The sequence below is a fragment of the Caloenas nicobarica genome, chromosome Z (assembly GCF_036013445.1).
Source record: "Caloenas nicobarica isolate bCalNic1 chromosome Z, bCalNic1.hap1, whole genome shotgun sequence".
In the NCBI taxonomy this organism is placed as follows: Eukaryota; Metazoa; Chordata; class Aves; order Columbiformes; family Columbidae; genus Caloenas; species Caloenas nicobarica.
The window spans coordinates 33,188,920-33,261,008 of record NC_088284.1 but is presented as its reverse complement, the minus strand read 5'-3'; the positions used below and the strand labels follow the sequence as shown (position 1 = coordinate 33,261,008).

At 38.5% G+C, this 72,089-nt stretch overlaps 1 protein-coding gene across 6 annotated transcripts; it reads left to right on the top strand.

Moving 5' to 3' along the window:
* The first annotated feature begins 35,248 nt into the window (after positions 1-35,248).
* On the top strand, positions 35,249-67,412 carry SNX2 (sorting nexin 2). 6 transcript variants are annotated; one of them, XM_065655509.1, is made up of 15 exons: positions 35,249-35,390; positions 44,149-44,266; positions 50,901-51,064; positions 52,379-52,445; positions 52,657-52,700; positions 52,789-52,930; positions 55,295-55,373; positions 58,283-58,358; positions 59,642-59,755; positions 59,983-60,076; positions 61,885-62,090; positions 63,051-63,194; positions 65,909-65,989; positions 66,097-66,168; positions 66,963-67,412. In XM_065655509.1, exons 1-15 carry the CDS (start codon positions 35,283-35,285, stop codon positions 67,011-67,013), a joined length of 1,560 nt encoding a protein of 519 aa, XP_065511581.1. In that variant the 5' UTR covers positions 35,249-35,282; the 3' UTR covers positions 67,014-67,412. The 6 variants fall into 6 exon arrangements, with proteins under 6 accessions (XP_065511581.1, XP_065511582.1, XP_065511583.1 ...); XM_065655511.1 differs by lacking the exon at positions 35,249-35,390 and adding an exon at positions 46,862-46,910 and having other exon boundaries at positions 44,186-44,266; XM_065655512.1 differs by lacking the exon at positions 35,249-35,390 and adding an exon at positions 46,747-46,793 and having other exon boundaries at positions 44,192-44,266.
* The last annotated feature ends 4,677 nt before the right edge of the window (positions 67,413-72,089 follow it).

Sequence of the window (72,089 nt, the reverse complement as noted above, 5' to 3'; positions counted from 1 at the left end):
GCATAACAAACTACTAATGGCAAATATTAAGCTACTGAGATCCTCTGGGAAAATCTCGTTGCTGTGATTTAATTCTCTGGGTATGTCCAAGCTGGTAGCATTTCTTGACCTTAAAAATGTTTTCTTCAGAAGCTGTGCTCTGGGAAGCTCTGGCTCAAATGGTTTCAGTTTGCCTTACTGACTATATCAGGAATCCCATCAGGGAGTCTAAGAAATTATCAGAAGAATGAGCTTTTGCACTGAAAATGAAAGTCAAATATAATTTAGCCATCATGAATAATGGTGTACTCTCTTAAGTACCTAATCCCTCATTGCTCTGTATGTATTTCACCCATCTTTGAACAGAACTCAGGAAGTGTAAAGTGCTACCTGACTTGTTTGCACTCCACTTGGGTAAATGCTAACATATTGGAAACCAAGTGATTCATATTCTGTGTACACATATTTGAGATCTGACACTCAGCTTCTTCCCTTATGGTCATACCTGGCAGCTAAAATGTCTTGCTCCCAGCCATGGGGAGTGAAAGCACCCTTTTCGACTGTTCACTGCACTGTGATTAACCCTGTCTGTTGCTTTCCCTGTCCTTCCCTCTCCTTTTTCCCCTCCTGGGAATCAAACTGGCTATTTAGTCACCAAATCTTCTTCCTGGATTCATGTAATCTAAGAGCTGCCCTTCTAAGGATTTAAACCACGCTATTGACTTGGGCAGAGGGTTGCGGATTTGAGTCTGAAATATGACAGATGCATCTTCTTCCCAGGTTTTTCTCCATGTTTTTGCAATATCAAGAATTTTTCACTCTGTGTCTCTGATGAGTGGTATGATCTGAATGTCTGAAGAGCAAACCACTCCAACCCCAGTGCAGCAACAAAGCTCTTATGAAGAGATACTCTAATATCAGCCTGTGAAGACACTGAGAAGGCTGGCACACTTAATGCTTTTAACATCCCTGCTCTGACACACGATCCTGTGCTAGTCTGCAAGCATCTGGCTGCTCGGGGAAAATGTGCAGACATCCTAAGAGATTAGATATGCCCATCTGAGCTTCAAAGAAATGGAAACTAAATGTGATTGAAACATGTCAAAGTCTTCAGCGTCTGTCCCTTCACAGGGGGCTTGTCCCATACCTGGGCACTGGCATTTCAGCCAGTTCAAGCCATGAGGAGAGTGCCAGGAGGAGCAGCCCCCAATCTGCCTTCCCCCACAGCCCCGCCGGTGCTGCCAACCCGGAGCCCTGGCTTCCCCGCACGGCAGCACCGTCTGGGGCGTGAGGCGGTGCTGGGCCCATGGGGAGATAAGGGCTGATGGATGGCGTGGATGGCCTGGGGGACGAGATAATAGCTTGGGACCTACCCAGCAAGTATGCAGTGGGAGGAGATGCTCCCTGCTACCGCCAAGACCCTACCTTCCACCACTGTTTGAGAAGGAGGTGAGGACCTGACCCTGTGTTTATTATTACAAGAGTGTTTCCACCTTCTTGAATGGAAAATCTTACCTGAGAAAAAGGTAACAAAGTGAGGTCATAACTTCAAAAGCCTTTACCCGGCTTCCTGTCTGACAGATGTACTCCTCCATCGCACTCCTCTGGTTCCTTGTCTTCTTGCTTGCTTGAGCACAGGGTTCCTGATGACCAAAAATATGTTTGATAGGTTATTTCCCTGTCTTGCTGCCACATCACACACATCTAATTTCATTTATTCTTGGTATTGTGATGCAAGAAATTCTTCCATCCCTTGTCTGATGTTTTAACATCTTCAAGAGAAGCCATTGGCTCTTGGGGTTTTACAAGTCATTCTTGCAGCTGGCAAAATTCAGGAAAGGCTAGCAGAATAAAAGATGTTTTGTAATTCTTTTGGGGAAAAAAATAAAAGTGCAAAAGGAGATTTCCACGGTTGTGCTTTCACCTTTTCTAATTGCACAATTCTATCTGCTACATTAAAAACAAAACAAAACAAAAACCTTCCCAAAACTGGGAGTAATACTTTCGGTCTTAGTAACAGGTTGTTAATATTGCTGTTGTCACAAAGGTATCTGCAAAGATGAAGGCATTGGGTTTTTTTAAAAGTTGAAAAAACAGGTGGTTTTGAAAATGTGAGGGTGTGGAACATGAGAAATAAGAGCAGACCAAATTTATTGTTCTTTGGAGAGACTTTTAACATTACCAACTAAAGCTGGTTGATGGTCTCTTTTCAGGAGTGAATTCTCTTCCTCAAATGAGTGTTGAATAATCCTCATGTTCTCATCTTTGTAATAATTTCAGCCTGATATTAAATATTAGTTGTTCAGATGTCTCTCTGATACAAGATATGTGTGTCAGTGTTTGGACAGAGAATAATTGAATTCATATCTGTGTTATGCTTTCAAATTGCTAGGTCAGATTTGGGTCTCCAGCTGTAAATTCTTCAATTCTATTCTAAGGCAAAGGAATGTGACAGACTTAATACCTAGAATAAGTTATTAACTGCAATGATGCATAAACCAGTGACGCTTTCAGAAATAGTCTATATTGCTCCTGTTTTCTAAAGAAAAAATTAAAATATAATTTTATTTATTTGTTTCTTGCAGTTCTTGTTAACATTTCTCTTGGTTAATCCATGAAGAAACTATTATGCACATGAACACAACTTTCCACTAATTTTTATTGCAGTAATAAATTCTGTTGGGATTAATTTTCCTTTAAAAATTATAAAAGTGAGAGGAATTTATACACACACACAGCATTAAAGCATCACTAGCTATAAACAGAAAGTGCCTGTTCCTACCACAAATTTTTTACAATTGACTAATATAGAATTACGGGCTGTGTGGAAAGAAATCAAGAAAGATTGCGCGAACAGGGGACTTTGCCAGCCTGTGCATGTGCTTAGCTGAAAAATAGATAGAGTGACCTGTTGACCTTGTAAGACTGAAAATACTTGGGTTTGCTTCTCCTACAGGCTGGTTAATTATGGCGTGCTCCACACTTTCTACGTCAGACTCGTTTACCCTTGCTGTTGCAGGAACCCTGGTTTGGACCATTGAGGTGGAAGCTGTGGCTCCTACACACAATTTTGCCACAAGTTCCTTGGGCTTGTGGCTTGAGGCATATCTTTTTCTAACTGCCATTGTTTATGAGAAGAGTTTATTACACTTCCCTCTTTCAGTAATGGATGATAATTGCTGGTCATTACTGATGGCTTAAGAGAAGGCAACCTACTGTGCCCGAGAATAAATGTTTTGGTTTTAAGATATTGACTCAGGGAATTTGTCCCTTGCATAGCAGTCTAGAGGAAGGTCTGTGAGAAAATGCAGTATTTTTTTACTATGTAAGATAATATAACCAGGAAAAAAGAATAGAGTAAAACTTCAGCACACAAACCTGATCTGGGAATTTTGATACAGGAAATGTAGCCATATCTCTCCACTGTTCTTATTTGCTTAATATAAGCTAAAAAACCCCACCATAAATAGCATTTCACATCCTGATATCCTCAGAAATTGGCTAGAGCACTGTGTGTATCATTTGTCAGATATTTGTGTTCTCTTTGCAGTTATTGCATTAATACCTTCAGAAACAAGCCAGTTTTTAATTTTTTTGAACACTGTATTTTTTCAATGAGGATGATATTATCTTCCTTTGTTGTCAAAGTGGTGGAGCTGGTCTCCTAAGTTGCTGCAAGAGAAATGATGTAGAGTGTAGACTTGGACTTAGGGCTCTTATGTCCCAGAAGAACAGCATAATTTCAGAGTTATGTCTCTCATTTTGACTGTAAAATTTTCCTAGGTCTGAAAAAATGACATCTTTCTAAAAAGTTCACATCTCAGTATCTGCTTTCAGAAAAAGCTTTTACTGAAATGTTGCTAATTAGCCCTAAATAAAATACAGATTATAGTGTATAGCATAGAGCAACTCTAGAAGAAATCAACTTTAATGAGTGTTATAGGCTTTCTACTATGACTGTGGTGTTCTGGGAAAACTGTTGACTAGCCTAAAGCAAAGAAAATTTATGATGTTGTCATGAAAGCCTACGAGAATCAGTCCGATTTACTTGAAAAGGACACTTTTTCTTAGTAAGTAGTACATTAATCACAAGACATGATGACAATGTATTGTCCTTTTAGGAGTGCTCTCATGACAGGCTTCCATGCTTCCCATTCTGAAACCATGTTTAGGAAGTATTAAATATTTTTCCTGAGTTAGTCAGTACCAGAAGGTCTAACAGCTCCTAGCTACTACTCAGCTAAGCACTAGTGATGAGGGCAAATGAGATACTATTTTATTTTTTTATGATTGTGGTAATATCGTCATAATATTTTAATCTTGCTTTTCAGTTTTTTGCAATATTATGCAAATTATATATATATATATATGACATCATCATGGCTAAGTGCTTGGGTTAAAGTGATAAATTATAGGAAATCTTGAAATTGAGACCGCTGTGCTATCTTTAATTCACCATGTTGTATCTAGTTACAGCTGGGATCCCGAAGCAGTGGGGAACATTCTGTACCTATAAATCACAACCAGTCATGTGCAGACTTATGTCCTCACTCTTATTTTGTTATGAGAATCACTTTCTGCTGTTTTAGGTACCCTTGGCATTTCTGATGGTTTATGAATAGTTACTTTCATACTAAGTGATATATTCTGCTGTGACAGTGCAATCATAGACACTTCTGATGGTTTATGAATAGTTACTTTCATACGAAGTGATATATTCCGCTGTGACAGTGCAATCATAGACATTTTGTCTTTTACACATGACGCCAGGTCATTGCACAGGGCACCATTTATTAGTCATGTCAATAGTGTCCTATCACCAGCAGCTGGAATGAAAGCAGGAAGTACACAGGGTGGTGGGAACAACTGCAAAGGAGTTTATTAAAACTGCTCTAATAGTTTGCACAACCAAAAACTGTAGCTCCTATAAGCAAGCTATGGGTGGATCAGAGTCCATAAGGAATGATAGAAATCTGTCAGTGAGTTGATTTATATGTAAAGGTCCACAAAAAGTAGGAATGAGAATCATCATCATGAGAGAAAAGGGAGCACACGGTTCAGAAAATTGCTACTAGGATCCTTCAATTGCTATGTGTTACTACATACAAAGCTACTGTGGTGAACTTGATGATTTGAAAGTTGAGGTGGGTTTTCTTTTTTAAAGAGTGAGAAAAATTCCAGTAATTTGGGAGGTATAGGTAACTGAATTCAAATTAATTCAGTAAGTATTCAGGTTCCAAATTCTGTTTTTTAGGGGAAAAAAAAGCAGCAAAAATGAAGTCATATCTTGGGAAAAACGTTGAAACAGGCTTTCATTTCATACTTTTTTGATATATTGAAGGTAGTTTTCATGATGTCATCCAGATAGTTTAAATAAACTGTTTGCATATGAGGTTAACAAGCTGCAGTGGTAGCAGGGTCTGTGTGGGATTATATTAGAATTAATTTGATCAATTACTTATAGTTCCAGAGGTCTCCAGATGAGACAGAAGCCAGCATATGCAGTTTGGCAGATGAAGAATTGGTGCAGTCAACACATGCCGTGAAGGTAATGAACATTCTTTCGAACTTCATGTTTCATCCTGAGCAGAGAAGACAACTAAGCCGAGACACTGCTGCTCAGAGCAGCCAAAATGATAACCATAAATAATCATAATAGAAAGCCCGTTGCTTAAATGCAATTGAGAAGGATAAAATAAGTATTTTGCCATTAAAATAATGTTGTTAAACCTGGAATTTTCATTATGATTTGCCCTGGAGCACAGAGAGGTTCCTCTACCTTGAGAGTCAGCTTCTGAATTAAAAGATTGCTGAGCATTTTCTTTTGATAAACTGCTTGCAAGAAGAACCTGGGATAAACAACATTTAGTCAATTCAGGGGAAATCTCTGTGACAATGTATTTCATTCCCACAGCTGAACTGAAAATCAGGAGGACCGATTCTGCTGGCCAGCTGTCATGGAAGACAGCAGGAGGCACACCTGTGAAAGGATGCCATAGACTCAGTGTTGCCCACTGCTTATTGTCGCATATACACAAAACTCCTGATGATTCATTAGGATTTTTTAAAATTTAGGACTATAAAATAGGACTTGCAACATTCAACAGCAGCAAGCTTCCTGCAGTCCATACCCTGAACTTGTTTCATGCTAATGAGTGAAATTTGTTATTGAGTCGAAGTTTGTTAGAATCCGAGCATAACTAAAATGATGCCTTAGTGGAAACCGAAAATTGTGACAATAAATCCAAAAATGTAATTGGTCATGCATTACATTATACGTATACACTCTATTTTCTATCAACTGTATTTTCTTTCTTTTTCTGGGTCTCACTAATAATTTCTCTGTATGAACAAGCCTGATGTACTTACAAGTCATCCATAGGCCCATGAATACCAGTTTGATTTTTTTTAAACAAATATAATAATATTGCTCTTCTGAAAGGAGGATGTTACATATTTAAACGTCTAAGTGTAGATATGGAATGTTATCCTTTATTTATATGTGAACCTGCTACAAATCTTCATTTAACTCCAGGTGTACAGTTTCATGTTAAGTTGAAATTATCAGGTGGCTTATATGTGTTAAAAATGTGAAAGTTCAGGATTTGTCTTTCATTTTACGTAAGATTAAGACAGAAATTAATACAGCTTAAAAAAATTGTTTTCATTATAAATCTGATGTATCTGTTGGAAAAGACAAATAGTTTATTTCAATACTTTTTAAAATGACCACATTTAAAAATAAGATGATGCAGAAAAGAAGCACATTATCTCTGCTCAAAATATTAGTTTAGATAACTTTAACTTTTATTGAAATACCACAGATCCTTAAACTCACTGCAAGCCATCCTGTGCTGATTTTTAAATTCTGAGATTTACGGTCTTGCAGTATTTTCACTTCACCTGCACAAAAGCAAGTTTCAATCAAACAAGTTATGAATGCCAGACGTCCTCTTTTTCTCACTTCTCAGTGCAGTCCACTCATCCATACACAGCTGTTACCAAGTGATTCGCCTCACGTTCACAGCTTGGCATTTCTCAGTCACGCAGCCTTTGCACTTTGTTACCTTTGAACAGAGATTGTGGGCAGTAATCCCGCAGTTTACCTGGCACATTGATTATTGTAATGTAAGTTTTAATTTGCACTGTAAGAGTAAAGATGACCTTATTAGAGGTTGTATTATCCCTGTCTTCTTCCTTCACATCCCCCACTGTTTTTTCAATAGCTCAAATAAATGCTCTTTCAGTCTCTTCCATTTGCAGCTCCTCGAAGAAGTGGCAAGCTGTACATAGTCCAAGCACACCCAGCAGGGGGTGGGCATCAGGTATGCAGAAAACAGGTCATTAAGACTTGCAGTTTGCAGGGAGAGCAGGGAACTTGGCGTGTGTAATCAACACCCACAGTTCATTAAATGCATCTCTGTTGTCATAGGTGATGTTGCTTGCCAAGTGGTAGCAACCCACTGCAGTCAATTTTGATAACATTATTTCCCTATCAAAAATTTGGCTATCACAGATATAATGAAATGTTGACAGAAGGTGGTTTTAAATGTTTTCGGTGTTCAGGTACTAGATGATACCACTCACCAGAGACAGTTGCTTTCACCATACCTTTTACTAGATAGGAAACTCTACCTTCACCCTGCATCTGCAGCATTATTGGCTGTCAGGACATGCTCCTTTAGGCTGCCTTGCTTGCTCTGTTTTATCTGGATACATAATAATGCACATCTAAAGAAATGTTAATTGACTTCAGTGAGTTTACATGTGTGGGAGAACTCGAGAAAACTAATTCAAATTAACTAAAGGTGTGAATTTAAAGTTGTAATTACTTCAACTGCATCATGTGCACATTCTCATTCAAAATTAAAGTGGGCCTAATTCGATTTAACTACATTTACTTACAAAGTAAATTAATACATTCTAAATGAGAGTCGGCTACACAGAAATTTAATGTGGTTTATCCAATCCATTTTAAAAGTTACTTCAGATTGATTTTTCTGCATATTCTAGACAAAACCATCAGCTCTTAAATCAGCTCTGAAATAGAATGTGAAATCCTGTTTTGTCTAGGTGTATAGTCTAAAATGTTACTCATTAGTTCCTCTATGGATTATTCTGCATGTCCACAGCCTATGCGTTATACTTAGATAAATTTTTTAAGAATCAAAATACTACTTTTGTCATTTGAAGAGTTTCTACATTACAGTTCCTTTGCAATAGAGGATACCTACAGAAACGCTACTCAGCGTGTCTGGACCTTAAATCAGCAATTACTGAGTGGTTTTTAAATATATGTTCTCATGTCAGGATTTGAGAGCTGCTGTAAGTCTTCAGAAGGAAGGGAAATTAACAAATTATTATTATAGCATGAACCAGTGCAGAACAGAACTCAGGGCCATAAAGAGTATGTATGTAAAAGAAGATATACCAGGCTAACTTAGAGAAGTTATTACAGCATATGTACATACAAATCCAAACTCTCCATAAATTAAAAAATAATGGCTATGGACTATAATGTGTAAGACCAAATATCCAGACTAACTGCTGAGCCACTACCAGAATGTCACACACTTGCTGGCTCCCCTAACAGCAGAATGAAATGTAGCAAGAAAGATGATTGCAGATAATTCTTGAAAACAACCATCCATAATAATAAGCAGATAGTTAATGGTCTTTTCTTAGAGCATGGTATCATGTAATACATTTTATCTAGTTATCAAATTCAGAGCAGGAGAAAAACTATTATTTTTTACAAAGCTGAAGCGTGCTTTATTCTTCCGGAGAGAACTGTTAGTATATCATTAGCTCAAACAACCCCATTTGTTGATTGACTGATAGATGGACAGAACAATATTTGTTGTATGTATAACCTGTGCAGATAAGTTAGAAGAAGACTTATGAAGTGCCTCAATGAGTTAGTATAGCAAATTTTACTGGCAGTCAATGAAGATTTGTCCTCCTAACCTTCTTGGTGATTTTGATGAGAAAGTAAAGATAAGTCTGTCTAGGAAAGTGCAGTTGTACCACATCCTAGTATACCACTTCTAATTTAATTAAGGGTCTCTGGAGAGTTTCTTTTCTGATAGCACACACTAAGACTGTGCTGCTGCAATGACCGTTATTGTTATTAGTGCTCGCTCTATGAAGTTGGTGTGGATATGCTATGACGTGTTACAGTCATACCTTCACATCGTTGTGTAGATAAACCTGAAGAGGATAAAGTCATGTTGAAAAAAGAGATTACGATCTAAATCAGGTAAAAAAAAATGGAGGCTATGAAAGTTAGGGGTAGGAAGAACTTCAGAATTTTTGAAGTTATGAAATATGGGATAGACAGTTCTTCTGGTGTTTAGCTTACATGAATACTTGATTTATTTTGCAACTAGAACAATTTAAATACCTAGATTCATTTTACAGGTATGAATTTATGCATGCTTAATACTTTCAAAATTTTAACATCTGGTCTTAAAAATCTTCTCTTTTTCTTTCAGATCAGTTGCTATTTCAAAGATCTTCTGAAGGTACTAAATCATCCAAAATCAAATATAAAATGCCCAGTAAAATGCTACATGTTTAGATCTAAAGCAATCTAAACCTTGTCTTTCAGCATAGGCTTGTCTAGGAGCCATACAAAAATTTAAGCTCTCAGAGTGTGCACGAGCTGCACTCAGAAACCAAAGCCAGCTCCTGTGGTTTCAGCACTGCTTTTTCATACTTTTTTATGGCTATTTATGGAAAGGATGATCAAGATTTAAGGAACATTCTACCATCCCTTCCAAAATCTCCTGGGAATAGGAAAAATTAAATCATCTATGAAAACAAATGAACAGATGATAAACCTGTTATTCACATTCGTGTCATATTTTGTGTCCTGTCCCAAAGTACTTCATGGTATATATGCCTTCTCCAGAACTCATTCTTACATTGATAAGAACAGGATAATTTGATACCAAATAGAACACACTGAACAAACGAAAAAGCTTTAATTAACTATGGAGTAAAATGATTCAATTTTGTATTTGCTAAAGGCTATTTAATATTCCTCCCTGAATGTAAAAAGGTTTCTCTAGGACTGCTGAAGCAAAATAGGAATAAGTAGGGCACATTCACTGAAATGTCTAAACAGTACTACCAACTCCATGGCATAAGAGGGTTTATTTAAAGACTGGTGGTTACCTTATCTGCTAAGGATATGGCCCTATGAGCAGTCAGCAGGATCTGGTACAAATATACTTGCAGGCCTTATTTCTGACATATACTGTATGTGTGTAAGCTGTAGTTAAGCTGCAATAACAGTGTGCAAGAAGAGGTTAAAATCAGAGCTCTGTTTGTGAAACCAACCCTGCTGTTCTGACTGAGAGTGGGAAGAGGTTGGGGCTGGCAGACCCCTCACACAGGTAGCTGACAGCTCAGCAGTGGTAAAAAGGGCTCCCTGAGCTCTCCTTGAACGATATCTTGCTGTCTTAGAGTTTAGACCCTGCTCCAGTCCAAGGATGCCAGTCTAAACCACTGTCAAATATAGTGCTTTATCAGATTAGCATATATCATGGTACTGAGCTCAAGCTTATGCTGCAGCTGCACAGCTAGTGCTGTCCCTGAGGGACACAAATGAATGGTACCTCTACTGTGGTGATGGCATGGAGTAAAATTATCTTATGTGACATGTGAAGTCTAACTACAGAGCAAGTCATTAGCAATGACAAAATTAAGAATGAGGAACCCATTCCCATTAGGATCAGTGGAAAAAATTTATAGATAGTGAACTTTGAACAACTCTAGATTTTGCTACTTGACTTTATAAAGGAAATTGAGATATATGAATTCCTCTTATCTCTAACATCTATTAATAATGTTTAGGCCTAATTACCGTTCTTCTTCAAAAAGAATTAATCAGTGGGATAAAGCTTGTTTACATCCAGTAATATTCCAAGAAATCATTTGCTCCATTTGTGGCATCTTAAATGCTGAACTCAACAATTTCCTACTTGAGTGAGTTTCATAGTTTTTGAATCATAAATGGATTTTGGGGGAACTCCACAAAACAGCTGATTCTCTTAGGGTCACTGTTCCTGTAGTCATCTTGGAGGCATGCATATACAGTGCATCACCAAGCAGCGCTCCTTAATAACAGCTGTAGGTTCTCTGTCTTGCAGCTCTCTGGCTCTTGGCCCCGTGTAGATTCTGGCCCTTCCTGGCAGGATCTCACCACGTTTCTCTGCTGCTGCTACAGCTGCTCTCAGATCCCAGCTCACTGACAGAAGAGGACTGGGGAACTCCCCCTCTAGACTTCAAAAGCACATTTTATTTTTTAGCTCCCAGGGGACACAGCAAGCAACTTTGGATGTGTCACTTGCTCCTCAGCATGCTCTTTCCTGCTGACTGTCCTGTCTCTATGCCATCTTTGTACATCCCACATTCTTCTCCCGTATAGCCAAAATTTTCAAAGAGTTTCAAGAGGGTATTTCAAGATTGCTCTACAATATCCAGCCTCCCTAAGAGCCTATTAGTAAGGGGTCTCTCTGCAGGCAGATACCTTACCCTTTGTCAGAGGGTTTCATCACTGTACTAAACAACAGAAGTGCAAGCACAGCATGGTAAATTCTTCTCCTCCAGCAGAAATCACAGCATATATAAAGGTTTTCTTGCTGGGTTCTAAGATAATTTTTTCAAATCCTAAAGTTCGCAGCAGATCAGTTTTTATTATCCTTTTACTATTATTCAGGATGGAATTACCATCACATAGCACAGCGGTCCCTCTGATAGCAGATTCTATAACAACCAGGTATCTTCTATCTGAGGAAAAGAAAATCTTCCAAAAAGGTATTTTACAGTACTTCAGGTGCCCACTCGTAGATAACAAGTCACAGCTCTTTTGGCACTGAGTGTACATACAGTACAGAAAGACATCCACTTCCCTTAGACATTTATAGTTTAACACAAGAAACAATAGGTAGTTCAAACAAATGGAAAAGGCTAATGAAATGGAACAGTAAGCCTGGTAGACAGAAACATTGTAACAGAAACAGAAACATTTAAAAAGTATTTTTCTGAAGGTCTTTGTGACATCAGAAAACCTCTGAATGGTGGAAAGGGTCTAGTGTTGCAGTATACATAATTCCTGGCTAAAGAAATGTTAAAGGGTCAGCTGTGATGAGGAGCAGACTTTATTAAACCTGAAGCTTTGTTTAAGGTACTGTAGCTGCACTCTCCAGCACTCTTCTGTTAGGAAGCCTGGTTGGTTCTCTACATCCCTTTAGTCATTCACAGAAAGTCACAAATTCTTACACACTGAGAACCAAAACTTACTTGTATTGATTTTTAGTATTATTCAAAACTCATTCAATGTATCTATACAAACAGGCACCATTAGGAAATCAGAATTTAATAAGAGTCCCTAAACCAGAACTATTTAAATATGATAGCTATACTGATCAAAATAGAATTTTATCTGAGCATTGAAAGAGACTACTGGAATTTTAAAGATATTCCTGTGCCAGATGTACATTTTCTGACTTCTTAGGCTTCAGTGTTAGAGCTGATAAGAAAGAACACTCACTTGTTTTCTCAACAGCAGCAGCAGAGACACAATTTTATTTTATTCTTCTTAAAAGTGCATACACTGATTTTGTTCAAATTACCAAGAAAAACTGATTGTTCATAAGAGAAGAGCATATTTCAGCCTAACAGGTAAGAATTTGTTATTGTTACAGGGGAAAATAATACCCTTTCAATTAAGGTTGCTAAGGACTTTATTTGCCTGAGACGAATTCCTGCTCCAAGATGTTTGCAGACAAAGGAATACATATTTGCATCTGTTATATACAGCACAGGCTTGGAAGGTAAGCTATGTTATTACAAGGTCTAGACAGCCGGTCAAAATCCTTTACTATGGCTGAAGAACACACCCTCTGGTTCAAAAGAGCTGGTGATCTCATCAAGGTGGCCTCTACACTTTCACATTTTGTACCACGTACCTAACAGTACTCTCCCCCTGTGCGTTTTTTAAGTTGAATTAGCTCTTAGTAGGCCATAGGGACGAAGAAAGTAGCCAAAGGTTGTGGGTACAAAGAGTGGCCATCGTGTGCCACAAGCCAGCCAAGGAGTGACACCACACTTTCTCCACTAGCTCTGTACTGCCAGGTGGTGTTTATGCTGGGGCACTCCACTAGTGACAAACAAATCTGTCTTTACAAAGCCATCTGCATTGGGACTGGAGCAATAAAGATACCTACTGTAAAGGAGGAATTAGACTTTTTGTCTGAAATGCTGCTTATGTTCTGAGTCAGAGTTACACAGCAAGTCTCTGAAGGTGTAGAGGTATGTGGGAAGCTGACAGCCTCAAAAAAGCCCACTCTGGCTCAGTCTTGCTCACTTAGATTGTAATACCTTTTGGATGGAGTCAAAACACACAGTGTTTGTACAGAATCTAGCCCAGTGGGCTCCCAGTTGAAGATGTGGGCTCATCTATGCTATTGCATTACAAAATACTAAGAAGCTATTTGATTATATTATTCTTGTTATTATTATCATTCCGTGGATGCCAGAAAGTGTAAAAGGTGCTTTTGAAAAGCCTCAAAAAAGTCAGTCTAGATCTGTAGAGGTGCAGTGTAATGAATAGTCACTTCCCAGCTAGCCGGAAGTCTAATTACAGCTCACTGCAAATAGACAAATGAAGTTATCTGTGCTCTCCGTTTGAAATGCAGGCACACACATGCACATCAACATGCATGATGAATTATGATGAATTCATGATCCCCTTCTATATTCCTTTCTCAAAGCATGGGATTTGATATCTGTTCAAAGCACAAAAGAGAGAATAAACAAGCATCAGTCATTTTTAACAAGAGAACTTCAGTAAAGGGAAGCAAACAAAATCTGTCTTTGGTTTATGCTACCTATAAAAGCAACAAATTCAAGTGTTGAGCTTTTGAGGGGAAACAGTGAGACCAAAAAAGAAAAAAAAAAAAAAAAGAGAGAGAGAAAAACCTCAATATCAAAACAAAACAATAAAAAAATCTACTACATCTTGACAGTATCATTTTAGGAAGGGACAAATAGATGGAGACAATCACTTTCCTGCATTCTCCACAAACAGACAAAATAGCCTGTTAAGCTCCTAAAACCACCTCTCTCTGGTCTGGAGAAGAAAGTCTCCTTGATATCAGAATGACCCTTGAGGGTGTGCAGGGAGCAACCCCTCTGCCCAGTGACTTCGCCCCAGTGAGACGCACTCCAGTCTCACCCCTCACTCAGTAGCAGCCAGTGCATCCAGACTGAAGTATTTTGACAGGTAGGAGGATACCATGGCATGAAGCCATCGTACCAGTGCTGAAGAGAGAGGGGAGAGGCCTTGCCAAAATATACTCCCTCAAAGCTAGCTGCTTACTGTAATCACACATCATTTATTGAATATGAAAGACAGTCTGATACAGGCAGGGTGAAATGACCTTGCAATTTATTTCACTTTTCTTTTTCACAGACAAGACACAGCTGGGTCAAACTGAGGTTCTTACCCACTCTCTGACCAATATATATATTTTTTTCCTCACCTAACACTGATTTTCTTTATACAGACCAATTAGGAGAAATTCCTCTTCAGAAGTTAGCAGCTCAGATATAGTGCAGGTGTTTACACTGACCTGGCTCAACTGCTCACTGCCAAATATGTCCAGAGCACTATCCAGTATCTCAATGGTCTCCAGATACCATAGGGGCCCTGCCTTGCTCACCTTGCCCATGCTTGCCCAGAGTGAGAGTGGAGACCACCAGGGCTCCTCCCACTGCCATTGCAAAGAGTGCTTGTCCTTGCATGGTGCATCCTAGCACTTAACCAGCTTGGTCTGCCAGAAAAAGTGTTGAGTCTTTTTCAGATATAATTTTGGGAACATCTTAAGGTATCACTCTGTGTTTCTCACTACTGGAATGTACAGCCCTTATTAAATATGTCTGTGCAATTCCAGGCATTGGATGGTGTTCTTGAGTTTTAACAGGTTCATTTCTTTTGTGGTAAACATTACCACATACAAGATACATATACAGAGTGAGATGGAAGATCTATAAAAGTAGTAACCTTGTTTTGCAGCTCCATGTCTAAGATGTTGCCCAGTGCCTGAGCTTTCCTGTTATCTGCAGGTCCTTTTGTTTAAATAATTAGTGTGTTTTGTTGACGTTATTAGACATGAAGGCTTTCAGTCTTTTCATAGCATACAGACAGTGCTATACTCCCTGGAAACTTGACTGACTTCATTTAATATTAGACAACCAGGATAAGTATAGTATTGACACAGAAGCAGATAACGGGATGTTAGCAGCTTTTGGCAGGTGACCATCTACTGACATGAAAAATGTTCTGCTTTCATGCCAGGTGCCATAAACAACCATGTATGTGCTGTCTTTTTATAATCCACAGGGCAGGTTGCATAGATAGAACAGTTCAGCAATCTATTCTTATGAAATATACATGCTGTAGGTAGTAAACATAGATATATTTACTTAATGAGGTTACTTGCAGGAAGTCACTAACTCTTAATGCACGTAGCAGCTTAGGAGCAGAAAGCACAGTACATGTATCCATCCGGCAGGCCTTGCAGTACTCCTGCAGCAAATATCCCTTTGTTCCAGTTATACTGCAATTGTTTTGCTTTAGTTCTGCTAATTAATATTCAGAGAGTGCCTACTATTATTCTCCCAGAAAAGCACTGCATTATTTGATTTTGCCTGAACATATTGTCCCCATTTGTTAATGTACTCTTTTATATTTGTGTTTTACAGGGCATTAATATGGTTTGCATGTGCATGACCTATCTCTTGATCTGAGGTCACAAAATTTCGCAGTGCAAAATGCAGTCCAAATCTTTTTTTCTCATAAATGAAATAAAAATATTCAGCTCTGTATTGCTTTCACAAATCGAAGAGTAAGTGAAGGATTCTCTCTGATAAAAAAAGCTTACCGAGAGTACTGAGAGTCAGGGGTAAAGTCACATAAAGCAAAGGCAAATAAATAAGAAAAAAGTTGTGTATTCCCCTGGTCTTCACAGTCTTTACTCCCATGCACCTTGAATGCTGTTAAACAATAACAAGAAGTGGCAGACTATTTTACCTTATGATGGTCTTACAAGAATGAAAGAAGACTAGCTTCAGTACTAGTCAAGGCATCCAAGCACTTCTGAAATCCCTAGTGAGTTGGGATCCAACCAGTTTAAGAAAGGACTCTCCCAGATATCACAAGGTAGATGTGGCAGAACACAGCCTGTGAGTCCCTCCTGAGTCTCTTCTGTGTTTTGTAACACTTGAAGACACACAAAGAGATGTCATGCTCAAAGAGCTGGAAAAATAAACCCAAACTGATGTGAGAATGTGGCTGGGGAAAACCAACTCATGAAAGCAAAATCTGATGTTAGTTTTGGACTTCACTGAATTTATTTTTTCCACAATCATAACCTAAGCTGTTACTTTGGGAATTATAATGTAATGTTTTTCTTCATAGTCTTTAGGCCATCAATTAATGAATTCTTGGAGATTGTTACTATTTATATAACATAAAATACATCAAGTTTATCTGCTTTCCCATGGTGTCTAATGAAAGGATAATGGAGCCATTCTCCCAACTGAACTTTAATTCTAACATCAATGAATAAAATCCTGATTCATAGGCACTGCTGATACAAATGACCTGAGTGCACTCCATGTCAAATGACAGTGCTTCTTAGAGAAAAGCTCACTAAAAATTACATTTCTAGCTCCTTTCTGATGAACTAGCTTATTACTTTCATCAGTTGAGCCTCAGACTCCTCTGCTAGTCTTCCTCTCTATTTTAGCACATACTTGAAGAGACATTTTGGGATGGACGTTGTGGAGACAGTGTACAACTGGTAAGAATCCTTTCCTAGAGTCAAAGCCGGCTAACAGCTCTGAAATAGATTGTAGCGGTGTAACCACAGCTGGCAATTAAGCTCCACACAGCTACTCATTCACTATTGCCACAGCGGGATAGGAAAAAGACTTGGAAAAGTAAAAGCGAGAAAACTTGTGCGTTGAGATAAAGGCAGTTTAATAGGTAAAGCAAAAGACATGTGTAAGCAGAACAAAACAAGGGATTCATTCACTACTTCCCACGGGCAGGCAGGTGTTCAGCCATCTCCAGGAAAGCCGAGCTCCACCATGTGTAACCCTTACTTGGGAAGAGAAATGCCATCACCTCAAATGTCAACCCCTTCCTCCAAAATATATACTGAGCATGATGCCATATGGTATGGAATATCCCTTTGGTCAGTTGGGGGTCAGCTGTCCCAGCTGTGTCTCCTCCCAGCTTCTTGTGCACCACCAGCCTACTTGCTGGTGGGATGGTGTGAGAAGCAGAAAAGTCCTTGGCTCTGTGCAAGCACTGCTCGGCAATAACTAAAACATCCCTGTGTTGTCAACACTGTTTCCAGCACAAATCCAAAACTGAGCCTCAGGCTAGCTTCTATGAAGGAAATTAACTCTATCCCAGCCAAAACCAGCACACAGATCTGCCTCTTGGGAATAATGGGACCCCCTGCACATAAAGAGAATTCCTGTGATTTTTTTAAATCAGGGAAATACAGATCATTTTAATTCTTTCCAGTTTGTTTTCTTCTAGACCTATATGCTTTCTTCCTGGTAACTATTGGAGTTCCCTGTTACTGCACTTCACTTTTCCTGCCTGCTAGAAAAGAAAGGTACCTTGCATAAGTCCCAATACTTTTGGGGGATTTCCCAGGGTCATCACTAAAATGGATGGGTGCCACTCAGACATCTGTTCAGAGATCAGCACTATCTTCTACTTACACGAGCAAATGTCACATAGCAAGTTACTGTATGTGCACTAGGTTTTCTTTTGTTTCCTATTTTCAGGGCAAATGAATATTTGCTACCACGCATTCAGAAATAAAACATGATTCTCAACCATTTTAATTATTTTTCTTGCAAATAGGGTATAAATCAAGCATAAAGATCTAAGCCTAATGAGTTATGTTATCAATCACACAGATAATCATAGAATCATAGAATCATTTTGGTTAGAAAAGACCTGTAAGATCATCAAGTCCAACCATTAACCTAACACAGTCAAGTCCGTCTCTAAACCATATCCCTAAGAACCTCATCTACATGTCTTTTAAACACCTCCAGGGATGGTACCTGGATGCAACACAGAGTAATTATTGTGTCTTTATGTAGCATGTCCAGACCACAACACAAATGCAATCAGAGTAAGGAAAACAGACTGGGAAAGTCTCGAGATTATTGTTAACAATTACCAGCATCATTTCTGTGCTTATAGTATTTCCATCTTCTTTGGTGAAAAGACACTGTGCTGCTGATGGCTCTTCTATAGCAAAACATGTCATTCAGTTTGCACCATCTTTGCACCATCATCTGTGCATATAACAGAGGAAACAAGGGCAAAGGAAAGACAGAAGATAGAAAGCAATAATTCTAGAAAAAATAAGCTGCAAAGTAGCATAGGAAGGAAAAGGAAAACAAAACAGATAGTTAACAGAGCACCGTATTGGAAGACAGGCAGGGAGGATCTCCATATTGTCCCAGATTCTGTTTAGGCATGCAGTACTTTTCCCTCTACCTCGAAATTTCCATTTCAGTTTGTTCCAAAAATTATAATGCAAAGCAAAAGAGTGTATGTTCTAAAAATGGATCTGTGTGTTTTGTCAGATAGGAGACAGATGGGATGTGGCAGTGGGATGAACCAGAAATTTCTTGAGGTCCATTCCAACTCCATCTCCTATGATCCCATGATAAGGCAGAACTTTAGCACAGACAGATACGAAACCGACAAAAATAACTGATCGGGTTGAACAAATGTGAAAGACAAGGTCGTTTTTTTAAAGAATTCTTAAGAAAACACGGTATGCAGGATTTATATTGTGACAGAATGATCTAAGTGATTTTGGTTTATGTTTCAGGATTACTATCTTACTTCACGTGAATTGGAACACATGTTTGTGTTGGATACTTCTCTTCTAAAAAATCCTATGTGGCTTCTTTTCCAGATATAAATAAAGTAGAAAAAAATATGTGAAGTGTGGACGAAGAAGGAAAAACAACAGATCCAGACTCCCTGGTACCATTCAGTGGCAGCAGATGCCAAACATAACAAGTTGTACAACAAGCTTTACGTACTAGTCACCTTTTTCAAGAAAACTAAGGCAAGAAGAAATGAAAGTTTAATTCTATGCCTTTTGATAAGCACTTTTCAACAATCCATAAAATGTTGGTATCTCCCATGCAATGAGAGAATCCAGTGCTTTTTCTTGCATCTATGGCTACAGTCTAAAGCTGAGCAAGTGAATCAGTCTGCAGAAGCTGTGTATGTCCAGAGGCAACAGGTGCCACCCTGCAACCTAAAGGAAGTGACTTAATCTGCTCCCTATTCTGACTGTGATCACATATACATAGGCCACTCTTAAAAGACATTTTTCAGACAACTGTGTAGCGTCTCATGAAAGAGCTGACCCACACATGATCAACTCCACACATACTAGAAAGTTTTATTATCTGCCTAAAACTTTGCCACATGCAAGTAAGTTTTTGCTTGTTGCCACATTATGAGGGAAATGCACAGTTGTCCACCATCACTTTTCTTCGCACCATTCTTTACAACTTCTCTTAGATTAGATTAGTATCACTTCCCTTGTTGTTTGCTCTGCTTTTCCACACAAGTCATGTTATTTAACTTCTCACCCTTCTTGTTGGTATCCCTTGTAGTCCTTTCTGTTTGTCTACATCTTTCTTACTGTGCTCTGCAGACACAATGTTCTTGACCTAGAGCTTCAGCATTGAGTTGAGTAAAAAAAAAAAAAAAAAATCTCTCTCTCATGCCTTAGAGAAAATGCTCTTGTTACTATTCCCAGAATTAAAATTGCCTGTTTTGCAGGGGATGCTCTCAGGACCAACTTGTGGTCTGCTCTACACCCTCAATTTCCTGATGTGGTTTTGTTTCCTCACCAGTTAATCCTTGTCTTGCATTTGTGTACTTCATATTTGCTTCCTGACTGTGATATTTATCTTAGTAAATTCTAACAGATAATTCTCAAGTTCTTTAATTTCAGAATTTAATCTTCTTTCAGCTCCTCTCACTTATCTATAAAGCATCTACAAAATTATTTAGTCTGAACCTGTTTCATCAACTAAATCACAATTGAAAGACTGACCCAGAATAGATACCTGTGGTATCAGCTTAAAACGTCTTTGCATTTTGGCTGTGAAGCATTGATATGGCTTGTTGACTCTCTATTGTGGTAGATAGATGAGACAACAACTTGCTGCCAGTTTCCATCAGTTTCAGATAGCTTCTCTGGGAAGCAGATGTGTCTTTGAAAATGCACATTACAGTAATTATTCAAAGCTCTCAAGTAAAACGCTTTTTCTAAAGACAACAAACTACTTAAGGCTGCCAGTCAGTGACATGTAATGGCTTTGATTCAGTAGATTAACATTTTCAATACTGCAAGACGTTCCATCCTCCTTTGTTTGTCTGCATATTCCTCATCTTCTTGGATGGACAACGTGTGAAGCATTTTTTACCTGGCTAGCTGATACACAGGTTTTATGATGCTTTTCTGGTGTGACTTTTGTGACTGAATTTGGTATCCACTTCGCAAAGAAGCATGAAGACAGGCTCCAGTCACATTACTTTCACAGTAAGTTTTGATGCACATAGTTCTCTACCAACGTAGCTACTATATTTAATCAACCTGGAGCAATGGTAGTCCCTGGACAGCCGAGGTCTGAAGTCAACCACCAGAGGGAGTCTATCTAGCTCCAAATGTAACACAAAATAGTCTGTGATCTCACAAGAAAAGTACTATTTCACATAATAAGTTTCAAAAGAATGTCTGAGAATAGGGATTACGAAGATATGAATGGCAACTTTTAAGTATGTTCTGGGTATAAACTGTGTTTCCAAGCGTAGTTTAAACACCTGTGTTAGAAAAAGAAATCTCTTCATTTACTGAATTCATAAAGTAATATGCTGCTTCTGCCAGCTTTGACACAAATGTCTGGGAACAACGAAATCCAATGCATTGTTTTTCTCTGAGGAAGAAAAAATACAAAATCCTTTGACTGAGACCAATGAATTTTTCCAGAAATGACATGCTCATTTAAACTAATAGGTTCCATGTCAACACAATGACTTAGCAAAGAAAAATACATTCTTGGCAATAGCTTAGAACAGTTACAAGAGAACAAAAAGCTCACTGGTCCAAAATAGCATTTTCTTCTTTTTTTTTTTTTTTATATTTCTGGTTAAGTAACTGTGTGGGAATTTCCTAAGGCTGATGATTTATGTTTGTGACTTTTTGAGAGAAGTAGCTTCTCAATAACACTTGCCTTCTAAACCAGAAGACATTCCCATCGTACTGAAGTCATAATTACAAATCCACTATTGTTTTCTATTTGATTTAATTTGGATATTCTAATGCTTGGATCTAATCAGCAGTACAGTGACAGCATTTAAGTTTTCTATTCATCAGAACCTCAGAGAAGACTTTAATTTCCTCTGTGTTTTAAAAGGCTTAAGTAAAAATGTATAAGCCCCTTAAAAAAGTTTAAAGGGATTTATCCCATGTAATATTCAAATGTGTTACGCTAATGATCTTTACTCAGAATGCATAAATTGCTTAGATCATATTGAAAGATGAAGATACATTAAATACTTTGAATGCTACCTTGAATCTCACATTGTCTCGAGGCATATGGAAAAGCTAAGCAAATAGCCACATCTTTATATACCTCCCTATGTTCTCATTGCCAGCTTTCAAGGTACCTGCTGAATGCTCCAGCTGTATTCTCAGTACACCACTAACACAGGGAAGAGCATACATGGTGCCTGAAGATACGCCACCATGCCCCAGTCCCCATCCACTCCTCTGTACCCAGTGAAGGGGTGTAAGGACCAGTGCTAGACCATTTCCTGGAGTCTGAAGTGGGAGAGCATTGAGTAGGGGTCAGAACCAGTTCTTCGAGAGATGCTCAGCCTTCCTCATCTGTTCTCCATGACCAGTCAGTGCCTGGACCTGGCAACCTGTATCAGACAGCACAGCAAACATCTGTCTTCACAGGTTCCTGCTGTCTAAACATCTGCAGAAAAGCACTGGTGCTAGCGCTGCACTTGCATTTCTCCCGGTTCTCCTGGTCCTCCCAGTCTTCACCAGTTCTTCAGATAATGTTGTTCCTGACACAAGCCTGCTACAGAAGCAGCCTGGTCCACAAAAAGGATGTACCAGCACAATTTTTTCAGCCCTTCCTTGATGAATAGGTACACAGAAGTCAGCCTGGCACACAGACTGACTTGATGATGGTAAATTCTGTGGCACACACCAAGGTCACGAAATGAATAAACAGTATCTGACAGATGTATACTGCTGTTAATGTGTTGTCAGGGACAGCAGTGATCATGAGGACCACGCAGGCTGCCCTGAAGTCTGTTTCTAGACCTGCAGGAACTAGCACACTCTCCTGCGGGCGCAGATCATGTCCTTCTGCTGTGTGGGCTGTGCTACATCTTTTCCCACTCCATGTTACCAGCCCTGTCATCTGGGGAGGGGATGGGACATCTCTGCTCTGGACAGAGTAGCTGAGGTAGATGCCTACTCTGGTTGTGGCTCCTACTGCACTGACAGCCCCAAGTCAATTTTCTCCTTATTGGAAGCAGGCACCTTCCCAGCAGATGCCAGTTGCTAGCATGGCAGTGTGCACTTCTAGGAAGTCTCTGAAGCGTGAAAGCCAAAGAATAACTAAAGATCAATCCACACAGGTGTGGATTGATGTCATTAGGAAACAGGTACCTGAATCATCTTGGCAATATGAGGTAAATTTTTAGATGACTAAAAGCATGCAGACAGTTGCTGGTCTCACTGCACGCCTCTGCCAATCAGAGTTGTACACACTACCTTTCTATCTGTGCTGCTGACAAAATTTAGGCAAATGTTGGAACAGGCAAATCACCACAACAAAGCAGAACTATTGTCCTATCCTAACCACTAAAAAAATTATTCTCCCACCTAATAAAATTAATATAGAGTAAATCTTCCAAATGTCAAGAAGCAGATCATTTATATTTTAAAACATGAAGACTGATTAAGCTTATAAATATTTAACTTAGTTTCACTATGGATGACACTATACCATATGAATATCTATGCCTTTCTCAAGGTTTCGACTACCTTATCTACACTCAGATTTTTGTACTGAACCAGATTTATTTTATTTTTCTAGACCAAAAAGTACTGCAACTGAGTATTATTTCAATCATTGAATATGACAAAATAAATATTCTCTAAACATGAAGCTTAGTTCTTAACTATTGTTCCAAAACCATCATATTTTCTTCACCACTTTTCACATGTGCTATTCATTACTTATTTGCCACGCAAGACCTATTTAATATTTTTAGTCCTGTGTTTTTGTTACCAAATACATGGGAGTTCTTTCCAGGACACCTGGGACAAAATCAGCCACATTCCTTCAGACTGCAAACCTAGCTGGATCCTGTCTGGGCTGGCAAAATCACTTCTGACTGCTCATCTCAGCTGGTCAGTTGGAGGATCAATGCAGCAACAACCTCCAGTAGGACAGGGCAACAAAAACCAGAGCGCAATTGCACCCTCTGCTAACACAGGGGGAACTGGACTGGACTTTTGGGCAGAGCCAAGTGACCCACCTGCACAGAGTGGGTACTGCTCCCAACACGCACCTTGAACTGCCCATTGACACCAAGCAGCTCCCAGAATGTTGATCTTACTGGTTTGGCTGTTCATCTGATGGCTTACAACAGTGATTGCTCCCACTGGCACCGCAGGCAGGTCTGCTGCAGCAAGTGGTCAGCGGCAGCAAGTGGTCAGCGGCTGTGGGCAGACAGGCGAGCAGCTGGGAAAACGAAGCTGTGAAAACAAAGCTGTGAAACACCACAAATCTGAGCATCTTTTGAAAATGAACGCTTCAAAATAGTACATATTTTGTAGAAACTGGATTGGTCCATGAAGATGAAGTGGATATGTTTGTTGGAGAAAATCATTCAAAATAATTTAGAGACTTCGATTATCTTGAAAGAAGTAATTCCATGGACGGGTTGTGTTTCTTGTTCTGAATAAATCAGCTTGTCAGCTGTTTATGATCTATATTGCTAGCATCAGGCAGAAAGTGGGAGACTGCTCTTCCTTCTTCTATTTTTATCTGTAGAACTGCAAACAAGAATCTGCCAGTATACTAGCAGCCACAGGAAGAAAACTTAATGATCACCAGGACAAACAAGCTTTTTTGTTATACACTAAAAAATTTGCTTCTCAAACTTTTGACTGATGTACATATATGCTGATATATTGGTATATAGTCTATATATAGCAGATAGATACAGTGTATATATACAAGAAGAGTATATAAAGAGCATGGAGTATACACTATAGATATTCACATGTAAATATATACATATGTATTCATATGCAAATATATACATACGTAAATATAGACACTTATATATTAAATCTCCCCACCCTTCCATTCTCTATGTGTTGCTTTTTAGTGTCTTTTTCCATGTAGGTCTACATATTTTGTATCTAAAAGATCAAAGCTAAAAAAGCTAAAAGAGGACATCCACCTGAGTTGTCCAAGGTAAGGACCAAAGGTAAGGTAAGGCTTGCTATAAGTTTCCTGTACAATCAACAGAAAGAGATAAGGGAGATAAGTGGGTGTCATCTAGAGTAAATTGGAATTTTTCTCTGAAAGTGCCAGCTAAATAGGGAACATAGAAATGAGGATGCTTACATTACAGGCATGCTTACATATCACGCTTAAAATTAGGTAAGACAAAGCTCTTTGCAATCTGTCTTTATCTGAAATGGAAAACATGCCTAGGATAGAAAGCCCCTCCATATGATAGTGCTAGAATTTTTAAGAAGGACTAGTTAGGTGAAGTTAAGACAATCCCATCATGTGCCACTCTGGAATGCTCACACAGAATTTCATTAGTATCACTTTAACGTCATATTAAATTAATCCTGGACAGGTTCAGTGATTTCAATAATTAATTTACTGGCAGAATCATACTTGTAACCTATAGTATTGAAATGAGATGATTGATGCCCTGTTTTTTGGCATACACAAAATTATGTTAATGAAAGCAAAGAAAATGTATTGTAGGATACAACATAAACTAGATAAATAGAAGATTAGAAAACCACATGCACTTTTCTGTAGCTAAATTTCTAGTTTATGCACGTCAAGCACTTAAAAAATCCCTTTGAAGACATCAAGTGAATCTCAATGGTTTGTTTCCGACAGTCCCATCTCTTCATTAATGGATTCCTCACTATCTTAGGGCTGCATGCTCCTCTAAGGACTTCCCTGAGCTCTTGAAGTTGTTTTCTTGTGAATAAATTTGAAAATGTGATTATTAACTTATTTAGACAGTATGTTGATTGCTTTCTCTATGCTCTTGAGAGACTGATCTTCTTTTTTTCTCATGCTGTGTTTAGCATCTGTTATCCCTTGAAGCACAAACTTGAAGGAAATGGATTTTCCAAGCTCCAAGTTGCACCACCACAGGATAAATTTAGCTGGAGCATAGTGAAATAAATTTTGTTAAAGAAGTACAATGTGGTAAAGCCAGATTTTGGCTTAGCATGTCTGAAAATAGTTTAAGGAAAAGAAAATATATGTATATATAGAAAAGATATATTATACAAATATATGTATTAGATACTGTATTAGCACTAGTGGCAATAATGCCAGACTATTCGTCGGCACTGCTGTTCAGTGGATGTTTGCAAGCTTTCCTGTTACTTATTGGGAAATCCATAATCAACATTAAATTGATAAACTAATTGTTATAACAGCCAGAGACAGTGGTATTTGGTGGAAATCAATTGTGTTAGAAGTTTTTCATTTTTCCTACTTATGTTTTGCATGGTCTGGCTATAATGTAGATAGATGTCTCAAGTCAGTTTACAGCAAAATTGTAAATGATGCAAATTACAGCTGCATTTGGGCTGTGGAACTTTGAAATAAAGCAAATACTGGTTCCTGTATACTCACTGTGCAATTTTCAATGAAAAATTGCTTTTGCATGCCCATATCTTATTTGTTCACAACGTGGGGAAAAAACACAGTGGATTGTAGATTATGCTCTGAAAAAAATGACTGGAGACATTTGAACAACTTTTTCTGGCACCTAGCTCTCTTTATCCATGCAAATGCAAACATTTTGAGAGATATTTTTAAGTCTGAGTGTGGTTTTTGTTTTCTTTAATTTTAGGGCTCTGTTTTTGTTTTAGTTGTTTTTTGTTTTTTGTTTTTAAGTAGCAGCAGTATATGAGCCAGTGTGTCTGGAGGGGAGGGAAAATTTTTTGTCAGACCAATTTTGGATTAAGTATTATTAATAATAGTATTTTGAGTCAGGTTAATTCTACAGCCACTTTATAAATTTTATGATGATAAATACCATAATCAATCAAGAAACCACATTTAGGTTTAAGGCTCAATAACTTAGAGAGTTTATAATTTAGGATATATGCATATGCTTTGCTGAATGAGATTTTCTCAGCTAACTGCAGTTGTCCTAAAGTCAAGCACCTACATATGTATTTGTATAAGCATCCTCTGTAGGCAATGGAAATAGGCATTCACCAGGTAATCCATCCTAGTGTAATAGTTACGCAGGTAGGATTCTAGAGAAATCACCTTTCCTTTGGACAGTCTCCTTCTGTAGCCTATAAATTGAGCTGAATAGTTTAGACCAAACTCCTGCCTTTTAGTGAGCTGAGGTTACAAGTGGTAAACTGTACCCAAAACGCACATGAAAATGCTAAGGGAGAACTGAAGTGCGGGGTTTGGGGGCTATGTGTTGGATATGTGTGTTCTTAAAATTCCAGCAGTGATCTCAGAGAGCAGACTTTCATTCTCTTACTTTCTGCTTTAAAATCAAAGTGAATTACCTCAAATCAACAGCATACAGCAAGCTGAGAGAGGCAAACTATTTTAAAGTACTAAGCACCTGTACAAGAGCAGATGCAACACCTCCCTCCTTTTGCACATGAGTAATTGCAGCAGAGGAATGGCTAGAACCTGAAACCCTGACCCTCCACAAGCTCTTGGCAACTCCTCAGCAATGGCTTCAAAGTCAGGAGAATATATAAAATGCATTGTCTCTAGTCTCTGGAATATATATAACAAACATTGTTGCTTGTCTGTCTCAAACAACTAGTTGCAATGTCACCCTTGCCTTTTACATACGTTTTATAAATGGGTGAATCAGCCAGCACTATAGTTTAGTGTTTTAAGAATGCAGGCCTTCTTTCAGAAAAATCCTGTGATCAGTAAAACCTGGGTTTTGTTCCCATGGTAACAACTGAAAACTCTCAGCCACCTCAGGGTAGAGCAAGGCCCCCATCACTGGGATCCCATGGCACAGGAGGAGGCCACTGTATGTGGATGTCACAGCCTGTGTTTGGGCCAAGTGAGCAGGAAAATAAGCTTCCTTCACACAGGCTCAAGACTTGGCAGAACAACACAGTGCTCCTGAGGTTCATGTTTATGGTGGTGAACTGGATAGGCAAGTATACCGATTTTTGCTGCATATCACTCATTTCCTTCCATGCTGACATCTTCTTTACCTTCAGGCTTTTGCCATGGATCTCTGCAAGGTTCTCACACAAGGAAAAACCTTCCTGTTCATTCACTTTCTCCCCTACTCCCTTCCCAAATCTTCTAAACTTAGATTAGCTTGAGAATTGTAACTCTTTGAAAGACAATATAAACTTTCTTCACCTACCAAGTGATAACATAAAAATATTGTGAGCTCTCATCTTACTAAGTCCTACACTAGATGGAGATAGTACTGCTGGCTGAAGGATGCAGCTGAGATGCAGCCCTGGTTACAGGATTTTTTAACAAAGTGTGTGCTTTCAGCAGGTGATTTTTTTATCTAAAACCAGACACTTGGAAATGGATTTTTTGTTTGTTTGTGCATTTGTATTTCATCTGAAACTGTTTTCATTATGGTACTGACCCCAATGTTCTCACTAGATTAAATTTTCCCTGGAGAAATTAGGTAAAAATAAATAGTAATGTTAAATTCTCCTCTGGTGAAGTAGTGATGGTAAGAGTTAGAAGGCATTTCTGAGCAGTTCCTAATGCAGTACCAGAAATTATCTGCAGAAAAAGAGGATCACCTCTGACACTGTTTCCCAGGTGAGAAAAAGAAAACTGTCCACATCTGAAGAAATTTGGAATCTATTAAAGAAAAGTTGCGTAATAGTTACATGAAATCTTTTCTCTGCATGGAGAGATTTTCAAATGGTAACTCTTGATGTACCACGCAGGGATGGCACCAACAGAGACTGTGCACTTATTCGTCTCAGACATTGTGATAAAGGTCCCGCTTCCCTCCTGACACCACTCTGATTTCCTAGGTAGCCTTGTATTGTCCAGTTTTGGATGAAAGAATGAAGACAACTCCAAACATCAGTATAAGCAGATAGCTCTAAAAAAGGAATCAAAGAATATGCACTGAAATGAATAGCTACAAATATCACTCAGACAGCAGCTGAGTTTGCATATGAATCTTTAAGCAGACTGACCACTTCTAATGATCTTACCTCTAACTGAAAGTCTTACCAAGTTAGAGAATAGTAAAAAAAATTATGTTGACTTCAATAATTTGTCATCAAAAATGTTGTAACAATTTATCCTCATAAAATGAGTTAAAATTTATTAATAAAATGTTACAGATGTTCTCATTTTATATGGACCAGCTGCAGACCTTAAACTATTTCCTTTAATTCCCTGAAAGCAGGAAAGCGGGGCAAGAGAGTTTTATTTTTATAGAAAAGTATGAAATTGACTTAGTTGTGGACCATGGGCTTGCAGTTACATGACTCAGAAATTTTTCTAGGCTGTAGTTGAACAAATAATTACTCAGCGTTTAGGAACGCTTTGCTTTCGTTAATGTGATTAAGACTATGCTTCTCCCTGTGGCCATAAGCAGATGCTTGAGGAAGGGTTAGATTCAGTCCAGTGCATATGATGCTTCTTCCAAATATTGTCCCACCTCTAATCATTCTGGGACTTTTTAAATGCACGGTTTCTACTTTGGCAAGGGGTGCCTCAGGTTTGCCACATGCTAACAACATCCTTATATTTATCTTCAGCATGATTCTTGTATTGGGACACAACTCCTTATGAGCTTTGGGAGACTGCAGTCAGTGAATGGCTGACTGAAGCCTAAAGCAAACCAGGATATCTCAGAGGTTGCTGTGTGTCTTTCATCAAGTTGCAATGGCCCGATTTAGATTTAAGGCTAGTAGTGCGAAAATAAAAACAAAGCTTTGCTGGAAGACATTCTCACTCTTGTAAAGCAAAAGCAGTAGAGGACAATCCCGACAGCAGATAAATGCATACCACATTAATCAAAGTTTCTTGCTGAGTTCTCACCTGCCATTAGTGCTTATGAAGATGGAAAAAGTTACTATTCTTCTACATCATCTTGCTATTGTAACAGGGTAAACATACACAGATAATGCTACTAGAGCTTTATGTTTTAATATATTGTAACATTAGATGAACTGGGCAACAGAAATTCCCATTCCAACCATTGATTGAGGGCAGTACCTGTCACTACTCCAAAGGTCAATGAAGTATGTAACTGGTAAAAGAGCTGGCCTCTTTCACATATATAAAACTTATTTTTCTCTAGTAAATGAACACACTGACCACTCACTGGCAAAGAATAAAATGAAGGTGACAGAACAAACAATTTTTTTGTAAAATATGCAATTAGAAACCCAGATGGAAAGATGTTATATGTTTCACAGAAGAACAGTCATCACGATCTGAATTGTAATGTTCCTTTCACTGACTGGATGAGTTGGCATATGAGTCAAACGCACAGATTTTGTAAATATTTACATTTTGTAATCTTTTCTTAGAAAAGCTGACTCACTGCTTTACTGCTGTGTGCAAGTGCAGGCACTACACAATAGCACATTATTTCTTTCTTATTATTTTATAAATGGGAAAAATCAAATCTCCAAAATTTATCTACTGTAATTCCAAGGACTCTGGTGGTTGTTTTTCTCTCACCACACTTAGACATTTTCTTACAATACCTCCTAGTGAGGAAATATTCCTTCAGTATTTCTTGACCATTTACCTTTTATAACATTTTCATAAGGAAGCTAATGAAACATCGTATGATAACCTAACATACAGTAAGCACAAAGCTGGGTAGAAAACAAAGTCAAAGACTATTTTTCAGTGACTACCATTTTTGTAGAAGGATGCATTGAATGAAAGATGGCTGTGATCTACCATAGGCCTGATATGATTTAATATTCTCATCAGTGATGGAACAGGGAGAATGCATATTATATTTGCAAGTGATACCAAACAGATGCAGCATAGCAAGTGAATTCAAAATGGTCAAAACAGATTAGAGTAAATGTCAGTAAAAAGAAAGACAAAATTCAGCAGGGAATGTGAGATTTTACTCCAAAGACTGACTAAACCACTTCACAGATACCAAATGAGGCTAGCACCAGTTCTGAATCTGATCACAAACAGAATGAGCCCCAACAGCATCATGCTGCTATGAAGTTATACTTCATACGAGGATGTATAACTGACACGGTAGCAACAGAGCTTTAGGTTAGACATGAGGAATATCTTTTTTGGTGCTAGATAGCAAAGCACAAAAGCAGCGTCCCTGCAGAGGTTTTGGGGTCTTCATCATGAGAGATGTTTAAGAAAAGCTTTGACAGACGCTTTCCAGCAAATGCACTAGACAACCTCCTGTGGCTCTCTGCTGACCCAAACCACGGGGGCTGACCTTCAGCTTGTGTAACTCACTATCACTCTCTCTTCCAGAATAACTGCTTCTTAGGCTTGAGTTTCTTTCAGTTTCACAGATATTTCAGTTGTTGAAATGACAAGATATTGCAGTGGCTATTACATTAGTACAATACTGAGTCAGCAAAATCTGACAGCTGTAAGAAGTTTCAAAAATTTGATATATTTGATTAAAAAACCTTGATTCACTTTGCCTAGAACTTCATCATCTTTATTTTGCACCTAATTTGTTTTTGGACAGATGGTTGAGGTATATCCAAGCAAAGTAATAAATGGTATGTTGCCCATACCTAAAAAACTTCTTGTAACTGCTTCAACAATTCAGCACCTCTGTGGCCTGAACTAGGAAAATCGCATGAAGCTCTAGCACTGTTGTACTGTTCCTTTTAAAAGACATTTTAGAACAATGAGATTATACTCTTCAGTGAAACCTATTTCCACATGATAAAAGGAAAACAGCATCTGTAACTGTGCACCTTGGGAACAGGGCTTCTATAGAAACGTTAGCATGTAACCAGGTGATTAAAGCAGGCACAGCACATATACACAAAGGGCTGAATAAGTTCCACGTGTAAACTTACCTTTGATGTTTCTACTGTTCAGTTTCTTGACTTTGCAACCTTAATATCCTTCTCATGTAGCATTACAGAGATGGATTTTCTGGCTCCAAAGGAAGGGGTGGCTGCAGTTTCCATTAGGATATGTGGGTATCTTCCTTTCTTCTCCTTCAGATTCTGATTTAGTAGCATGAGGCAGAGTTGACAGATATTACAGATTTGTTGAATGATACACATGTTAATACCTGAACAGACAGGGATGAGGCTTGTCTTTAATTTGAAATTTGGGGTTTTTGCAGTAACACATCATGATCTCATGTATGATTGGCGTTTTGCAGTCATTCTAAGTTTTCCTGCAGCACTAAAGGTTTTCCAATTTATTTCCTTGATTGGTTTTCTCTATTTTGGATTATTTTTTCCGATCAGATTTATTAATCCACAGTTTTTCAAACTGAAATATCAATTACTTAAAAATCAAGGTCCTTAGCTACTTTTGTATTACTTCTTGTCCCCTTTGCCAGAAAAACATCTGTAATAGATTTCTGTAGCCACAGAACCCAGAAGCACTGGAAAAGTAAGTAAAAACAAACAAACAATCTTACAAACAATTTATAAATACGATGTTACTTTAATCACAGAAGCAACAGTCCTTACACACCTTTCTTAATGAGTGACAAAAACAAACAAAAAACAACACAACTGACATCGTGTTTGCTCTTCATTTTATTCTGCTTATGTAGCACACTCAATTGGTGTGATAGATGACTACTTCAAGGTATTTCAGATAGCTGATTTATAGTCTGGCCACACGAGCATTAAAGACACGGGTGTGAATCTTGATGAAGTCAGAAAACTAGACAGTCCAGTGGAAAACTATTAAACACCTGGGTGCTAACCTACGTTAGTACACTGGACAGAAATCTAAAAAATTTAATACATGTTGTATTATCTTTCTAATCACAGCAAATAAAATGATGGTGAGATATCTTAACGTATAATGTCAAAGGACAGAGAATAATTACTGAGGTGATTGAATCCTAATTTCTACATGAAGCATGCGTTAGTTATTTGAAAAGCTTCCAGGAACAGCATTGCAGAACAGGATTACCACAAGAAATCGGAAAGGTAATAATTATATTTTTATATATAGATATACTTACATATATAAAATAAATATATATATAATATAGATATATATAATGATAGAACCATCCACAAAAATGTAGATGTCAGAGAACTGTACTTCTGGATAGAAAATGTTAGGTTTCTGTTTTGTTTTGTTTTAGTTTCTTACTCTGCGTTTTTAAATCTTAAAAAGACCTTTTAATGTTATTTAGGGTTATACTGAACAGCAATGGGCTGCCTTTAAGAATAGAGTAAAAATGTAAATAGAGTATATTTCATCTTATGGTCACTGCAAAAAACTTAAACATCACGACTATTTTTGGTTTGTACTGAAAAGGGAAACATGTTGGGATATGTTGGAAAATGTCCTATTCCCATGAAACTTAAAAATGCTATCCAAACTGGTAAATGTCAAGCAAGCTGCTACAGCTCCTAGTGACAGTGATATTGTAGCTCTGTTGGTCTCAAAATACATTTTTTACTGGAGTAGTGGACAACTTTTTCTGACCTGAGCAAATATGGAAAGCTTGGCTGTTCTTCTCCATCTACTTCTACATGTCTAAGAAGAGACATTGTCACCTTCATTGGAACTTTTGTTCATCAGTCTCCTCTTATTGATAGCTTCTTTGTCATTTATAATCAGAAACTTGGAGATCCCAAGCTTCAACACAAATTTAGCTTTCCTGAGTGGGAGATTTACAGGGTGTCACTAGAAGCTCTGAGGCAGGAAGTGTCATCAGATGTAGGCAGGGAAAAGGGACATTCTCTCTTAACTCAGTAGTCCACACCTCCAAGGAGAGAGCTCTCCACAATTTCTTACGTCTTGAGCAGTACAGATACAATCATGCACGGCATTTACATGTTTCCAAATAACATGGATTTCTGTTTACATATTTACAACTTTCTCATGATGTGATTAGGAAGAAGCCAAAGGAAAACTATATGTGAGGCTGTATTCTTCCCATTTAGTCTTTACTAGGCACTCTGCAAATACCAGAAAGCTACCTTTGCCCCAGAGAGCTTATAGCCTGTGGAAACAGACTCATTCTTCCTATGTGAAGAGCACCTATTCCACTGCACACAGGTTAGAAATTAACTTTAACACAGCAAACATTAACAAAGTCCTCACAAAGCACGAGCATGCTGAGTGGATGAAACCTGTAGTTTATCAATATGGAAAACCAAGTTACTCTTTAAAACTACTTTTCAATAGAGCAGAAACAACAGCTCAAATCAAGTGTAAGTATCCATGGTAATGCTTACTGTGTAGACACAGCTGACATCTGACTTCATCTTTTTTAAAATGAGTATTAAAGTTTTTGAAGAAATGATGTCATTTGTGAGCTAACTCACAAATGGGGGGAGGTGGGGGTGAAGAAAAGCAATTTGGAAAGAATACCTCAGGGAATGGGCCTGAAAATACTTTACCTGCAAGAGACATGTTACTTCACCAGTTGTCAATACTACTGCACCCAATCAACCAACTGCTCTGCAAAAGTAGGGTGTAAGACTTCTAATTCTCCCTCCCTAATGAAGATCTCATCTTAAACGGTGTAACAAGCAGAGTTTCCTCACAGAAAAACTGTTCTTAATTTAATGACTGACATGAAACGGAAAACAAAAATTTACTGAGCTTCTTTCTGACTTGGTGACGCAAGGTGCACGGTGAAGGGCTGCAATGGTGCCAGTGTTGGCCTGGCCCTACGGAATATTGTGTCCAGTTCTGGGCCCCTCAGTTCAAGAAGGATAGGGAACTGCTGGAGAGAGTCCAGCGCAGAGCCACGAAGATGATGAAGGGAGTGGAGAATCTCCCTTAAGAGGAAAGGCTGAGGGAGCTGGGTCTCTTTAGCTTGGAGGAGACTGATGGGTGACCTCATGAATGTTTCTAAATATGTAAAGGGTGAGTGTCACGACGATGGAGCCAGGCTCTCCTCGGTGACAACCAACAGTAAGACAAGGGGTAATGGGTTCAAGCTGGAACACAAGAGGTTCCACTTAAATATGAGAAGAAACTTCTTCTCAGTGAGGGTGCCAGAGCACTGGAACAGGCTGCCCAGGGGGGTTGTGGATTCTCCTTCTCTGGAGACATTCAAAACCCGCCCGGACGCCTTCCTGTGTAACCCCATCTAGGTGTTCCTGCTTTGGAAGGGGATTGGACTAATGACCTTTCGAGGTCCCTTCCAGTCCCTAACATTCCGTGATTCTGTGACTCCTCGTGCGAGGAAGACGACAGAGCACACCCCGCCACCCTTCGGAGGAACAACGCTGGGCACGGCCCGGGCGGGAAGGGAGCGCTCCTGCAGTGCGAGCTCTGCCGGGCTCCACTCCATCAGGCACTTCACGGCCACGGCGCGGCCTCACTCACGCCTAAGGCCTAAGGCCGCACTCACGCCAGCCCGCCGCACGCAGCGCCACCCGCGACAGCCAGCGCTGCGCGACACCGTGAGGCGCCCAAAACGCAGACACGCGTGGACGCCGCCTTCGTGGCACTAGGACTCTGCGGGGCTCGGCTGGCAGCCACCAACTCCCACCAGCTGCTTCCCGGCCGCCCTGCCCCGGTGTCCCGGAAACGTGCGGCCGCCCCCGCCCCGCTCCGCCCCGCTCCGCCCCGCCCCCGGGCGCCGACCCAGCGCAGGGAGCGCGCGCCCGCCGCCTCCCAGCCCCCGCCAGTCACGTGGCGGGAGGGGGCGGCGCGGCTGTCACGTGAGCGCGGGGCGGGCGGCTGGGCTGGCGGGGAAGATGGCGGCGGAAAGGGAGCCCCCGCCGCTGGCCGAGGCGCGGCCCGCCGACTTCGAGGAGCTGGAGGACGGCGAGGATCTCTTCACCAGCACCGTGTCCACGCTGGAGGTGAGAGTCCGCCCGCCATCGCGGGCCCCGGACCCCGCGGCCGAGCCGGTGCCCGCCGGGCCCTCCCGATCCCGCCAGGCCGCCGGTGCTGCGCTCCCGACTGGGGCCCCCGGCCCCGCGCCGGCCCTGACTGGCCCGGCCCGTGCTCCAGCCCCGCCGCCTGGTTCTGTTCCGGCAGCGGCGGCTCCTCGTCGCTTGCTCCCGGCGGGCGAGTGGGCTCGGCCCCGCGGGGGCTCGGCGCTTCCTCTCAGGGCTCCTCCTGCCAAAAGACAACGAAAACTCTTTCGCCACCTGCCGCTTTGACAGGTCGCCGTTTTCCCTCGCCTTACCCGCCTCTCGTACTGCCGAGGTCGTAAATATTTCCACTTTTCCCTTTCACACGACGCCAGTTTCGCCGCTTCTCACCCCTTAGACTTCGCGTGGATTAGTAACAACCCGTCTTCTTTGTTTGGCCTCTTTCCGAGACTTCACCCGCTTCCAGTTTGTAAAAAAAAAAAACCTGTAGAAACTTACTCCTCTGTAAGCCTTCTGTGGCCGAGCCGGCGCAGCCGGGCTGCGGTGGCTCCGCGTCCGGGCGCTGTGGGCGGCCGGGGAGCCGGGCCCGGAGGGGCGGCAGGGGCCAGGGGGCCGTGGGTGCGGGCCGGGCGCTGCGCAGCCTGCAGCCGTTCGGAGGGCTCGGACCCCACTGGGAGGTTCTGAAAGCTGGTGGTGGATACATTTCTAAACCCTGCTTGCTTTCCGTGTCAGGAGTCCGATACAAAACAGACAAACAAAAAACCACAGAAGAACTGAATGCGTAAATAGGTCCTTGTCCTGAAAAATGCTTGCTTGTTCATTCGTTATAATGGGAGCTTTTCACCCTGAGTTGTTGTGGTCATGTTTCACCTGCGTGTTTTGCGATATCTTCTGGAAGAACTTTGTCCTTTCTGTACACAGTTGCCCATTTAATAAGAAAATGGTGCCTGTTCCTCTTTTCCTGAAGAGTTTCCTGTCCCTGACCTTTACAGTGATAGGATCCGTGCATGTTTCTTTGTTTTACTCCAGCTGTTGCCTATCCTTAACAAAAAAAGGCCAACATACAAAGAGGCTCTTAAGCATATTTTAAAGTCACTTGCCTTCTCTCAAGTCACTTTATTTTTTTTTTCTTTTTATAGATGCATAATCTGTGTATTGGTAGAAAATATCTGTGGAAAATGCTGTGAAGGAACAGCAAATGATGTGGGCCTGCAACTGACTAGAACTGTTATCAGTAGACTTCTCTGCATCTGTGCGTGATGCAGTGTGTATTACTGGAGTCTTGTTCTGTGCGCTGAGAAAGACTGCAGTAGAACATAAATGATGTCTTTACTGATATGGTCTGGAATTAAAGCTGCGAGAGGTGATAGATTTTGTGTCTAAATCACAGTTACAATGAGATGTCCTCATCTTAGTTATTAAAAATACTTACTGAAAACTATTGCGGTTTGGCTGACAGTTCTGTTGTGCTGCGTGATTTTTGTAGACAGTCTATTTGAAATAAAGCAGATAAGTAGAAAGGGCAAACCTCTTTGCTTAAAGAGGAGCTTTGAAAAGCTTTGTCAATAAAGATTTTTTTTGGCATCTAATCAGCTACAGCATTTAGGGAAGAGTCTTAATCTTGTGATTTTCCTGCAAATTTGGAAGGAGATCATGAAAACAGACTTTGAACTTCTCACTAGCTCGAAGGTAGATCATTTAACTCAAGTGTATAGGGCACCATAGTCCAGAGAAGAATGATTATCTCATGGTGTGGACCTACTTAAACTTCTATCTTGAGTGTTATTTTAATCCTGTAAATATTCATGAAGTAACTGTTTCTAAATGTCAGTGGTAGTCTGTAGTAACTACAGAATGGCATTGTGCTTTTCATATTTGATCATGTATCTGTTTGCTGATACTGGAGGAGAGAGCATGGCAAGGGACAGTGAGGTCCAAAGCCAATTTATGTGAAGGCTACGGTACTTTGAAAGGGTTCCTAACTGGTTTATCTTGGAGCTGTCCATTTTCATTTTGCGTAATTAATTTCAGCCCTTCTCATTTTTTTTCTTGCTTTCATTATCTTGCAGCTCACAAAAGGCGTGCTGTTCCTTTCTTACCTATGATTTGGTTGTGCATTAGGGAAGCTATAGGTTTTCTAATACATCTTCCACATAGCTTCCATGTTAAAAAAGTCTCCATTTAGAAAACTAAGTTTCTTCTAACAAAACTTCTAAGTTTCTTCTGACAAAATATAAATTTAGTGTATGTTATGAACAGCAAATATGAAGTATTTAAATGCAGGAGGCTTACTGACTCCAGTTGCTTATCTCTATAATCAAACTGAGAATATTGTTTATTTCAAGTTGAATTCTCTGATGTGAAGAAAAATAAGCTGGAGTTTTAGCTTTCTTTGTGCACATACTAAAATTTAATCTATTAAATTGAACTGCCATAATTCTAGAATGTAAAACATTAAAAGATCACGCTGAGCTGTAACACCTGGCATTTCTGGGGTACAGTGGGAACACGTTCTAGGTCTTGAAAAGTTGGTGGGTGGCAGAGAATAAGAACTCTTCACTTTCTGTGAACTTAAGACATCTATGAACTCCAGGCACTGGTTTGCACAGCAGCTTGACTGAGCTGGGGCATTACTTCTTTCTTTGTTGGATATCCACAGTGCCTAAGAGTAGTAGAATTATTATTGAGGTTTCATTGCGCCAATCATATCAGAATGTCTTGAGGACTGTCTCCATTGAATTCATGGCCACTGGGTGGTCTGTAGCTGCCAGAGTTGCTTTCATCAATGCGAACAGCCAGACTGAATCAGACAACTGGTCTAAGCCAAGATAGCATTTACAGTTATACTCAATAGTAGGTGTTGTGTGAAGAATATTTTTGGTGGTTAAATACATGTGCTGCTAGTCACCTGCCGTGTTCTCCTAGCTGCCAGGTTTTTGTAGCTCAAGGACTTCCTAAGCCATAGGTAGCATTACAGGGTTAATTATTTTCCATGCACTTACCTACTGCTACATTTTCAAGTGCATGTTTTGTTAGTTGTTGTTTGGTTTTGTTTGTTTTTAAAAAAGGTCTGTGATATGCACAATGAGAAGTTCTGAAAGTTAACTGTGCATTATGAGAAGAATCATCCTCTTTTACAAGTTTGTAATCAACAGGTTACTAATTTCCTGTTTATGTCCTCTGCCACTTTTAGTAGAGACCACAAACAACTGTATGAAAGTAACTTTTGGCAAGATATATGAGAAAAGCATATGTTAGATTTTCTGAAAAATGATAAGTTTAGCATAACTCTCGTTTCATCATTTCCTTCTCCTTCTTTCTCCTTGCCCTGATGTCTTTCTCTCTGTTTATCTGTTACACCACTTCTTGCTTCATTTTCTCTAAATTTCTCACCTATTTCTGTATTGCTTGTCTTTGTCTTTTGTAAAGCAGGTGCCATGTGAACATGCAGCTAAGCTGCCACTTAGTCATTTCAACCGGTATTTATATTCCTGGGTATTTTTCGTAATGGAAGAATTCATGGAGGCACTTGAAAACAATGAGTAAGCAGTAGATGTGGTAATCTATTAAGGACTGTCATTTAGGACAGGATGCGTATATAATCTCATTGCCAGTTTATCAGTTCATGTCAAAGACCTGCAATATACATTTGGTTTTGACACAGAAGGCAAAACATTACATAGGCATAGAAATTGAATCTAACAGCGACAATTATAGGGGAACCAGTAAAGGCCCCATTGGAATATCTGAGAGGAAAATATTAAGTCCTTCAACACTGTACTATACCTTGTCAGAAAACTATGCCTGTATGCAAGATTAATTGGTGTAATTCTACTGTAAATGTGTGTCTTGTTCCTTGGTGTTAAATCCAGGCTGTAATGGAAGCAGGTAGGCCTTTGTTCTAGTGTGACTGCTTGTGTCCACTTTCTGCTGAAAATGTTACTGACCTACTGTTGAGTGTATTCTCTCTGCCTATGCTGTGTTCTGTGAGCTTCTGTAGCCCTGTTTCAGACAATGAGCTGGGTTAACTTGAACAACTAGCATAGCATGGTGGTCACCTTTTGTCAGACTACTGTGTTCTGACCGAAGGAGGCTAGAAGAGGTTCAGACAAGTAGTTGAACTGGTTTAGGGGGGACCCTAATATGAAGAGAAGGGAGAATGTCCACACGTCTAGGGCTATAATTTCAGCCTCCAGAAAATGTGAGAACTTCTTCTTGTTTCTTCTTAAGTCAAAGCTATAAAATACTTAGTTATTGCCACCAAATGTAACGCACAATAAAAGAGGAGAAAATTGAGCTTTTTATTACCACTGCACATCGGAATGGGCCCTCAGGCCTCTCATCAGAAACTTGTTTTCTAGAAAACACGTAAAGCAGAATCCTGACTGTCCTGCATAACTGAATGTCCTGGCCATTGGGTATCTCAGTTGTTGGGATGCTTTGACTGATGTTCTTTCAGCTGAGGGGTCACTCAGAAATTTCATGGGCATGAACCTTTCAGGAAATTGACATGTTTGTGACATTTTGTGAATCCTTAGCATAAAGTTAAAAATTTCTGAACAGCTATGCTGTCTGTACGTGTCTGGGACATGAGATTTTTTTGTTAGTCTTATCTTCCATTTATTGTCTGATACTCAGATTTTCCCTACACTATTAACTCATCTGATAGCCATTTTAATTGCCATTTTAGCTGTACTCCATACAGATAAAAGACCAGAGCTGGAGTACTGTCTTCTCGCTTGCATCTGTAGTAGGGTGTAAATGAAATAGCTTAATATGTTTATAGTTGTTTGAGTGCATAGGTGCTTTTTTTGAGAGGCTGAATAGCACTGTCTGGCCCATTGACTATGTAAAATAATCAGATCATTAGGAAATGTTGACTCCAGTTTCTGATACATTCAGGTCTGTGGCTTTTGGGGTTTTCATAGTTCCCTAAAGACTCTGTCTGTTTTGAAAATAACTTTTGAAGATAACAAACTAAACTTTGTCTCAAAACTCTTAAAAAAGAAAAGCTGATGCTGTGTTTGGGCCGTGAATCATTTTTAAGAGGTTTCTACATGTTGTCTTTTTCATAGAAAGTTTCAATTGTTTGTGAAGATATTCATCCCCATCCTTAATTTATCTTGTCTGAAAATGACAGCTGTTTGAAAATACCAAAGAGCTACTGCAAGATTAATAGGCCTTATTCAGCTGTCAGCTTGTTGCAGTTTAACCCCAGCTGGCAGCTGAGCACCATGCAGCCTCTCACTCCTCCCAGCTAGGTGGAAGAAAGAATCACAAGGGTAAGAGTGAGTAAACTTGTGGGTCGAGATAAAGACAATAGGTAAAGCAAAAGCTGTATGTATGCAAGCAAGGCAGGTGTCCAGCCATCTCCAGGAAAGCTGGGCTCCATCATGTGTAATGGTTACTTGGGAAGACAAACGCCATAACTTCAAACATCTCTGCTTTCGTTCTTCTTCCCCCAGCTTTATATGCTGAGCATGGTGTCATATGGTATGGAATATCCCTTTGTTCAGTTGGGGTCAGCTGTCCTGGCTGTGTCCCATCCCAGCTTATGCATCCCCAGCCTTCTTGCTGGCAGGGCAGTGACAAGGAAAGAAGGCCTTTATGCTGTGCAAGCACTGCTCAGCAATAACTAAAACATCCCTGTGTTGTCAATACTGTTTTGGTCACAAATCCAAACCATGGAACTACACAAGCCATTATGAAGAAAATCTAACTCTGTCCTAACCAAAACCAGTACAGTGGTGAAAAGGCATTTTGAAGGAAAGACATTTTACCTGTAAATCATCTACAAAACTAGACTTTGTGTCTACTAGTCTTAAAACCAGAACTTGATATTTATAATAAATACGAATTTATTTTATCTTTATAAAACAAATAACACGCAGGCAGAACTTCTGTTTCACTGGAAGTCAGTTCTAGACTTCATGTCTTGTGTACAAATTACACCAGCTGCATGAACAAGCTTTGCTTCTTGAGCTTTCTGAGGTGCCCCTGAGGTCTGAGTCCTCTCCTTTTGCAGGTATTCTCTAGTTGTGGCTCTTGGAAACTGGGGTGTATGAAATTTGGGGAAAGCCGTCTGTAACTGGCCCGCTAACTACAACTGTGGAGCCTGGTATCCAGTGCAGAATTCTTGGCTTTCTTTAACAGTGCAAATGGACAGGGTCTTTCCCAGGTCAGTAGCAGACAGAGATCCATAATCCTACTAGGCTTGGTGGCATGTATTTACAGCTATTCCTAGGAAGAATCTATTAGTTTCTTCGAAGTGGGAATTGTATTGGCACCTGGTTAACTTGTTGCTTTAGGCTCATAAATATTTGTTTTTTCATGTTATGCCACGTGTTGATCAGGTTTAAGTGTGAATTTTGTGTCTAGTAGGGTTTATTTTTGTGCTTAGAAGCCAGGTATAGTCAAAAGTAACTGTCAATAACCAAAATAGTTACCTCAGATAAAACTGAGAAGATAGGCTGAGGGAATAGCTTGAAGATTTAAGTATTCTCTAAGGGCTCTTATCCACCATGCATTGATCAAGAGCACTATTAAGGGATAAAGCAGAAAGCCCTCTGCTACGTGCAGCAAGTGTTCAGGAAGGCTTTTGTTCCCTGTGCCTGACTGTTTTTCATGGAGGTGAATTGAGAAGCACAAACTACATTCTATTGTGCATCTGTGGTAGTGTGGGGTCCCCACTATGTCCTAACATCAGATTTGTCAAAATGTAAGTGGCTTACTGCTCGAAGTTGAGTAGCAGCAAAACTGGTTTGGAATAAGTATCCATAATGTTTTAATGAAGAATTGCTTTTGCTGATAAAACAATGAACTGCCTTGAACCTCCCAGGGAAATCAAGCATTTCCGTGCTCTGCTGTTATAGCTGAAGTACAAGATCTTGAACTTGCAGCTTTATGCAGTGCTGCCTGGAGAGTGGCAAACTGTTTCTTCCAGAATATGCAATTTCTGCAGTCACATAAAACTGTTGACTATTACATGTGACGCACACTATCTATACTGTCATTTGTAGAATAATGAAGCATGTCAGGTGGTGAGGTTTCTTAAATTTCCTATTTAATTTAGTCTAAATTAGTTGCAAGTATTGTGATACAACTTAAGGATCATGCTTCACAGAGTGAGCAAATACACCTTTATTACAGCAGAGCATTCTATTTGCTGTGTGATCATTTTGACATTGGTTTAGTGTGAGAAGTGTACGTCTGACTAGTGGATTAGTTCTTTTTAAGGTTATAAGCTCCACTACCTACATCCAGTGCTTGAGTGTTTCAGCTTTGACTTTCTTTGCAGGCTGCAGGGCAAAATCCAATAAGCAGTTTGAGAGGCTGCTCCTTCCATTGCTCCTCATCACTTTGGTTTGCTTATTGCTTTCCCCACACTATATGTGGGCTTTTCAGAGAGTGGCAGCCTTTGGCAAAGGGAAGGGGATATAACCTCTTCTGTCATTTGGATGGAGCGGTTCCTTGTTGCAACCATAATGTGGTTTAGAGGAATGTGAATTTTCTGGTATTGTATAATGTTTGTTTTCATCTTCCTTCTGTCTTCAGCAGGGAAAAAACCTTTAACCAGATTGAAAGTCTTGATTTCGTATGGCCTCTGAAAAACTTATTTTGTACTCTGTCTGATTTTGTGAAGGAAGGCCTTTCCCTTAGAACTGTTGCTTCTGCTACATTTATGAATATGAAAATACAATCTAGACAGACTTTTTCTGTAGCTTTTCAGTATTTTTCAGTCTTTTTTTTAAATCTGTTGTGGCCTGTGACATTTGGTGAAGTGTAGCGTGGAACATTTACTGGTTTGAGTTCTAGTTCTGAATTTAGGACAACTCTGTGCAAAAACTAGGAAGCAAGTGGTGTCACAACTTACAGATGCCCATTTTAAAGTGTATGCATTCATGAATAAATATGCTGTTGTTGAAAACTCCTTAGCTAGCTGTCTAGGATGAAGTTGTAAGAAGTGAGTCTTGGAAATTTTCTAGTACTATGGCATAGTTGATACTTACTTAACAAGGATTTTCTAACTGAAGCATGATCTTCGGTTAGGGGTGTGTTTGTTGTATGAGTAAGCTATACATTTGGTAGCCCAGCTTCAATATTGCTTTAATTTTCCTGAGTGTCTTCAAGTATTTCTCTTTTTCACAGGGCAAGTTCTAGTCTTCAGTCAGTTAAAATATCTGTGGCAAGCCTAGCTTCCATGTACAGTACCGTGTGACCTTCTGTGGCAATGATCCCCAAATTTAACCTTTTGCAAAGTTATCAAAATTTCTTGTGGCTGCACGCAGCATTGAATTGCTTGGATGGCATTAAAGCATTTTTTTTAATATTTGAAAAGTTGGTTTAGAGCACTTCGAGTTTTCTTCATTAATCATTTTCTATATACAGATCTGAATTTAAACCCATGCCTTTCCAAAAGGAACTTAATCAAATTACATTCAGTGGTACTAATAAACTTATTCTGGATATTTATGTAGCAGCTTTTGTTTCATATTAATTAAACCTGAGGAAATGGGTGACTTTTTTTTCTCTCTGACAAAGAAATGAAAAGAGCTGTTGCCTAGCTCATATCCTTTGTTCATTGTTACCATGCAAGGAGTAGGAAATGGAAATAGCTGACAGAGTTTCCTTTTGGTACATCTTTCCTTGTTTCTTTGCAATGAAAGAATGTTTGTTGCAATAATTCTTATATACTGACACATGGCAACTGGTTTGCTGATTTCACTGTTCTTTTTTTAAACAGTCAAGTCCTTCATCTCCAGAGCCAGCAAGTCTTCCTGCAGAAGACCTCAGCACAAACTCCAATGGTCCAAAGCCAGCAGAAATCATGCTAGATGATGACAGAGAAGACCTCTTTGCTGGTAATTGCTATTTTCTTCTAATGTGTCTGCATGAACTTTTTTGCTCTTGGACTGAAATAAATGTGCTTTCCCGGAAAGGAGGGTTAAAACCTTTTAAGTAGTTTGATAGACAGTTTTTTTCCTGTGGTAATTCTGATGTCAGTTACGTTTGTTTACTAAATACAAATTTCTCAGTGGTGTGTACTATCAGTTCTTAGTGTGGCAGTGTTAGCCCGTTAGTAACATATTCTGCTGATAGTAATAATAGATTAGGTAATTAGCAATATTCTAATCTGTTTGTGTGTAAAACATGACTTAAGTTGCCTCCTTGTTTTCTACTTAATAACTGTACATAAGCTGTCCCAGTCTTTTTTCCATTTATAAAGAATGATAGGTCAGATTTTATTGCAAGCTGGAGGGTATTTCCTTTTTTGTAAGTCTCTCTTGTTATTATGAAAAGGTAACAGACTGGCATATGGGAAGAGTCCTGTGATTTCGCTAGTGCATGATTCTGTCTCTGCTACTTTACAGTAATGCATGTTTTGGAGAAAGATGTGCGATAGTTCTGATAGTCAGTCGATAGACAACACATTTCTAATGCTTGATTAATCAGTCACTACTTTGGTGTTGTTTTTCGACTATCCTAACATGGTTTATGGTTGCTGTCAGTTACAAGTGTAGGGACATTAACTATTCAAGAAAGAAGGTGTAGTATTATGTATGTGGAAACACTGTTCTGACTGCTGCTTCTCAATACTAACACTTTTCCTGTTGCTTCATATTGAGTGAGTCAGTTGGCAGTCTGTTTTGAATACAGTCCTCCTCTCATCTTCATTGATTCCCTGATGTGATCATTCAAAAAGAAACTTTACAGCCTTTAGTTCTGGACCATTTTGTATACATACCTATATACGTGTACTCATTATCTTCATTCTGAATTTACTAAATTTGTATTTGCATATATTTGAAATTATATTTGTTCATGACACTGGTAGAATTTACTGACTAGTTTACTAACTCTCTGAAAATGTTTTAAGAGAAAAACAGAATAAAGCATAGAGGGGTAATCTTACTTCTTTTGTATTTATATAATATTAGCTGATCTTATGAGTTAGAAAGACGAGCAGTGATTTAGCAATGAAGCTTTCTTGTCCTAGTGATTTGGTTATTTAGCTTCAGTATATAAAGCCCGTTTTTTATAAGCATAGAGCCATCTGGAATGGATATTTTAGGAAAGCCACTTCTCCTTTGGATAATATTACAAACAAAAGTGTCTGGAGTAAATATTGAGGGGAACCACACAGAAGGAACAAATGTTAGCAACCAGATTGTTTCAACTGAAATGAATGCCGTGAGGAAAACACACAGAACTGATTTGATGAGTTTGAGTTTTGCCGTGGAAGATTGTCCTGGTTTTGGTTAAAACACGGCCAATTCTCTGTTAGTGAAATTTTCCTTTCAGCTAAGTGCCTCTAAGTGACTGCATTTTTCTGAAGCTGGCTGCGTGTTTTTCAGACAGTGTCCGCTCCAGAGCTGGTAACACCCGATTTTTACAGTTTTGATGAGCTAAAGGTAGGGATGGTGTGCAGGAAAGGCCCGTGATTATGCTTATTGCTATAGCAGCCAAGGTCAGTGATAGACCTCCTATGGCCCACAAGTAAGGGATTGTAAAAGGATCATACTTGCAGGGACAGGGCGGGCAGAACGGGTGGTCCAAATTGACCAGTGTAGTGTTCCATGTCACACAGTTGTGCATACACAATTTAAAGCTCAGGGACTGCGAGAGTCTCACTGTCTTGGTCCATGGCTGGCTTCTGATGAGGACCCTGCCCCTTGCTCTGCCCGCGATCCTGATCCTCGTTCCAGTCCGTGCGGTCATGATCCAGTTCCCATCTACCACTGGATCCAGTCCAGGACTTCCTGGTGTCTCCCTGCAGCTGCTGGCACAATGCCAGCCCCCCCCACCACTGCAGGATCATCTCGAGATTCAATGTCAGTTTTGTATATTTTGCATGATTTCCCTTGTTATTAGTAATATTAGTAAAGCTGTTTTAATTTTCCAGCTTGTAACTCTCCCTCCTCCTCGTTTTCCCTTTTCATTGTTGGGTAGGGCAGGAGTAAACAGAGAGCATCTGCCACACTTTATTGTTGCCCTGCAATAAATGGTGACAAAGCACGCAGCACTGAACTGAAAGCATCTAACATACTGCATGTCTAACACAACTAAAACTGGTCTTTAAAAGGTCAATTTATACACAGTCTGAGGCTAGTACAAACTCTCACATAGGGAAAAAAACAAGAGTGATTTATGGAGCCTAAGACAGAATATGACATCTTTCATAGTAGCCTGTTCTAAGCAGGAAGTTTGCATAATACAGTTCTACCCTAGTGATGAACTTCTGTCTTTGTATCACTGCCAGCATAGACATTCTCAAAAACAACGTCTAATTTGTGTTCCAGTGCTGTGCTCTCTCAAGTGTAACTATTTTTTTCTTTCTTAGGACTGTTTTGCTAGACAATGGTGTTAATTCATCTGATTAACTTTCTGGTACTGATTTGCAATGAATAGAAACAATGTGAGAAGGCAACATGAAATATCTATTTTCTTGCTTCCAGCATGATTGCATAAGCCTGGGTTTCTATGAAAGCAGGACTTAATTTACAAGTGAGTGTGATGGGCTTTTTTTCTTCAACATGTTGAAATCCCAAAGAAACCTATCTTGGTCCAGCTTACAGGAACATTTAACTGGAAAGGAAGATAATGAAGTTCCATGGCTTTCTAACTTACATTCTTCCTTCATATTGAATTATTAGACACTGTAAAATCCAGGTAAAGGAAATTCTATGCGTAGCTCTTGAAAGGAGGGACTCTGATACTTTGGGGGCATAAGCAATTTTAGTTTTGCAGGTTTATTTCTACCCTGAAACCTAACAAATTTGTCTTTCCCTGAACACAAACAAAACCCCACAAACAGAAGAATTATTGTGAAACCTTTTATTCTAGACCATGTCATCTGATTTCTGAAAGTGAAAGAATGAATGTAGAAACATAAATGCCAGAGTTCATCAGAACAAATCTATTTCTTGAGAAATAGATCTTCAGCTTACGCAATACTCCAAGACTGCTTTCCTGAAATTAGCTAGAAAGAGCCTCCTGTTACACAGAGCAAATATTTTTTCCTCTCAGAATCTTTTAATACTTGTGTTTTAAACAAAAAGTACAACAACTTTGTCTCTGTCCTGCTCTCCCTCTCCCCTCACCCCCTTCTTCTATCTTTTCCATTTCGCTCTTCTAGATTTACATAATGCCTGGGATGCACGCACACTTGGGGATGAGAAGAAACAGGAGGGAAGATGGCATAAATACTCCTTTCTTCTTCCTAAAAGAACTGATTTGCTGCTATTAAACAAACACATACTTTTTGTTTCATTAGGGAAATTAGAAAAGGAGGACTAGTAGGCAACACCTTTAAAAATTTGTTCATGTCCAATCAAACCATAGTTGCACAGCTTTAGAAATACTGGTGTTGACGAAGTCTAATGTTGCTGGTCTTGCTGAAAGGAAGTCTTTCCAACTGCTTGTTCCTTCCGCTTTCTCCTTCCAGAAATAGTGCACCAGCTTAGCAGTAGCTTCAGCTATCTGCTGAACCGTAGCAGACGGGTAACCATTGTTGGAGTTCATCTGATACACAGTCTAGATCAGTTCATGATACTAATGGGGGTGTGGACACAAGTCTGAAGAAGTGGAGTCCTGGGCAGGAGTGTGCTTCTGTTTCATCTGATTGCAGTTCTGGTTTGTTACATTGGATTCACACTTTTTTCATGAAGTCAGACTTTTATATTAACAGGCATATTTTCTCAGCTGATGTGAGAAATCGGTATGCTTTGAATTGTTTCATGACTTGTTTTGTAAGTCTGTCTAAAATTTGAAGGTACAGAGGAGGACTTGGTGGTGATTAAGGGTTTGTTTCTCAAATACACATGCTTGAATATAGCCGATGATGGAAACAGGAAGTGAAATGGCCTTCTTTTATTTTTTTTATGTTTTATATTATATATGTAGTATATATAGCATGTTATATATGTACATATATTTTTTTCTGTTAAATGTTTCTGTGAAATAGTCATTTATGTAATGTATAACATATAACATATGTTGAATGCTCTTAGCCACCACAGGAGAGAACTACCTCTTTTCCATGTTTAAATGTTGTTCTTCTGTCAATCTTAAAGTGTTTTTTGGAACTACCTCAGCATGACTTCCCACCTGATCTGCGGGTTTGAATTAAATGCAGCATCCTTCCTGAGGCATTTGAGGGCAGGAAGCATCAGCAGGATTCTTCAGAAAGATTTAGCAGTAAGAATAAAGCAATGGTAGGAAAATATTTTCAAATAAAGCTTTTAGATAATATCTTTTCATACTAAAAATGGAGAATATAAGAAGGTGCTTGCTTTTAAGTTGAGTTTGAAAATACTATGGAAATCTGTGATTTGAAATTAGGAAGAGCACTGCCAACAGGTTGAGGGAAGTGATCATTCCCCTCTGCTTAGCGGTTGGTGAGGCCACACCTGGAGTGCTGAGTCCAGGTCTGAGCTACCCAATACAAGAGAGACATGGACAGACTGGAGTGAGTCCAGTGCAGGGCCATGAAGATGATTAAGGACATGAAGTGTGCGACGTATGCGTAGAGACTGAGAGCACTGGTGCTCTCAAGCCTGGAGATGAGCTGGCTCAGGCAGGAATCTTACAATGTGTGTAAATAACTAATGGGAGTAAAGAGAAAAGAGAGAGCCAGGCTTGTCAGTGATGCCCACTGGCACGACAAGAAGCAGTGGGCACAAATTGAAATATAGGCAATACATAAGAAAAAATTGGCATGTTTTTGGTTGTGTGTGTTTGTTTTTTTAAATGGTGAGGGTGGTCAAGCACTGGCACAGGTTGTCCAAGGAGGAGGTGAATTCTCTATCCCTGGAGATGCTCAAAACCCATCTGGATGTAGTCCTCAGCAGTGTCCTGTAGCTGACCCTGCTTGAGCAAAGGGGTTAGACTAGGTGATCTGCAGAGGTCCTTTCCAAGCTCAGCAATTCTGTGATATACTCCAAACCAAAGTAATGACAGCAAACGTCAGCCTCAAGCCAGAATGAACATTTGCTTCAAACCAGGCTAAGGCATAGTGACCTTGAAGTTTTATTTTTTCAATTTATTTAGAGCCTCAGTATCAAACAAAATCTAGGCACACAGTCATTTGCATCCCTGAAATTCCTAGGTGTCGTTTTGTTCATTTATGAAAAAAAATTAAGGATTGGCAAAAAAAAAGTGTTACAGAAGAATGGGAAACAGATTGACTAACAGAATATCTCTTTAAGTGGCAACAGGGATAAAGCTGGGTGGTTTTGGTATATTGGTTATGAAAGATCATTATTACTTTTTGTAGTAATAAATGATACGGTTCATTGGATCCTATTTCCAGGTCTGGTTTTAAGTTGCTAGCAGATTTTAGGCTGTTGTGGAGAAGTAAAGAATCCTATGCATGACAAAAATAAGATTTTTTTTTTTTTATGCACAGTTTTAACTATTATATTTCACAATTTTAAAGTAGATCTGATTTATAAAACACTTAACCGTTCAGTAAGGAGTAGTTATGTCCATTATATGCACCAGGCTATAAAAAGTTTAGAGGAAAGATGGCTTGTTTTCTTTTGAAAAGGGAGTGGTTCATATAGACAGAAGTTGCAAGCACAGCTCTTTTCCAAATTGCACTGTAAACCGTTTTGGTAACTTTGTATAACTCAGAGTGGATCTGGTTTACTGCCTTTTTACCTTCTTGTCACACGGATGCTAGTTTGTAACAAGAGTTGAGATCAGTTGGGAAGTCAATTTTGGTATCCAATAGCTGTTCCGTGGTCAATATTATCTTTTAAGGAACTAGAATTTGTGAAAATGCAGTTAGTGAGAACCACAGCATTAGTTATTTAAACTAGAACAGGAACTTCTCTATACCCAGGAAGTGGTCAAAACCAGTTAGTGGAGGAAAGCATATGGTATTTGTAGAGATTTGCATCCTCTTTAAAGATAGATGACTTGTCTACAGCCTGAGGAACGTATTCCTTTTCTACTGAATTGTTTTAAGCCCCAAAGAGACTGAAGATAGAGAGTAAACTTAGTCATACTAGTCAGAATGTCTCACCTGCTAATATTTCTGTTTTACAGGTTCTAGTATTTTGACAGTGGCAGGCGGTGTATTATGGTTGCATAACTTTGTTTAACACGTAGTTTGGACAGTTCAGTTATCAGCCTATACAACTAAATTTGCTGTTGTTCAGAGTGCAAACACTAAAATTGGTTCAGGTGCTGAAAAAGAGCTGCTTATGTGGTTAAAAAAATCATTAGTTTTCACAATATTTCATGCAGACTTATCATTTGTAACTACTTTAAAAGGCAATATTAATCTTACTTTAAGCTATTATACACTAGAAACTCAAATATCACATCTAGTTGTAGCTACATATTGAAATAATTATCTGGCACAAATGGATACTATTTATAGATAAACTTATTAAACTTGTGTATTGTCATGCTTTAGTGTGCCTTTTTGTTATCTTTGTGATCTTTGTTATCTTTACAGTTCTTTGCTAACTCAAACTGTTTATCTAGAAGCAACAGAAGAAGTTTCATTGGACAGTCCAGAGAGGGATCCAATACTTTCGCCAGAACCTACTCCTGCAATCACTCCTGTAACACCTACTACATTAGTAGCTCCCAGAATGGAATCGAAAAGCATAACAGCTCCTGTGATTTTTGATCGATCCAGAGAAGAGGTACACAGTAAACTTGTAAATAACGGAAATCGCTTTTTTTTTTATTTTCAAGTTTTGTCTTCTTTTCAAATGACAATTCCTAAATGTTGTCTTATGGGATGATCCTCTGCTAAGAGATGTGTAAAAGGAAACTTATTCTGTTTATTTTGCATACAAAGTTTAGTATGAATTTGACTCATGAAAATACTCTAACAATTCATTACTTAGGTGAGTATGTTGGAGATCTGTAGTGTTAGAAGTAAGACACTCCATTCCTTCGGAACAGATATTGTTAAAGTGTATTAGAAGCAAGCTGTGAACTTGATACAGGAGAAATATTAATGCTGTATGTTAGAAAATAGACTGCCTTAGCTTATCTCTTACTAGCATGTTACAAGTTTCAGCTTGCATTTCTGAAGCTATTGTTAATGGGGAAATGGAGGAAGCAGTTGTTAGCATTATCCTGCATACTAAGAAACAGTCGAGGCTAATGGTAGTTTTAACATTGCTATTTAGATTTGGTGTTCCCTTCAAAGCCTGGGCATTGCCAAATTCCATTCATTCTGCAGTGTTCTCTTACTAGACAGTGCCTCTGCTAAATGGGTTTGCAAACAAGACTTACTGGTGACTCAATGATGGTTGCTTTCCCCAATACTACAAGATGGCATTTTATTCTGATTTTCCACCCTTCAGCCCTAGTACACTGCCCCTTCTGCCATGGTGTTTCTTAAGATCTCTTTGTCAAACTTAGCATATATTACGTGAAAGATTATGAAATTCTGCATTATTATAGTTCAGGCAAATGTAAAAAAGTTTTCTATCTGTTACTTTTCCCAAGCTTTTCTGCTACAGATACCATTAATAAAAAGGAGTATCTGTCATTTGATTAGGGGCATGCAGAGATATCACAAATGAGAGTGGTTTTTGAACCATAGTATCTACTGGCATGGGAGGAGATACCATGAACACACCTCTTGGATACATATGTACTAAAAATTTTGAGGCCAACAAGTCCGGAGAAAGGGCTGCCATACTAAAAGCTTTTGCAGGAAGCCTTAAAACTAAAATAATAGAATTATCTAGGTTGGAAAATATCTTTAAGATCATTGAGTCAATCTATAAACTTGACATTGCCAAGTCTATCACATTAACTTTGTTGCAGTGACAATCAGTGTTAGAAGTCATGTTCACTTAATGTTAGATGGGTCTGAAAGGGCTTTTTTGTTATACAAACTTTATGACTTTTCCTCCTCCTTCCTCTCTACCATTATCCTTTTAACCATACATAATATTAATGTACATTACCTTGTTAAATGTGGCATATCTTTTTCCTAGATTGAAGAGGAAGCAAATGGAGATTTGTTTGATATAGAAATCAATGTATCAGACCCAGAGAAAGTTGGTAAGTTTCTTGAGCCTAGTAAGTCAGATGGTAGGCTATCTTATCCCTTGAAGACTATGGTGAGATTTTAGTATGACTTGCTATGCAGTTATCTCTTGGCAGCTTTTAGTAGCTAAATGGAAAGCTCTTTAATGTGTATTTCAAAAAAAAAAAAGTGTGTGGAGGGATTAAAGTAACTTGCCCTAAGATAATTATCTTAATTTTCTTACAGGGGATGGCATGAATGCTTATATGGCATACAGAGTAACAACAAAGGTAACTGGTGCAACAAATATTTGCGGATAACTTTGTATCATAGCTGAGTAGATGGATCAGTAATTCATAACAATTTTTTTTTTTTAAGACATCACTTTCCATGTTCCACAAAAATGAATTCTCTGTTAAAAGAAGATTCAGTGATTTTCTTGGCTTGCACAGCAAATTAGCAACAAAGTACATGCATATTGGTTACATTGTGCCTCCAGCTCCAGAAAAAAGTATTGTAGGTAAGTGTAGTTCCTGTAAGGTTGAATTTAAGCATGTCATTTAAGTACTGTAATACAAATTAAGTATTTTAATACCTGTTGGACTTGTAAAATAAATATTTCTCTGCACAAATATTACTTACTGCTTATCAAGTGGTCCAAACTATTAAATATTCTTCCTGTTCTGTATTTTAAAAAGTTCACACTAAATTGGAAAGATAAGAACTGGCCTCCTCCTAACTCGGACGAGCATTGATAATAAGAGGGACATTTGTCTTAATACATGGCCTTCTGTTCTTATCTGTTATTGTTTCTGCTATTGTTTCTTTGTTAAGCTACAAATAAGTTGGGAAAACTCATAGACTCCCTCAGACATTTTCCAAAGAACATGAAACCCCCGTTTTAAACTTGAACTTCAGTGCTCAATGGTATTTGGTTCTGTCCAAAAATATGTAGTCTGTACATTTCTAATTCTGGAGAAAAGAAGGGATTCTAGGCTGATTTAAAATGAGGCATCTTAAAGCAGTGAGCTAGCAAAACAGCTGCAAATGAGGTGACATATTGTGTTTACATCACACAGGCTTGTTTTTAAAGTCTTGAAATGACACATCATACGTTCAGTGTTAAGCAGTGTGTCTTCTACAAAAGTCCTTAGTCTGTTCATTTTGTTACATTATTGATAATGCCTGGAGTTTTAAGCTCCAACTTTATTTTGGTGACAAATGGGAGGGGCTGGCATTCCAGACCTTAGCCACAAATTCAAGTGGTTGATTACTGACTGTGGAACAGCAGGATAAGACTGAGTCAGTGGTGAGCTGGAGTTGGGCCTTGATCCGAACTGCCTAACTACTTACTATGTGTGTTGAAAAATCATGTTTTCTGTTTTTAAGAAAATAACCTGTTAAGTCATGGGTCCTTTCCCGAGAAAGATTAGAATGCATGGGCTACAGGAACTGCCTTTACACTTGCATTTAAGTAGGCTTATGTTAGCAGAGAAAGAAACCTGACACGGTATCTAGACAAAACTGTCAGTATCACATTAGGAATTCGTATTCATCATTTGATTACATATTTAGTTTTTTCCCTATGAACTTCTATTGCTATCAAATGTGAAGGATCTTTTGTGTTAAACTGCAGGATTTCATGCTTTCTTCAGTGAAATATTAACAAATAGTAATATTCTAATGCAAAAGGATGAGGCATGTGAATTACCTTGCCTTTGTTTAGATGCTTTAATCCTTGTACTTAAAGACATATTTGATTTTGCAGATGAATTTGTGGATTTACAGTTACGTTACGCTGTGTAGTATTTCTCTGAAAAAATGCTGATTGGATTTATTTTCATCGTGTTACAGAGAAGGGAAAAAACTAAGAGAGGTTAAGGGTCGCTCCTTGTTCCTGTAAGGATGCTGTTTGTCTTCTCCATTGGTTACTGTGTGAAACTTCTAAAGCCAGAAAGGAAATTGGGTGAGGAACAACTGTGGGAACCTGGCAGGTCACAGAGTACATATTCAGGATCTCGGATTTAGAACTTTTAACTGGAGAAGCATAGAACTAACAGAGCAGTAATACACTGCAGGTAGAAATAAGATGTTTGGTGTGTATCATAATATACCTCTCATGCTTTAGGAAATAAGAATAATTATGAATATTCAGTGTTTCATGGTGATTCCAATAGGAGCTGGGTTCCTAAACTCTCAGTGAGTTTGTGTCTTTAGCATGAAAAATATTGACATCAGTCTGTCAGTTTTAGAGTTCTTCTGTTGCTGAGGTTGAATGTATTTCCTATACTGCAATACATCAATAACTCTGGCTCCCTTGTTGTAGCTTTTTGGACACTCTCGATTTGGGCAGATGAAGAGATGTAAAGCTGCATACATTTTATTCTGCCAATTTTATTCTCCATTCAGTCTGTAGTTGTTCACATGCTTCAGAATTTTTGGAGTTAATTCGCCTTAGTTGACTAAAAAACTCTTAGTTTTAGAACTTAAAAACTAATAGAATGAAAATATTGGTAATAAGCTTATAACCTGAGATGTATTTTCTTATTCTGCTTTACTTGGGTAACTGTTTTCTTCTTCTAAACACGAGTGACCAGTAAGACTCCGATCACCATTTGGATTGTATTCATAAATGCAAATTAAACTAGTTTTGTGTAAGTTTTAGTCACAATATATTACAGGAAATTGCATATTTCATGGAGGTGCTCCCAGAAAACCATGCAGCATGGAGTGGTGATGTTTTTTCTGTTCCTATGTAGTGTTTTTCATTGTGATTTGACTTAAATACATAAATGTAGGTGAGCTTTATCTTCTAATCACATCAGTTATGTTAATGATTTCTTTATGATGAAGTAGAAACAATATGATGCCATTTTCTTCAAAGGCATGACCAAGGTTAAAGTAGGCAAGGAAGATTCTTCATCTACTGAATTTGTAGAGAAAAGAAGAGCAGCTCTAGAAAGGTAATGTATGTATTTAACTAAAACTTGTTTAATCTCAGAATTACTTACAATATATACTATCTGGGCTCTGTGATTGGGGTCTTGGCCATCTATACTTAGATGTATTCTGGAGAATGTATGCAGCTGCTGATTTTTTGTGTAGAAATGGAGTAATTCCCATCAATAATGTGAAATGTAGCCTTATTCATAGAGAGAATTGTAGCTAACTGTTTTCAAACTGGCTGATACTTAAAACTGAGATTGCAGTGATTCAGTAAGTAAAATTTTCTATATGAGACTATTTAAGACATTTTGGGTTTGAGGAATTAAGGCACTTCAGCAGTATATCTGTTCCATAGAAAATCAACCGTTTGGCAGAGAGACAGGTAAAAGAGACCTTCAGTCACTTGAAAGTAAAAACACCTTCTGATGACTCACAGTACATTGATGTGACTAGCTGAATTTTAGCATCAGAGATGTTGGATCTCTGTCACCCTGCACTGGTATACAACTAATATTGTTCAACTATCTTTGCCATGGAAATGTACTGTCACTGATACACTGCACCATTTTTCCCTATTGACATGGCTAGTAAAGCCTTTAGAAAGTAACTAGCAGAACTTGCACATTTTGGTATGATTCTGTAATATGACCATTGCTGTGATGCAGTTGCATCATATGAGAACAGTACACCATACAACAGTTTCACTTAAGCTAGAAAATTAACAAAAGTCCAAGTTTTTAGATTGTGTGTTGAAAGATCTATCTGACAGATAATGTATGAAGCTCTTGAACCTCTGGAGTTCCAGAGCCAATCTTACACAAAAGATACCTCTTCAGAATCCCATTGCTAATATCTTTCCGTTTCCTATGTAACAGAAGAACATCTGAAATGATACTGAACCTCAAAATACTGATAGGTTGTTCTGTCTTAGTTATCCATTTCTGAAAATTGACATATAGCTTAACATTTGCCACTTAAAATTGCACCCAGAAGTTACTGAAGTTATTTTGTTGCTTGAAGTGGAACTGTGAAACACATTCTGGTTATAGAACAAGTCTGTTGCTTAAAGAGCAATGCCGTGAGATAGAAAGACTTGGAATAACAACTGAGATTAGATCAGTTGGTCTCAGGTAACTGAACAGGTGCTTCCACACAACTTTAAGTCCCAGGAATAGAGATGACGAATTTCCCTCTTGGTTGCTTACTTGAATAACAGAGGTAGGATTAGAAGAAGTTTAGTTCACAAGCTTGTGTGCGTGCTTTAAATGCTGCTTTTTCATTTATTTGTTAGAGGAGTTACACTAGTGTATCACTTCTGGTGGATGTTGAGCACTACTTCCATACTGGGGAGTGGTCTCCTCAGGACATTTGCTAGTGTTGGGAAGGCTTCACAGTAGATTCTTTTTTTTTTTTTTTTCCCAGAAAGGCTATGAATATCTTATCTGGCAAGGACTAACATTTTCATCATGCCAACTTTAGCTGTCTTTTCAGAATCAAAAAGTTACCTACCTACCAAGGTGTTCAAGTGATATTTAGAAGCCGTGATTCTGTTGCACTTGCCTAACCTGGTGAAAAGATATTAATGTTCTACAGAAAGTCATACCAAAGAAATCTGCTTTTCTGAACTGAGAACTACAGGGAAAGTGGGAAGGAAAGCAATGTACCTTGTTAGTTGAGTTCACTAAAACTTAAGCCTTAGAATAGTGAACTTACATGCTAGAGGTCTGCCTGCCAGATGTCCTCAAGCACATGGCTGGTTGTCTCCAGTGAAAATGTTAGAAGTCTTCCTCAGAGTAAAGGTTATTCTCTAGAAGCAGATTTCTAAAAAAGAATCTCTTTGTCTGCTTGCCACATTAACTTGTACTTGCTACTGACTATACAACAAGCAAGGAAGAGTTGAGCAATCTAAGGTATAAAATAGTTTCACTGCAGCCCTTAGCTTCTTCAGGAAGAAAAATAAGATCTGGTGGCCATACCTAATGGAGGATGGAAAAAATACATTACATTTACCATGTCAGCATACTCAGACTTTCATTTAGAAGTCACAGCCCACATTGCTTTCTAGGACAGTTTCTAGACAAGCTGTGAATGTAGCAGGGCTGTTCAGGTACTTTGCAGCTGAGGCTTGAGCAAAACTAAAGCTTTGCAAAAGGTAGAGCGTGCTGTTGATAGTGTTCTCTCGCTGCATCTTAATTAGCAATATCACATACTTTCCTGTGTTCCTGTGATCTTTCGAGGTACTAGATTTCTATAAAGCATTCATGTAAACATTGGACACTTTCTATCAATACATAATGCTAAAATTAGTTGTGACAAACTTGCAGCAGTCTTTAACAGAAGACAAACTTCCAGTGGTTTTTACAGGAAGAATACTGTTAAAATTTCTTTCTTCAACCCATATTTGTTTAATCAACAGTTTTTAGATCTAAGCAAAACCACAAAAAATTACAGGTCCCACCTTAAGCAGTTTCTGGTGTAAACAAATTATGTTAGAAACCACTGCCTGCACTTTTGCTGTGTTACATTGTGGTGTTGAGTGCATGGGGCTGCATTACTTTCAGTCAGAAGCTCCAGGTTTCGTGGAAGCCTTCCTGGAGTAAGGCTTCGGTGAATGTTTCAACAGCTTAGTGGTCCTAGCTTGTCACTCTGTGTAGGACTTAGCCTAAATGTCCTTTGGAGGAAGGTGACAGAATGCATAAATATGGTTTGGAGAGTCAGCAGAGAGGCAAAGGATTGAAGGGGCATGGAGACTGAACTGTCATCTGACCCTTTAGAAGTGACTTTTAGGAGTGTTCAAACCCCATTAGATAATGCGGGGGGTTGTGTGCTGCATTGTCTCCATTCTTTAGATGAAGGACACTTTCCAATGCTTTCAGGCACATTAAATCTGTTTTGTTATCTAACATTTTAGTTTTTAAAATCACAGGTACCTACAACGAACAGTAAAACACCCAACCTTGTTACAGGATCCGGATTTAAGACAGTTCTTGGAAAGTTCTGAGGTATTTCATTTCTCCTACTTGTTTATAGATAAGGTAACCTGCAAAGCAGTATATTCTCTTTGCATTGAGACCTAATCTCCTAAATTGATATGAAATCAAATTGGATTGTTACCACTCATAGGACAAAATGGCAAAGGCTACTTAGGTAATGGTGTGCCTCTGCCTCTGATAAAACTTACGAGTGGTAATGACCAAAAGCTATTTGCTGTTCAGTGACTTCTCAAGCAAGTTGGTCTGTCCAGTTCTGAGTGAAGCTTGTCATACGTGGTGAAAAGTCATAGTTGATCTTACTGACTAATAAGTAAGATCAAGCATTAAACTGGCTTGGAAGCAGCTGTCTTGCATCTAGGAGTCCAGCTTGAGAGGTATTGGTAGAATAATGTGAAAACAGTAGCATTGCTGCTGGCTGGGCTAGATGTTTTGTGAATAGAGGACTTCAGTCAGCCATGTTATCAGTCTGGCACCTTTCACAATATCAAATAAATTGTTGAAGATACATAATATCTCTTTATAAATGTGCATAGTGGATTCACTGTAATACTGAACTGTCTTTTGGCCAATGTCAATATCTTAGTTATACTAATAAGTCACAGAGACCTCACTACTGACAAAAGCATCATTGATAGATAACTTAAAGTGGATTTGTCAATGCTGCTGACAGACAAAACATCACGTGAAGGGTAAATGGTCTGACGTAGGGACCACCTTGTATGGCCTATTTAGACCAGCCTCAGTAATAATATCAGTTAAATTTAAAGGTTGTTAACTTACCCCTGAAGATTTCTAAGCACCTAAGCAAATACACAGTTCTCTTGATATGCATGAAGTAGGTTTTGAAATCTGGCCTATGTTGAAAACCAAAAAGATATCAACCTTCAGTAATCAGCACACAGTGCAAATCTTGCATTGCAATTAGATGTTTTACAGAATTTTTTTCATCTAATTTGTTGTAAATCTAAGTCTTTCTGTTCCTGTAGTGGCAGTTTGTTCTCTGTAGTGTATCAGTGGCTAGTTAGGACCTTTGGCTAGTTCATAATAACTTTGGACAAGTGGGGTGTTTGTTCCATTTAAATGTAAAGATATAGAAGAAAAGTAAATAGTCTATGTTTTTTAAGTTTTCCTCTAGAGAATGTAGAAGTAGTAAATCTGAGAAATTAGATTCCACTGTATTGAAAGACATAGGAGTAAAGAAAACACTATATCCTTTTCTTTCCCCCTTGTGCCCAGTTAAACCTCCATCCTTTTAACCAGTCTGTTTGCCCTTATTTGTCATTCAATTCCAGCTGCCAAGAGCAGTTAACACCCAGGCTCTGAGTGGAGCAGGAATATTGAGGATGGTGAACAAGGCTGCTGACGCTGTCAACAAAATGACAATCAAGATGAATGAATCGGATGCAGTAAGAGCTGATTTTTCGGGTTGAATAATGAGATGAATTAATGAGCCTCAACAATTGCATTTTAAAGCTGTAGAAGTAGAAAATGGGTTATTAATTTGCTTATTGGCCTGGATTCTCAGCTGTATCAGTTGACCACCCTGGCAGTACGTGAATAATTTGCTTCTTTAAAACCAGAAATGTTGTTGGTAATCTAATTTGTAATGCTTGACACTTTCATCTTTTGTCAGTGGTTTGAAGAAAAACAGCAGCAATTTGAGAATCTGGATCAGCAACTTAGGAAACTTCATGCCAGTGTCGAAGCATTAGTCTGTCACAGAAAAGGTATTTTTGTTTTTATGTGGCTGCATGAACTGAAGTGCTTAGAACTTTAGGAACTTGGGAGAAAACAAGATCTTAGTGTGTCAGAGCTCTTAACTAATAGAGTTATACAGTATATTTTAATGCAAAAATCTTCTAATGATACCTTTTTAGTTTAAAGTGCTCAGCATTTTTGTATACCTGGTTTTAATCTTAATTTTAACCATAATATCTCTCATTCCTAAAGTTACTATATTGATTTAGCATAATTTTTTTTCTTGCAGAGATTCAATACCATACCTAGCAAGTGATTCTACTACAGTAGACATCCATAACTCTTATCTCTAGGTCTCATGGCAAGAGTCATTTCCTTCTGAACAAAGAGTGGCTGCATAAATCCATTTAAACATCTTTTGGTTCCATATTGCTCTGTTAACTGAATTTAAGCTCTTAAACAGGAATTTACCGTTCTTAATTTGGTCCACATAATGATACATCATCAAGCTACTGTTAAGGTAAACTTTTCTAGGAAGATAAGTAGTCTCCGAATATCAGCTTTTGGCTTACTTATTTTAGAAGCAAAGCCTGTAAGTTCATATTTTAATCACCTGTGCTGCTGTTTTGCCAAAGATCACTATCCATAAGACGATTAAAAAAACCCCAAAAAACCTAAAAAAACCCCAAACAAACTGCCAAAACTTTGTAGTTCAAGGAAGACCATAAATGTGCCCTCCAATGCTACTTTATTATGTTAAAATATGGGGTCATCTTTCAGCTCTACACTTTCAAAAGTGCATGAAAATTTTGTAAGTTGCTTTCTCATAACTGTCAGGAATTACTCTCTGTAGTAAAAAGATCTTTGGCCAGATGTCTTCAAGACTAAAGAGTATTTTAAGAAATAATGGAAAATGTGTGTGTTTTCTGTTGAAAACAGAAACCAGAAAACCTGCTTATAGATTTGAAGAAGTGGGTTTTGTTTTTGTTTTAAGTCGTGTTCAAATAGTAAGGCTTTTAAAGATCTGAAGACATTTTGTTTCTACAAACATTTCTGATGTTCTGATGATTCTGCAGAAGCAGTATAGTTGCAAACAAACCCGCATTTTTAATCTCGAAGTAATTTAGATTAAACATTTGGTCAAAGGTCCTTCATAGAACTTAACTTTGTACAGTATGATTTACATGGGATTTGATGAGACAATTGCCTTAATATTTGTTAATAAACAAGTTCAAAATTTTACCTTCCTAGATCCCAGCCATGCTGGTATGTGGTGGTTTTTTTTTTTCTTTAAAGGCATGTCAGAATGTGGCAATATTTAACAGTATGCACAGTTAAAGGTACTTTAGTCAATAAAAAAGTACAACGGAACTAATTTCCACTCATGGGGGTCATGTTTTTTTGAAACAGTTGGGTTTTTTTCCACTCTGAACTGCATGGAACAACTTTGCTGTAGACCTGTTAAAATTGTTTTGAATTTGGTCTGTGGGTGACTTGGCTTTGTCAGGTTGCGTTTTCTCTGAACTAGGCAGTTGCATAATACCAAAGTGGCAGCTTTTTTCCATGTCTTTTGCTGGACAGAGTAGGCATGACATTAACAGGCTCAGCAAAACATTTACTGATGGACAGTTTTTTGTGCAGGAGTTTTTCTTCTACATATGGTTTCATTGTGACCTCCTTGTGTATTTTATCATGAGCTTTAGGAAATACAGCTCATATTTTTCAGTTGGTGAAGTTAGGTTTGAAATAGGGCAAAGGTCTCTGTTCCGTTGATCTATGCTGCAGAGTAATAAAGCAAATGAACCACATTGTACTGAACACTACTCCTGTATTTCAGAGCTTTCAGCCAACACAGCTGCCTTTGCTAAAAGTGCTGCCATGTTAGGCAATTCTGAGGACCACACTGCTCTATCTAGAGCTTTGTCTCAGCTTGCAGAGGTTGAGGAGAAGATAGATCAATTGCATCAAGAACAAGCTTTTGCTGATTTCTATGTGTTCTCAGAACTGCTTGGTGATTACATTCGTCTCATTGCTGCAGTAAAAGTGAGTACTGTCAGAAAAAACCAATGATTTTTGTGTTTAAAGTCATGTTCCTCACTTGTAGATTTAGGGTAAATGAATGTGTGCATTTGTACATGCCGTGATACAATTAAGACTAAATTTTTGCCTGAAATGCTAGCTCAATAAAATGAGTCCATCCATGATCACTTATTCCAATGATAAAAGTGGGAGTGGATTAATAAGATCTAGACAAAATGTAAATGGTGAACATCATGTACTTTGAGCAGTAAGGATTGGGCACAATATTTGGTGATGGCATATGTTACTGTGTCTAAGCATACTGTACTTGTTTCTTTCAGGTTACTTATTTTTACAGTATGCTCATAAAGTTTCAATAACATAATTTGGCTGTGTTTGGTAGATAGCAAATAGTTCCTGTAAGTAAGAAACAAATGCAATTTGTAGATTTACGTCTCATTAAAGAAAATATTCAATTTTAGTGTAAGTCACGCTGCACAGCATAATTAGGTTTTGACACAGGATGGGGTATCTATGAATTTTATCCAGAAATATCTTTGAACTTGCCACATTGTTGGGAGTGTGTGTATATATATATATATATATATTTTTTTTTATATGTATACTTTAATTCTGCCACCAGAGTCCATTGCTAACAAAAATGTATTGCGTATATGCATTAAAAGTTACCTAGAATCAGCATTTAGAGAAGTATTTGCATAATAAGCATTTTATAGGGGTTGTTTCAGTAGTGTTTTGATGGAATGAGGAACATAAAATGGTTTGGGACACTAAGGTGTCTGCTCTAAAAAGGCTTCTTGAGCACCCTGTTATTTGTGGGAGGTAATGAGCTGTGCATGCGTGCTGAAATGCAAGAAGACGTGGTAGATGCAGTGAGGTTTTATCCAGAATTACCTTTTCCTACTAGGAATTTAGATAGCTCTAACAATTCCAGTTGTTTAATACATTTGTCTGTCCTTACAGGGTGTGTTTGATCATCGAATGAAATGCTGGCAGAAATGGCAAGATGCTCAGGTGACTTTACAAAAAAAACGTGAAGCTGAAGCAAAGCTCCAACTTGCCAACAAACCTGATAAATTGCAGCAAGCTAAAGATGAGATAAAAGAGGTAATGTTATCAAACATTATTTTGCAGGTCACACTTTCTGCATTAACTCATTCATTCTGCATTAATGCACTACTTTATACCATTTTTATTTACAAATCACTCATTTGCTGTTTTCCATATTTACTGAAATTGTTAAAAGGAATTTATTTAAAATACTAGATGTGCACAATTTTACTCATTGTGAGGTCTGTAAGGCAGTTAATACTGTCTCTGCAGAGTCTGGGAGATGGGAGGAGGGGAACGTGGACAAGTTAAATAATGCTTTTAACTGTTAACAGATCACTTGGGTAGTCAGAGGAGCATCTCTTGGCTTCTCAAGCTAAAATCCAGGCAAGACGACTAATGAAGAACTGTTCTTCTGTCTTGCTTAATTATGCAGCATATCTACCCATATATATATATGTATGTATATATGGTGTACTTTGAGTAAAAATAAATATAACATGTTGAAGTGTCATAATTTATACACTTTTTCTATCATGCTTCACTAAGGAAATTGAAGAGGTAGGACAACTTAATTATTTAACATTAATGCATTCAAATTATGCATCAGTATTGTCCCATTAAATAATGGGAGAACATCATTCCAGATTTCAGACTTTCTTACGCAGTTACTTTGGCTTCCTCATTGGTCACTAACCATATGCTGCCTTGTTCTTTCTGCCTTTCAATATATTTTCCATACAGCGTTGAAGTAACTCATTAACTTGGCTTTCTTTTTCTTAAAAAAGGCGTTTGTTTACTGGGAAAACTTAGTGTCGCTCTTGTGTGACCACATTCTTGCTGGTTGCCTCTCTTGATGTCACCCATCCATCCACAATCCAAGTGAGCTGGAACTCCTCATCCGTAATACTTCCTGAGTATTGGAAGTAGTAGGAAATAGTCAGTGATCCTTTCTCAGTCCCAATATTAAAAGAATTAATTATGTTGTTCCTGAAGGATTTATTTTTCCTGCTTTACTGGATGATTAGAGAAGGTTGTTAGTAAACCCACAATTTGAATGTGTTGACTGAAAGTTATTGCTGCCATTGAAATATGTTCAGAGTTGCTGAATTCTGTAATAGTAGTCCTTCTGGCAGAGAAATTGCGAAGTGGGAGTCTACATGGCTTGAGCTTCATCCATAACCCCATGGCTTTTTGCAGATAAAAGGCCAAAGAACAGTCCTAGAAATACTTTATTGAGTAAGGAGACATTTCTCCTTGTCAGAATCTATAAGATAGCAGACTATTATCTAGTGATAATTTGTAGAGGACCTGGCATTGGGGCATGATGAAACTGGGATGTTGGATTTGTTAGGCCTGTAGAGGCTTTCACTGAAGTCTCAGGCACCTGTGGTTGCTGTGGTAGGAAGGCACACACAGTCTTAATCTGCCTTGTCCTTGGCTGAGTTTTGTGTTGTTTCAGTTATTAAAAAATTCTTCAGGCTGTTCTGCCTTGAAGGACATCCTATTATGACTTACTGCATAGCTTCATTATGTATATGTGAAAAGGCAATAAGGGGATTCTGGATAAACTAAAAATATAAATATGTAGATATTTCTTGGAACATAGGTGATATTCATCCCTAATCACAATAGTAATTTGACACTGCACCCCAAAATGGTTTTGTGAATAAATAACACCACTGGATTGCTGACAGGAATAGGCTGTATTGAAGTATGTTGCTTCCCTGCTGCCTTTTTCTGAGGAAGATGCAACGTTAACTGGATTTATTGGCTCCCATGACTAAGTTAATATGTTGAGATGACCAGATGCAGTTGCATTTTAAAGACCTGTTAGCCTGCATGCACCTAAAGAGTGAGGCTGATAGCTTTTTTTCATGGTATATCTGCACAGCCAGCTGAAATTTAACAATAGGTGTGTAAAAGCAGTTATAAGGTAATGTAGATGATGGGGATCTCTTGTTGTATAGCTGGATGTTGTTTCCCATAAACTAAGGAAGAACATAAACTAGTGTCATGTATTGTTACATTAACGTCACACTCCCAATATGGCAAAACCCCACAGGCAACATCACTTCCTCTGAATTTTCCTTTTGTGCTCCTCTTACCTTCAATAACTTTTCTAGTCCTGCTTTCCATGGAAACAGTTCCCACTGAACAAGAAAGCATGTGCTTTGTGTTGCTTAAGCAACATGCAGTCTGACTGGAAAGCCAATAAACACATCCTCCGTAGCTTGTCATCTGCAACAGAAATATGTTAGAGATAATCATATACTTGACTATAGGCACAGATGAAAATGTAATCTTCTCTTCTGGGATTAGGAAAGTACAGGGAACTAACTTTTGAGACTCTTCCACACTTGACTGGACAGGTAGGCACAGAAAGCTCGCAGGTTTAGATTCCTTTTATTGCAGTGTTTGTAAATGGAATAGCAGGAAAAGCTTTAGTGATCCTTTTTCTTTTCTAAAGAATCTTTAAAAAATGTTATTCAAGTGTTCCTTAAAAGCACTACTAAGATATTTTTACATTTCATCTAGAGATAGAATTACCTTAGAGATAGCATTGTTTTATGTGATCTGATGACATCCTATTATACAGATTGTTACTTTTTAATTGTTATTGTAAGACTTGCCCTTAAGTATGCCAAAAAACCAGATAGGTTCTTTTCAGATCTTGAGTGATTATCACTAATATCCTAAAAGAAGTTCATATACCGATAGACTGAATGGACAACACAAAGTCTTATCTCTACATGTCTTTTCTTTGCCAGTGGGAGACAAAAGTTCAGCAAGGGGAAAAAGATTTTGAACAGATCTCCAAAACCATTCGCAAGGAAGTGGGAAGATTTGAGGCACGTATAATTTTGTCCAAGTAAATGACAGTATTACTTTAGATAATATTGACATTCCAAGTAAAAGTGGTTAAGAGGTTAATATGCCATAATTTATTTATTAACAGAAGGAACGAGTGAAAGACTTTAAAACTGTTATTATCAAGTACTTAGAGTCATTAGTGCAAACACAACAGCAGGTAAGATATATTTTAAGTTTTGTACAAGTTAATATTTAAAACATTTCGTATTAGGTTAGTTAAAAAAGATAGACTTTACGTATAGCAGTTTCTAAAACATAAATAACTACTTATAGTCTGTACTGTATTGAGGAATAATACAGTGATTGCAGTTTCCCAGTTATTGCTATGCTCCCTTGCACAGCTCTAATTGAGGGAAACAAAGGAGAAGCTCCCTTAGGGATATGGGCAAGTGGAAGATCTTGTCTTCTTCTGAAACTGAAGTAATACTTTCACTTATAGATTGGAATAAATTGTGATCAACGTGTACTTAGACTTACTGAAAAGACTTGAATACTTAAATGTTTATTGCTCTTTTTAAAAAGTATAAAATATAACTGAATATCGTAAAGCAGTAAAACAACTTTCCAGTGACTCAGAAGTAGACGTGGTTCTCAAAAGAGTGTCTGGAGTCTTTCCTTTGTTCATTCTGGGAATATAACCCTCTGTTTAATTAAAACAAAAACAGTACCCTTAGAGGTAAGAATAGCAAACTGAGCTTGCAAACTAATTCTGTATAACTGTATTCTACAGCATTTTGTTCAAGGTGTGGTAGCAACTATGTTGCTATAAGCAGATTTGTATATATATTACTTGTATTTTTTCTTGCATTATGTAATAATGTGAGTGGATAATATGAAGCACTTATGTTCTTACTTTGTCTGATGGAGACAAGTTTACCACAAGAGGAGGAAGGCATATGTGTTTTCCAACATTTAGTACTTAATAATGAGTGTTTTTCCTTTCTCTTCAAGCTAATAAAATACTGGGAGGCATTCCTACCTGAAGCCAAAGCCATTGCCTAAAAGAAGAATATTCCAAATGGCAAGACACTCTGGATGTTTGTCCTGGATAAAACTAAATTCCACAGTGAAATCACTTTAAATCATCCAAATAAACCACTATATATTTTATGAATTAACACATGGCTTTTTTTATATACTACAGCATTTTATTAACAAGCTGCATGTCCTGACCCTCTTTGAAGTGGACTGTGGCATGATGTTCTGCAATACATTGCTGAATTGAACACTATTGTGTCTTAATACTTGCACTGAAATGTGCTCTGCAAGGCCAGAAAACTGATATTTTTGTTCTTTACAATACAATGTTCTGTAGTATGTTTACCTGATCTTTATGAAACAAATTTAATTGCATCTATTAATGTTCACTTAAACATTCCTGTACAAAATCATGTTTTTGTGATTACAATAATAAAGGGATGTACCTTGTGAAACATTAAACACTCTGGTTTTGTGTCTGTAGATATTTTCTGGTGTTCTCAGAAGCAGCATTTAGAACAAACTCAGATAATATCAAAACCAGAAACAACATTTAGTAAAGAATGCTGAAGACAGTATTAAAGACTCACAAACCAGTGTTTGTGGTAAACTGTTCTGGTTTTTCATTATGAATCTCTTTGTTACAGGTATTCTTTTCACCTGAAGTTATCACTGCCTTGGTAAACTGTAATGCATTAATACTGATAGAGTCAAAAGACTGATGCTTGGGCAACAGCCAGCCATAAACCAAAATATCTTCCAAGTGTTTTACAAAGCTTCTGAAGGGTTAAAATCACCTGCATGGTCAAATACTGTTATCCTACTGGACTGATAAATTTCATTGTCTTTAGTGGTCTCAGGATACAAAAAGGAAGAAAATCTTGGAAAAATTCTGGTAATTGAGAGGAAGAAAAGTAGGTAATTGAGCCGAGTGTAACTAACTTGTAAGGGCTAGCATTCTACTTGGATTTTCTTGAGTAGAAAATACATTTGCATTCTGTAAGAAATCAGAGCAGCTAAACATTTTTCTGAAATACACAATATTAACATGGAACATGCTGCCCTGTCATTTTAGTGACATCCTGAGCTCATTGGTGGCATGTATTAACGGATGGTATGAACAAATTTTAGAAAAATGCTAATCATACAAAACACAAGACAAGCTGCTGCTTTCAGCTAATCATAAAACTGCAGGATAAGCCTATGAATTTGTATTCTTTGTGGTCAAGCATAAAGAAGCACTCAATATGGTTTCTGAACAGAATGGAAACCTAAATTCAGCTGTAAAATCATACAATCTGATTTATGCAACAAAATTAGTGTAAACCTTCCAGATTAGTGTCTCCTATTGTTCCTGTAACTCCTGTACCTGTACCTCCATTGACTCAATATTTCTAGCAATTTTCAAGGAAACTTAAGTACAGAAACTATTATTTTAAAAAAATATTTATCAAGCCTTTATCAAGTATCTTTTTAAATAGCAAAATGCTAAAACCTTAAGCTTGTTACCTTGTGCATCAGTGTTTGTTAAGTAATTTAGCTTGTAACTGCTTTTTGAAAAGCTCAAGTATACACCAGGTTTACGATGAAGAAATTGATAAAGGCATAACACTCTACTAAGTGTTATGATATATTTGACTTTGGCTTGCTCAGTGCTAATGAAAATTGACCAACAGCTCAACATTAAGCTTCAAACTTGTTCCAGTGAGAATGAAACTGGGTACCTTCAGAATTAAAGAGTCCATTTGGACATGCAGAGCTCAAAATGGATAAAGATACTTTCATGATCCTTTAAGTGGTTTATCCAACATTCTTAGCTCCTGATTTTTTTTTTTTTTAATTTTGCATCTATCAGGATTAGAGTTCAGTTGAATTATAGATAGATTTCTTCTCTCTCTGATAAAAGATTAGTCTCCAAGCAGGGATTAGTGTGACTGTTTATACTAGACAACTGAAAATGAGAATGAGTTCTGTAGGTTTTCTTAAAACCAGAAGCCTGTTGGAGAACGAAAGGATAATAGCATTTCTGGAGTTCAGTGTCACAGAATGTTGCTAATACTAAAAAGTTGTATCCTTGTGTGCTGGTTGGACTGAAAATGAGTTAATTTTCCTTCATGCAGTTAGAAACCTTTCTTTTTCATAGCTAGCATGGTCATTTGGATGTAGTTTGAGAACAAGAAGATAACTCCCTGGGACAGAGTTAAAGCTTTTAATTGTTGTTGTCTGGGAGCCAAGGTCTCTCAGAGCGCTCTGCCCACAGGTGTGAGGCAGCTGGGAAGGGAGGCATGGATGGGCAGAGCTTGACTGACATCCAGACTGATCAATAAGAACATTCCATGCCATTAGCGTCATGCTTCATATTTAAGGAGAGTTGGGATCTTCCAGATTATTACTGGCTATGTCAGAGCCAGGATGGAGACCTGTATGGGAGAGTTCTGATTGGGACTTTCTTTAGTTTGGCCTTTTGCCATCCTGCAATTTTGCAGAGGCCTCTGGGCCTTTCTGCCTTTTCCCCTCTTTTCCCTCCGGGATCAGCTGTTTGGGACCAAGATGGTGCTGCCTGGGACTGGCTGCTCAGTGCGGATGGAGTTCATGAGGAATTGCATTGAGTGCTTTTTATTTCATATTCTGTTTCCATTTTATATATATTAGTAGCACTATATTAGTGTTATTTTGTTTATTTTATTAAACTGTGTTTATCTCAATCCATGAGTTTCTCCCTTTCCTTTTGATTCTATTGGGGGGTGGAAGGTGGGGAGGAGCGAGTAAGCTGCTGTCATGGTTATATTGCTAGCTCGGGTTAAACCACCACACCTGGGATGCATCAAAAGAAGCATGTCCAGCAGGTCAACAGAGGTGATTCTCCCTCTACTCAGCTCTTGTGAGACCCTACATGGAGTACTGCATCCAGCTCTGGAGCCCCAAACATAAGAAGGACACAAACCTGTTGGAGTGAGTCCAGAGGAGGCCATGAGGATGATCAGAGGGCTGGAGCACCTCTCCTATGAGGACAGGCTGAGAGAGTTGGGGTTGTTCAGCCTGGAGAAGAGAAGGCTCCAGGAAGAACTTATTGTGGCATTTCAGTACCTAAAGGGGACCTCCAGGAGAGCTGGAGAGAGACTTTTTCAAGGGCATGTGGTGACAGGACATGGGGTAATGGTTTTAAACTGAAAGAGTGTAGATTTATATCAGATAAAAGGAAGAAATTCTTCACCATGAGAGTGATGAGACAATGGAACAGGCTGCCCAGAGAAGTTGTAGATGCCCCTTCCCTGGGAGTGTTCAAGGCCAGGCTGGACGGGGCTGTGAGCAGCCTGGTCTAGAGGAAGGTGTCCCTCCCTGCATATGGCAGTGGGGTCGGAACTACATGATCTTTGAAAGTCCCAACTCAAACCATTCTATGATCACAAGGTTAATTTGGAGAGAAGACCCAGATCAGCTGTCACATTTGCCTATCATAAAACTCTTGTTTCAAGAATCTGTTGTTTATTTTGTGTATATTCCCCTACATTATGAAGATTAAAGGTTTGCTTATTGTCTTCCCTAGTACGATTAACATCTGTATTAGCAGATATTTCTCAAAACAAGTGGAGGTGTTGTTTAACTATTTTCTCTGTGGAGTTCCCTCCAGGAACTTGTACTAAATTTGTGTTGTTTCCCTGAAACTCCAAGCCAGTGAACCACTGAAGAATCACTAGTATGAACAAAAGGAATGTTTGAAAAATGGCCAGTACATTTTGAATGTTGTCTAAAAGACAAGGTGCTACTGAAGTCTAGTTTACTTTTTAGGTTAAAATAAACACTGTAGGTGTTTACAACAATTTTAAATCATCTGCATTCTTGTATCTATCATGTCCATGGTGCTTTTTGAATTAAAAATATATAATGTGATGTGGCTCAAATTGAAGATATTTTTACCTTTTTCTTAAATGGACATTTCAGTCTACAATGTCTCTGATTCTTTAGTCGCTGTCCCTTTTAAAATGGCATATTCTGCTTCCCTATCAATTATTCCCACTGAAAGCCTAATATGGCAGTTCATGTTTCTGTGTCTCAGGAATGCATGCCCCAAATATGTCAGTCTCTTTCAAATTCTGGTGGAGATGAGCTGCTGGGTAGTATATCCTGTGCACTTAACTGAACAGCCAACATCCACTAAAATTATGTGTACAGTGAAATGATTGTCTGAAAAAGAAAAAAAAAAACCTTACTTTTTTTTCAGCCCTTCCACTTTAGAGTTGAACAAGCTGTGTAATACTTCAAATCTCTGGCAAAATATGAGTCTATTACAACCATATAAGAAAAAAAGTTCAATATTAAAACATATAAGGAGCTGAATGTTCAAGTTGTTAAAAATCTTGGTTGTTATCTGCTAAGGGGATTCTTCCTTTTTTTAGAAATTCTTGTCTTCCATAGCTGAGCTTGCTAAAAAGTAAAATAACAAATAAATAACTCTTGACTTCACTGCTAAAACACTTTTTTTTTTCCCTCCAGATCAGTGGGAGAATTACTAGCATAGGGAAGGGATATAAAATAATCAAAACCTGTTTTCTGTCATTAAGAAAATATGTCATGAAGAAAGAGGGTTTCAGAGGAGTATGCAAGGCAGCTTAGCCAGAATCCTTCTTGCAGGATATTTGTATGAAAACTAAAGTAAAAGAAACATGCAATGAAAATGGAACAACAAGAAAAGACTTCAGATAAACCATGTATCTGTGGTTTAGAGAGATCAAGATAAGAAGAGTACAAGGAAGGAAGATAGCACAAGTCATGAGAGAAGAAATGCTTTATCTTAGCCTTACATCTGATGTGGAACTTCCAGAGTGTGCTGGTTTGACTGAAAATTGGTTAATTTTCTTCATGCAGTTAGAAACCTTTCTTTTTCATAGCTAGCACAGTCATTATTTGGACTTAGTTTGAGAACAAGAGGATAACACCCCAGCACAGATTTAATGTTTTTAATTGCTCTGGTCTGAGAGCCAAGGACATTCTGAGCACTCTGCCCACAGGTGTGAGGCATCAAGGAAGGGGGGCATGGGTGGGGCAGAGCTTGACCGACATCCAGACTGATCAATGAGAGTATTCCATCCCATTAGGATC

Excerpts from the sequence above, each read along its gene's own strand:
- SNX2 (XM_065655509.1), top strand. The coding sequence starts at position 35,283 with ATGGCGGCGGAAAGGGAGCCCCCGCCGCTGGCCGAGGCGCGGCCCGCC. Across the intron at positions 55,374-58,282 it reads AGAAGAGCAGCTCTAGAAAG|GTACCTACAACGAACAGTAA; the intron begins GTAATGTATGTA and ends TTAAAATCACAG. Across the intron at positions 60,077-61,884 it reads ATTAGTCTGTCACAGAAAAG|AGCTTTCAGCCAACACAGCT; the intron begins GTATTTTTGTTT and ends CCTGTATTTCAG.